The sequence below is a fragment of the Adiantum capillus-veneris genome, chromosome 4 (assembly GCF_014529385.1).
Source record: "Adiantum capillus-veneris isolate H3 chromosome 4, ASM1452938v2, whole genome shotgun sequence".
Taxonomy (NCBI): domain Eukaryota; kingdom Viridiplantae; phylum Streptophyta; class Polypodiopsida; order Polypodiales; family Pteridaceae; genus Adiantum; species Adiantum capillus-veneris.
In genome coordinates, this window is record NC_140934.1 from 116,408,856 (window position 1) to 116,480,944 (window position 72,089).

Consider the following 72,089-nt stretch of genomic DNA (forward strand, 5'->3'; position numbering starts at 1 on the left):
TAGCTCTTGCAAAGACGATGCATGATAATTTCCCTATAGCAAATTATTCTAGATATAAATATACTCATTGTGATGATTGTCAATAGTTTGTTTATGTGAATGAGAGAAAACTGCTTAAAAAGAACCATTGCATTCACATTATTCAAGATTTAGAGAAAGGCTTGGAATTCATGAAAGCATTGGAGTGGCCTATTGCATGAGGATTAGTATTGAATTTTGTCAAACTAGCCACTCTTCTCCAAGGGCAACCTATCTTATCCTTGACAAACTCGATGTAATGACATACATGCATGCACACCTTACACTCGGTTTGGGTGATGATGGATGTGTTGAAAGGATTGTCTAGCCTGTTAAAGTCATGGCATCTCAAAGTGAACTGCCCAATTATGTGATTCCATTATTCATTTTGGCTTTTAGGTATTTATTTTACTTTTTTGTCAAAGTTTGGGTACGGAAATTTACTTACATGGGTATATTTGCAACCCATTTCCCCCATTGTATAGTGTATCAGTTTATTCATTGCCAAGGTTGGTTGGTTCAAGAGACTCTCTCTCTCTCTCTCTCTCTCCCTCTCTCTCTCCCCCCTTGGTCTCTACGCTTTCACTTGCTCCCCTTGGTCTCTACGCCTCTGCATAGTCGACTTTGACATGGTATCAGCCTTGGTGGAGCAAGGCAGTTCGTTGATCACACTCGTGGATAGAATCACCATTGCTGAAGGAGAAGGAGTTGTCGGTGATGGCGTTCTAAAACGCAAGCAACTTGGTGCCATCTCTCTACTCCTTAGGTCTGTGCAGCATTCTAAAACGCTATTGTAGCAACACTTCACCGGCGGCCAAAGTAACACAAACGCTAGTGCTAATCTACTCATCGTGACGGCCCTATTCCCTTACAGCGTTTTAAAATGCTACTGCAAGGCAACTTTTTGGCGTTCAGCACTGCAGAAAAATACGAGTCACGACCCCACTTCTTCTTTTGTGTTTTGAAACACGGCGGTTGGTGAGAGTCTTGGCATTGGAGTCAACACCAATTGCCAACATTTTGGAAAGTTGTGGCTATAGCAAGGGACTATTCAACATGGATATTTTGCAAAGTAGTGGTAAGGTGAAGAAAGGGGCTCGTTTGAGATAGCCTTGGTGCATAAGGTTTTCGAAGACAGCGGAGAGTTTTGTTTTCTTTGGTACAGCTTCGGAGGCCAAAAGCTTGGACACTTTGTGAAGCCTCTTTGGAGTGAGAGGGAAAATTCCAATGTTTTCCAGGACTTGTACCCGGTGCATGTGCTCAAGCGTCGGCAACATCAACAACCAAAACCAACAAAAGGCTACATATAGCAGATCAACCAGTTCCTCATTTAGCGGTCTATGCACAGTGAAGTTCTCAAGGAAATCATCAATTAGTTAAGCTTGAGATTGTGAAGCCAAAAGCAAATGCATGAGTTTGCTAGAGGACAAAGGCAAAGGCAAGCTTGACAAGGACGACAGTAACTGTACTCAGCTAGCTCCCTCAGTACCCACGAGGTCTGACAACTGTTGTTATAAATGTGATACGGTGCTTTCTTTGGCTCAGGAGTTTGAAGCCAAAGAGGTAGCAAAATCGAGGTGTACCCAATTGGTGCCACTTCTGGGGTGTCTTCATCGACTTGGTCTCACCATTTATGTCCACTATGAGCTGCAAAGAGGGTGTAAACTTATGGCATCTCATGTGAACTGCCCAATGTGATCTCATTATTTATTTTGGTTTTTACGCATTTATTTTACTCATTTGTCAAAGTCTGGGTAGGGCAATTCACTTAGATGGGTATGTATGCATCCCATTGTCCCCATTGTATAGTGTATCACTATATCCATTGCCAAGGTTGGTAGGTTCAAGGGACTCTCTCTCACTCTCTCTCTCTCGTTTTCTCCCCTTGGTCTCTATGCTTCCGCATCGTCGACTTTGACATACCAATGGTGGAATAAATTTATCAACAACCCAATGGAGGAAAGCACCTCCGTTCTCATATATAGCCATAGGACCGTTGTACATGTCATCTAGGAGCCATGCTCCCTAGGACCCGTGTCCTCACGCAGTCCAATCCTTTCAACTTACAATAAAGGTAATAGCTTGAGGCAACCTCAATTGTGGTAAGACCTTTATTTTCCAAATTATATCGTTCTAATTATTTTGTATCCTTTGTAAAAACCATGGGTACTTATAAAAGCATTTCTTTCAGGAAAATCCTCTTCTCTATCAAAATTTCGCATGAATGGATCTCACTTAAGAGGTAAACCCTTTATTTTTCTCCAATTAGTAATGTTTTTCCTTTGGTTTGGAGCTTAATTGTATTTTCACTTGAAGTATTTCCATTTGATGAAGAAAACATTGTATGTGGAGCTCCATGCCACAAGTTATCAACCATCTCTACATGTAGTTCTTCCAAGTTCAAAAAAATAATAATTGAAAATAATATTTTATCACCCTCTAAATTTATTCATGTAATTATTTACGTGTTAAATTCAGCTACGAGCATAACGTTTATCTATTTTTGTTTAGTTATTTAAAGAATTTTCTTCTTGATGCAGTATTATAGTTGTTCAATATTTTTATTCATTGAAACTTTGCATGCTACATTTGTCTAATTATTCAAGAAGTCTCTGTGTGATAGGAAATTTTCCACAAAAAAATTAGTCAGTAGTACGATTGGGTTGGCAAATCAACGTTTGTCAAAGATGGCAATAAAATGGTTCGATTGATACAACGTGTACAAAAATGGATATGGGTTGTTCAATGCAAGCTCAAAATGCAACATTGCATTGTAGATGAAAAACTGATAAAAGAAGTTGACTTGTTAATAATACAAATGGGGGTCTTAGATGTTCAGAGTTGCTGTCAAGAGTTCCAATGGCCTACATTGCAAGTGCTTTGTGAGAACCGAGCAACAACTTCTACGACCTTCCATGTGACATACTCACTATCTGAATGTCATATTGCAATTCTGTCAATTACACAAGATTCTCGGCACTTGGGAGAACACAGTAGGCAAGTCCGAAGTCTGAAAAGTTGACTTGGGAGAACTTATAAAAGCATTTCTTTTAGGAAAATCCTCTTCTCTATCAAAATTTTACATGAATGGATCTCAATTAAGAGGTAAATTTTTATTTTTCTCCAATTAGTAATTTTTTTCCTTAGGTTTGGAGCTTAAGTGTATCTCCACTTGGAAGTATTTTCATTTGATAAAGAAAAAGTTGTATGTGGAGCTACATGCCACAAGTTATCAACCATCGCTACATGTAGTTCTTCCTAGTTCCAAAAAAAAAAAAAAGAACTTAATATTTCTCACCATCTAAATTTATTCATATGATTATTTACATGTCAAATTTCGCTATGAGCATTACTCTTATTTATTTTTGTTTAGTTATTTAAAGAATTTACACGAAGACCCGAATTTACGAAAATACATATGACAGTCCGAATGACCCCCATCGTCAATCCCATTTGAAAACGCCCGTGCCAAATAGTGCGGTGGGAGTGCGTTGGACACTTGCACTGGAGCTCAAGAGTTCCACAACTCCACAAAGGCCTTAGCCTTAAGGCATGTAGGCCAAAAAGAAGAAGCCTTTGAGGAGTGCATTGGGCACCTTGAACTTTAGCACATTGTCCTTGAATTTTGGGTTTTAATAGAGAGAGTGGAACTTTGAGTACATTGTATTTGACTTTGGAGAGAGAGAGAGAGAGAGCACATGAGACGATGGAAGGTGCGTTCGTTGACATTAGGAACGCAGCTCACCGATCGCTTGTTTGCGCACGTGTTGCGAAACGTTGCGGTCGTTGTTGATATTCGCTGCTGGCAAACTGTGCTCAGGTTAAAAGATGATGCAGTGAGCTCCACATCAACCCGCTGTAGCTTTTGCAAGTCGGCAGGTCACTCAAAATCATTCCCACCTCACGAACGTAGGAAAAACGCTTGAGAACGTGATGAAAGAGAGGAGCTCCATTACGTTAACGTCGTTCAATATCCGATGCTTCAAGGATAGGGACATGGCGAAGCCTATTGAAGTGGAGGACACTTTTTGGCCGAACGCATAACCATGTGCGCACCATAAGAGAGCACCTTGTTACTTCGTTAGCATAGTGACAATTTTGAGATCCCTCCCCTCTCATTCACCCACGTGGCAAAGCTTTTCGGCGCTAAAAAAAACAAAGCTTTTCGACGCTAAAAAAACGAAGTCCTGCCAAAAGCTGCGCCGTCAAAAGCTACGCGTAACGAAGTAATAAAAACAGCTACGTCGATCTTCTCCACAGCTACATCGCAGGATTCACAACAGATCGTTGTCGGTTCACAGTTCGCAGCCTCACAGCTTCAGGTTCTCTCTCTCTCTCTCTCTCTCCACATGTGATCCTGTGATAAATTGCAAAACCTCTGTAGCTTCTGCCATCAACCACAGCCCGCTCCGCTCTCCACAACATCAACAACAACAAGTTGGAGCTGGAGGGGAAGGAAGCTCTCCTCCATACCATACTCTTCTCCATAGGTATTGGAGACATCGTGTCGCAGCTGAGACTCTCTCTGCATCCTCACCTCCTCCTCACTTTCGTCCCCACGGGCCGCTTCAAAGACACACCTGTGACCATCAATGATATCAGCATCGACCTCGAGTAACATTCCCATATAAGGGGCTCTCTCTCTCTCTCTCTCTCTCTCTCTCTCTCTCTCTCACACACACACACACACACAGCCATTTCCACCCCTCGCAGTGCCCACGACGCTTTGCGCTCCTCGCAGTGCCCTACGCTGACCTCACAAAGGCCTCCTCATTGTCACTTCTAATATCTGCCCCATGCCTTCGAGATGCAAGCCTGTTGTCATGCCCTCCACTCGATAACCCATCTGCTATTGCCATTGCAGAGGAATAGGGCTGCAGAGTCCAGACATAAGGCTAAATACATAGACAACTTGCTGTTACAGCTTCATCAGTGAACGTAGCATCAGAGGGGAGCTTGGCATTGAGGCAAAAATAAGTGTGGTACGATTTACAAGAGAGTTTAGCTCGGCGACTGCAGCGTCGACCTCGTTATTAAGACTGTGACTGTGTAGAAGGCCATAGAAAGGGAATGAGACACGGGACCAAGTCGAATTCGCTGGCTGAATGGTTTGTAGAGTTTGCTTCAAAGCTTGCAGACTTATGGCAATACCTGATGCCTCTTCACCGAGGCGTGTGCATTTTCGAGTTTCTCGTCTAGCAGTTTTTGCACCCAGTTTGCATAGTGTCATACTTTCTCAAGCTTCTGTGAACAGCTGAGAGCCGTTCATGGTTCTGCGGTAAGCACACTAGAGAGTTAGATTTGGTTTCGTAAGCAATGTCAAGATGCTCAAAAGCCGGTAAGGGGATTGGGATGACAAAGAGGCTCTATAAATCAAGGTGTCACAGAGCTAGTCCGGGCCTGAAATAAAACACACGACACATCAAGGTGCCACAGAGCTAGATTTCGTTTCATAAACAATGTCAAGATGCTCAAAAGCCGGTAAGGGGATTGGGATGACAAAGAGGCTCTACAAATCAAGGTGTCACAGAGCTAGTCCAGGCCTGCAACTCGACAAAGAGCAATCTGCTTCTTGCGTTCTTGAGTTCGGGCCTGCAACTCGACAAAGAGCAATACTCTCGAAATATACTTCTTGCGCTCTTGTTCTAGAGTAGCCATGAACATGCAAGTGTAGGTGATTATCATTGTGGATACGTAGGAGCTCTAAGGGGCTCAACTGGGTGACAATGCATTGTTGGCTTTTCCAATCAGACCTTGCGCAATTTATTGTCCCCCTGTGCACTATTCATCTCTCGAAAATTCAATGCTCCAGGGTTTGTGGCGATGATGCAGGGTGTGGTAGTAGCGTTGGTGCCATACGATCTACTGCATGTTTTCGGTAGGAGTAGTTGGAGGACCTTGAGGGCCATGGAGTACACAGATAGCGTTAGCAGACCAAGGCTAGTCACAGCGCACAACACTACTAGCAAATCCCTCTTATCAGCTCTAATTGTTTGCTTGGTGATTCCTCGTTTCACAATGCTGCCAATTGTCCTGTAGATCTTCATTACTTGCTAGTGCATCTTGCATGGATAACTAATTTGATGTTTTCAGACCATGTCCACCTTGTGCGATGTCTAGGAGGGGAGAGTTATTATGCACGGGTAGGGGGTGTCCATGCTGAGGATAAAGGGGTCTCACTAGCAATTGTAGCAGCTATGTGTGTATGTCCACCTTCAATTACCTTACTCAGCTCATTTCTGCAGGCGCAACTACTTATGGCCTAACTCTACCGTGTTTCAATGCAGACAGATCAAGCGACACTTGGACACAACTCCTCTACATTTGCAACAGCGACATATTCCAACGTGCGGTGAGTACAAAGTGCCACATTTTAATCTTGAACGCTGAGGACACAGTAAAAAGGAACACACCAAAATTGCATGCTGCCGTGGGAATGGCACGTTCCCTCGTATTATAAAAATTGGGGAGGACTGTGCAAACTCCCCCGTGCAGGGACACCAGCACGTTTTCTTTTTTTTCTATAACATAAGAGATAAAGAACACATACAAATAATGAGATTAACGATCGGTGAGTACAAAGTGCCACATTTTAATCTTGAATGCTGAGGACACAGTAAAAAGGAACACACCGAAAATTGCATGCTACCGTGGGAATGGCACGTTCCCTCGTATTATAAAAATTGGGGAGGACTGTGCAAACTCCCCCGTGCAGAGACACCGGCACGTTTTCTTTTTTTTCTATAACATAAGAGATAAAGAACACATACAAATAATGAAATTACTCTCAGAACCTTAAACATTGTGCTATTACTTTTCTAACGCTTTGTACTTATTCTTTGCAAGGGACATTCAAGAAATCACTACCGCTTGCCTCTTCTCAGTCTGAAATCCCACAACAGTGCAATCCAGCACCAGGTACATAGTTGTTTCAAACGCTTGAACTATCCGTTGCTTAGCCGTGACTAGTAACTAAATATCACAAGGTTCTGATTGCATTGAACCATTAATATTGAGTCCGACTGAAGCCTTCAATGGACCATCACCCAAAGCGTAGGATACACCTTAGCAGATCGAAAGCGAGACATCGCACTTCAATCAAGAAGAAGGCTAGATTTCTACCATGCTCACAATCATGGATTGATATCGTCAATTTAGTACACCGATGGAGTTCAGAAATAGCAAGTACATTCAGACCTTTAAGCATATGCTTTGTTTGTGGTGTAGTTTTCATCCAAAGAAGTGCCTCTTTTCATTGTACTCGAGCTCCAGACGAGACATCGGTTGCAATGTTTGCTAGCAGTCTACTGGTATCCAGCTTAGAGGCTACACAAGTAGAAACACAATGGGTGTAGTGCTCCGCTTGTGAGAACTCAAGTACACGTCGCAGATATTGTGTGCCGTTACTTCCAGACTACACAAGAAGAATACTGAACGGAAATCAGCTTCACATACAGCTACTGAGCGTCATTGACATATCTATCAACGCCATCTCAACAATGACAACAATTGCACGTGGTACACTAGACAGACGTTCAATATTAAATAACCCTCTGCTATCATGGAGTAAAGAGCATAGAACAACCTTCACAGAGCAAGACCTAGCTACATCACAAGTGGCAGACATACTTGCATTCAATCTTGAGAACAACTTCGTACTACAGAAGTACATGTCGATGGCTGAACGACTGAATAAGAAGCTTGGCCTCTGCATACTAAGTCAAGATAGTGTGAGCAACATCGTTCAGCACCAACAAGACAATACACCGTTTGCACTGATGGCGCAGCTTGACACGAGTTTGATGTTCGGTATCATCGAAAACATCGTTGAACCAGCCAGGAGAAGAGCGTTCACTGCTAGCGATACTTACGAATTTGCTTCTCTGCAGCTCCGTGGCCGTCAACAATTGCTTGAGAGAACAGTTACTTTCAAACCCAACGGCATGCCTGCCGCATCAAGCTCCGTGAACGACATCACAATAGAGACGACAGCGTTTCCATTCCTATTCCCTTTCGGGAAAGGCCAATATGATGGTAAAATCAACTTCAATATATATGTAAAGATACGTGCATCAACTCTATTCTCTGTTTACACCCTGTACAAGCCATACCTACTCATAATGTACCAACTAAAGCAGGCTCTTATGCTGGCTAACAATACACACACGAGCTTGTTGCAAAGGGACATCGACAACTACAAGAAGGCCAATCGTACAGCAACTGACGAGGATACTGTGAGACATGTGCTTCGGTACAGCACCCCTTCCAGCATGCCAGGCTCCTGCTCGTGGCACCGCAAGAACCTAAAGGACTTGATAGCAATGGTGGACGAATGGGGAATGCCTGATTTCTTCTTGACTTTCACTGCCGATGAGGTGATAGACACAAGATGGCCTGAGATTGACACGATCGAGCTAATTGCACGTCATTTGAACGCCTCCTTCACTTGGACAGACTGCCCAGTCGAATGCGCCCTCACCTTCCACACTAAATTCCAAATGCTTATGTCCAAATATATTCTTGCGAAAGGTGTGTTGGGCCGTGTGCAACACCACTTGGTTAGATATGAGGTCCAAAATAGAGGATCACTGCATACTCATGTCATACTGTGGATGCATGAAGAAGACAAAGAGCAACTATCTGCTGAGATAACTGCATACATCCCGCCAGAAACTAGCACTGTGGTTTTGCCAGAAGTGAGGTGCCTCCGACAACTCGTGCTCAGGAAACAACTTCACAAGTGCCGTACAAGTTGTTACCACGGTCAAAGAGATGGAGTATGTAAACACGGTTTTCCATTTCATGCGCAGCCAAATCCAAACCCAGTCTTCAACGAACAAAATCACAGATGGCAATACTTCAGGCCCCGGTATGAAGACAGAAATGTCGTATCGTACCACCCTACACTGCTTCTGCTATGGGGTGCACATATGAATATACAGCGGGTCACCAATTCATCCTTGTCCTACTACCTCCTGAAGTATGCACTCAAAACTGAACCAATGGGCCATCTCAACATCCGCTCAGAAGATGCAGAGCGCATAGGCCTAGGTGGCCTTGACACTGTGAAATTGAAGCTGATCTCAGTCTCTTTACTGTCGAAGCCTATCGAAGCAGAAGTGGCATTAAATTGTTTGCAAATCCCAATCATTTCAAATAGTGACACTGTCCAATACGTCGACACATCACCCCTGGCACTACGACAATGAATCATTTCTCACAACAATGATGTCGTGCTGCACCCAGTCGATCTATACTGCGCACGACCACAAAGTCTGGAGAATCTTATGTTCTACGACTTCCACAAGAATTACACAGTGACGAAGGGAAAAAAAGTATTTCAGAGGCGAACACCTACGGCCAATCGCTGGAGCGGCAACACCGACTGGTCCGTTTCACAGACTTCCACCCAGGGCATCATCCGGAGGCTTTCTTTTACAACGTGCTGCTAAAGAGCATTATCTTCAGAAACGAATCCCAGTTGCTCTCACCGGAGAACACGTCCAGGTCATACTATCTTGAGTGCAAACTTAGAAATTTGATACTGACAGATGAGGACCTTGAGATGTACATCACTGAGTATACACAAAGAAATATGCTCACTACAGATCAAACACACCAATTTCACAACATGATACTACAGAAGACATCCTCAACAAAGGCTGCCTCAATTCAATCTCCAGATGTGCAAACAGACTACGAGCAACAGGACACGACTTCTCATATCTCTGCCCTTCTAAACGAGCTTCAAAACGTCCAGAACGCGTCACTGACATCTGAACAAGCAGAGATCTACAAGAAGCTCACAGCAGCAAAGGGTGGTCTGCATGTGATCACAGGCACTCCTGGCAGTGGCAAAAGCTTCCTCATAAGATATATCACAAGCCAACTCATAATGCAAGGGAAAACTGTCACACTCACTGCTTCGACTGGTGCAGCAGCCACGAGGTTAAGCAGCATCGCAACAACTGTCCATTACCAATTCAAGATACCAGTGCGCACACAACGGTATCCCCTGTCAATCTTCGAAACTGATGACAGATACGTCAGTATCAAAGAAGCAGACACGATTATCATCGACGAGATTTCTATGTTGACAAAGCAAACTTTTGATCTCATAGTACGACAAATTGTGAATGTCACCAACGGCACACTGCTAGACCCATTCAAAGATAAAAGCATCTTCTTGTTCGGTGATTTGGCACAGTTGCCGCCGGTATGCAGGCATCAAAGTGATCATTGCTACTCATGCCACATCACAAGCTCCACTTATTGGTCCACTACTACTACATACATTATGTCTTGCTCAGTGCGCCATGCAAAAGATATCTCTTTCATAGAGTTCCTCAATACAATAAGAGTCTGGCTCCCCACAAAGAAAGAGATCCACGATGCGCTCGGTGACCGCATCATAACGCAGGATCAAATAGAGCAACACATGGATAGGAATATGACAATCATTTTCACACACAAGAGTGACGTTCGATATTATAATAACCTTCTCTTGGAACACTTCCATCGGCATAGTCACATCATCCAAATCGGCCTCAAGAAAAATGCACACAACGTTCCTGAGCTCCAACCATGCCTTGAAGATCCCGACTTCCACGCAATTGACAGAATAGCAGAAGGAGCAAAGGCATTGATAACAGAGAACATAGACTTAACAATTGGAGTAGCCAATGGATCACTATGTCGCATAGACGAAATCCTCCAAGATGAAGAAGGAGGCGTCAAAGCAATCAAAGTCACACTCGACACATCTAAACAGGAACTTACACTTCAACGGTCAAAGCATACAAGACGGACATTCAATGGGCACTGGTACCATAAATCCACATTCCCACTAGCTCTCGCCTACGCTATGACTGGACACAAGTCCCAAGGCGCAACAATCAACTCCAACGTCTTGCTCATTGTAAAAAGAAGTTTTCGCCCCTGGCCTTCTATACGTGATGCTATCACGCGTCACTGAGCGAACCCGGCTACATTTACTAGAGCTACCTACGCCAGAGATGTTCACACCATCTAGATTTTTGAACTTCTAGCCGGGAATGTTTCCTACGCCCTCTTCAGTATCAATTCCTCTTTCTATTAAACAGATGAAATCGCCTTGTAACTGCCTTCTATATAAAGCAGCAATTTTTGTTTAACTGCTTGTCTTCTCTTCTGTGGACTTCTAATGTTCAATATGTTGCACTGCTGAGACACCTTCCTTATCACCCCTGTTGACTCTGATCCACCTTTTGTAAATTTACTGCTCTACCCTTTTTCACTTCATTCATTTGTGTTTAAACGTTTGTCGACTCTTATGCTTCAGAAACACTGCAAGAGGTCATCAAAATAAAAAAATTTACGTGCAGGAAACTGAATCAAACAATGGATCACAACACGGTACATTTTGCACGCTTCTCTGACCTTGCATCTGCCTGTGTATACACATGCAAATCAATCACTCATCTTACTGTGCAGCTCTTCAAGCAGTACACGAACAACGCAAAGGAAACACAACCAGCGATACAACCTAAGAGATTTTACCTCACGCGACTAAGCAGATGAGATTGGCAAACTCAGCAGGCGAGAAACCCCATGCGTATATTGAGGGGTTCCATACTTTTCAAGAGCGTCGCAACTTCATGAATAAGTGCGACGCAAGATATAAAGCTCTAGACCAAACGATGGCCACACCAAGCACAGACAGAATGACAACAAGTACTATTAGAAAAGAAAAATATAATGCCTTCTAGGTGTCGTGCTAACCAGCTTGCTCCTACATCCTGCAAGTCTCATGAAGCAAATACTTGAAGAGCTTGACATCCAGTACGAGGATGATGAGAGTATGTTGCGTAATGTTGAAGCACAACAACTCCTCGACACAAAAACTGAAGGAGTTACACTGTACACGATGGAGCAGCTACGGTTTGGTTACAACATTGATTTGGCTGAACTTTCACAAGCTACTCAAGATAACTGTGCTGCTATCTTGACAAACTTCATGACTTCGGCAAACCACACGCACGATGCAACTAACCCACCTATCACAATTGAGAAGGTAGCATGGCACTACAGTAAACACAAGGCAGTAAATTACGGACAACTAGCCTCCCCATACGAGCCAGTTGCGACAGACCAAGGCAAGTATGGATAACAAGTATCACTAGCTTCCATTCATTTCTCCGTAGCACCGGCATTTTTTCATTTACCTAACCAATCTACATGGACTGCAGATTCAGGCACTCATCAACAACCAAAGACAAGCATCGGCCTTCCACCCCAGAAAAAGCAGCGTCGCGGTAAGAATACATAGTCTACAGTATACGCTGCACGAAAAATGGTAGGAGATATATCGGAGTTACAAATAACGTCCATAAACGCGTTGGCCAGCACAAGCGCAATCCTCCGAGGAGAATGCAAGCGGACATGCAGGCATACAGTCCTTTCGATGACAATTTTGAAATTAACACTTTAGCAACCAGTACCAACATACATAAAGCTAGAAACTTAGAACATTTCTATATTGAACAACACAAGACAACAACTGCATTAGGTTATAACGTTTGTTCTGGACATCCACCAAGGTTGAGAAAATATTATTTTTAAAAAAAAACCAAAAAGGTATAGCTATGAACTTCTGCCATCTTCATTTCATTGTTTTGTTCACTGTCTTTGCCACATAACGTTGGTCATTGGCTGCAATAATGTCTTTTTTATTTTCATTCAAACTATGGCAGACATGACAACTTATCAACTTCTTTGATTGAAATGCTTTTTCTTTTCAATTTAGAATGGGTAGGCCGATTCCAGTTGATCTGATTGAGCAGCAGCAGTCAGAATTTCAGACTGCAATGTACATGTTGCAATACTGTCTTTACCCACATTTGCAAGAGCGAGTGCTCAGACACTACATGCATAAATGGAGTGAGTTCATTTTATGGCCACTTCAGCCACCTACCCCATGGCATCCACATTACATCACTTGGAATACACTCGGTCGACAAATCACCATCGACATCGCCGTGCTAGCTGGTTGCTCCACAAAACACCATTGTATGTTGTTCGTTCAGATTGCGGACGTGCTCGGCCTACTCGAGACTATAGAATTAAATTACTCTAATGTGATCCCCAGCCACCTTCAGTCAGCTAAACAATTCGTTTCGCGCTATTTTTCTATCAATCAGTTTCCCACACGGACAAGTCTGAAGAGCATCTTACCGATATAGTCCTTCTCTTCTCCACAGAAGATTTGTCCATTTCATTGTAAAGAAATCATTGCATGCTACATTCAAAGTCCTGTTCTTAATTCCTCAACTTTTTGGCATACTATTTTTATCAAATCGTTTCAGTCACTTACACTCACTTGACGTAAGAAGATTTATGCAAAACAAATTTTCATTCCTACAATCTTCTTTACAGATATATACTCCTGTTCACTGCTTGCTCTCTCTATTTGCAATCGCCTTGAAGGATTGTACTTGTATACCAGTTTGTTATCCACTTCCGGTTATACAGGCTGACGAAGCACTCTAGTTAGGCTGACGTAGCACTCTAGTTAGCACTACTGGGCATATAAAGGGACAGAGGGAGTTCCAGCCGGTGTACAGTCCAAGCACCCTTCAAATTTTCTAAGTCTAAGGTATGATATATTTTTCTTCTCTTTGATCTATAGTCTCCTCTTCTTCTTCTCTCTTCCTTCCAAACGCGAAAGGGACAGAGGGAGTTCCAGCCGGTGTACAGTCCAAGCACCCTTCAAATTTTCTAAGTCTAAGGTATGATATATTTTTCTTCTCTTTGATCTATAGTCTCCTCTTCTTCTTCTCTCTTCCTTCCAAACGCGAAAGGTAGTGCCAACGTGTGTCTGGTACACAGCGAGAGGCGGGCGCACGTGGGATTTGAACCTTTCGTGAAAAGCAGGCACAGTCTAGAGAGAGAGAGAGAGAGAGAGAGAGAAGCAGCAGCAGCAGCATCGCAAGCAATGGAGAAGGGGATCGATGTGGAGCAGGGGCAAGTGGGCGTAGGTGTGGGCGTTTTGCTGCAGAAGCAAGCAGGAGGGCAGCAGGTGCTGGTGGGTCGCTGCCGGACTTCCTTTGGGAACGCTAAATACTGCATTCCCGGCGGCCATCTTGAGTTCGGTGTACCTCTCTCTCTCTCTCTCTCTCTCTGTTTTCTGGCTTACCCATTTGGGCATCTTTTGGGCGTTCTGAGGTATTTTCAAGTGATAGAAATCGGCTCCTTTTTGTTGCAAATTCAAGAGACCACAAAATTGTGTGTGTGTGTGTGTGTGTGTGTGTGTGTGTGTGTGAGAGAGAGAAAGAGAGAGATCACTATGCTTCCTCACCTTACCATTCTCTACTCGGATAAGATAAGCAGTCTATGGTGGCTGCTTCTGGTGCAATACTTTATCCGTTTATTGTGCCACCGTAATCATACCGATTTTTCTTACTTACAGGCGAGTCTTGGGAGGAATGTGCAGCACGGGAGATTTCCGAAGAGACGGGCCTGGCTATCCGTAACATTCGTCTTGCAGGTGTTACTAATTCAATTTTGTTGAATGAGCCACGGCCAGGGCATTATGTCACAATCTTCATGCGAGCAGAGCTTTGTGACCCATCACAAGAACCTCAAAACTGCGAACCTGATAAGTGTGATGGTTGGCAATGGGTAGAGTGGCCGGTGATTCCTCAACCAGTCTTTGAACCTCTTCAAAATTTCATCAACACTGGTTACAAGCTAGAATAAACATACTGCCATATCACCGGATGCGCGTTTCATATCAAAAAACGAAAATTTGTGGCCGAGAATGTTCTTGAGGCGTTTCGTATGCTCTTCTACTCCCAACTTCTATATAATTTGACTGTTGGAATTCTTTGCTGTGAAAGCTTGGGTTGTGGTTATACAATGTAAGCAAAATCTTTGCAAGCAGCATGATCTCTGTAACCATTCCCCCTTGGTCTTTTAATAAGGTTAATGATCTGTCATTGATGATCTAATTTTCTTTCCTTCTGGAAAATCTATTCTTTTCATTGGGTTGTAAGAGCATCAACAATGAGCTGCGGTGGCATGTTCTCACTTGCTAACGCTGTTAGCTATTAATATGGTTGAATGTCTGATATAAATGCGACTAGTGACACAAACCATGCACAAACAAAGATTACACATGAATAAGCGAAGTACGCACTCATATAAAGCAATCACAGGTGATATGCCTACAGCCTTGCATGTAACCAAGATGGGAGAAGTGTCACTATAGCGCTCTCTCAAGCTCAACTTCAAAATACCTCAACAGATTCATTGCCAATAGTGAAGGGCTAAATTTTTAGAAGGTGCACTTCAACCCACTACTACTGAAGAGCCTCAAAAACTCTTATGTGGCATGCACACCTGTGTAAATGGATAAACTCGTTTGTAGTACTGTGAAGACAACTTTTGACCTTGTACCATGAGTATTATAGGCAGTGTTCGAGAAAAAACTTTATCCCATGTACAAATCGATGTAAGCCCATCCTTAAATGGATATTTTGCGATTTGACTATATTTATACTATCTTCTTGCAAAATCCAAGCAGAATTTTACATTTTCAATCTCCTCTCAACTGGCTGTCTATTTGGCTCAATGTTGAGCTGAGAGACACTTTTCCTCATCACTAACTATAGGATAAGTCCTAATGCTGTCTCTACTTTTCCGACGATTTGCTACAATGTCAATGAGCCTCGCATTGCATTAAGCTTAGAGAGCTCCAGCGGCAAAACCAATCGCTCAAAAGAACCATGCCCTTAGCAGAACTCTTTGTCTCATAGTAGTAATGCTTCTCTCTCTCTCTTTCTCTCTCTCTCTCTCTCTCTCTCTCTCTCTCTCCAAGGATATGCGAGCATGCAATTACACGTACTTGCTTGTTCGGATTTGTCCAACTTGGATATATCAAGATTGTGCAAGGAAGTTAACTCATCACAACACTTCATACAAACTTCTATGTATCAAATTGGACATTTTTGAATTTGTCAACCATAAACAATAGGACAGAGTTACGATCAGCACAAGCTTCCTTTTCCACTGCGCTTTAAGGTGTCACTAAATTGAAGTAAGAGTTGAACCCACACATCACCACTCCTCATGACTGTTCAAATCTCCAAAGCTTCTTTCATTTGGATAACACCGAGCGCAAGAGAGAACCCAAAGACATGAACTCGCAATCTGGATATTCCGTAACGCACACAATCGAAAAGCCAATTCTCGGCTGCAAGCAGCATATGACGGTGACCATTTTTCATTGAAAGAATATAACTCAGAAAAACCCCAGGTCGAACTCAAAAATGGGCTGGATTTAAGATAGCAGTACCTACCTGTCAACTCCTTATCTAATATCCAGCCAAAAAAAACTTGAAAGGAGACCGACATTGCAGCATTTCTGCAGAAGACGAATATGATTACTTCTGATCGAAGTGCCTTGTTTTTCGGCCATCAATGATTATGGCAACTACTTCTCAGTCCAGTATGCTTCTGGCGATTCAGATAGGAAGCTACATGCAACAAATCGCATCAAACAAGTTAGCATGTCCTATTCTACTTCAGTTTGTAGCCACTTTTTAGGAATGTTTGAAGGGGCTCAAACACTGGTTCTGGGATTGACGGCCATTCTACCCACTCCCAGCCATGGCATTTATCAGATTCAAGGTTCTCAGGCTCTTGTGTCGGGTCCAAGAGCTCTCCTTGCATGAAGATAGTAACATAATGGCAAGGCCTCCTTTCTTTCAACATGACAGTGTTGGTAACACCTGCGAACTGGACGTTATGGATGATCAGACCGGTCTCTTCTAAAACCTCTCGAGCCGCACATTCCTCCCAAGTCTCTCCTGTAACCAATTAATCAAGTTGTCAAGACCAAAAGTTGATCAAAGTGAACCATCATAAAACCTCTCAAAACTTAATGCAGCCCGACTCTCAGGGATGTTGATAATCCAACCATTCATGCAATGCTTAGCTCAGACCTCAGGCGAATTTGTTTGATGTGTTTGGTGCATAACTAGAAGTTAGTGCATCTTTTTTGCCTTAAAACTTCCACATGTGTAGGTTGCACTTACAAAATGTTCCTCTAACTACATGGATTCCCAATAACGTACTATTGCAAATTGCAGTGCTTCCAAACAAAGGCCTAGAGTCATTACAAGAGCCAATCTTTAGCATGAACAATAAAAGAAAGCTCAAGTTTTTATATTGTGGGCGCCCAAGTTTGCCTTACACTCAACAACTAATCAACAAACATATTCTGAGCTGTGTTTAACGCCACCATGTAGAAGTGTAAAAATTGTTCACACCCAATAAAATTGACTTAATACGATTGAAGACGTGTATCAACTATCCCTAACATCAGACATTGGCAAGCTGGTTAGCAGTCTACGTGAACCAGATAGCACAATGTAAGTCAGAACTATGACCAAAAACACGATCAAGGTCAATTAATCTCATGCCAGAGAAACAGCCAGCAGACGGCGTGAACCAGATAGCATAATATAAGTCAGAACTATGACCAGCAAAGACAATCAACATCGATTAACTCTCATGCCATAGAGCCAGATTCATTGAAGGTCAATGAAACCGGCCTGTTCAATCCAAAAAGGGCGGTAGACTTTACTTTAAACCTTGATTTAGCTTTCACCCATTATTAGTCGTCTATTTTACCTGTACTTTCAAGACACAACAAAGGGGAGAGGGATACAGGCTGCTAGATTGCACCTGTATGAGTAGACGGACACCAGATTGGCCCCTAACTTAGGCGCCCCTTTCGGTATTTCTTTATTGTTCAAAAGAGGGAATAAACGCTGTGGTTCCCTACAAGCTGCCCCGCACAAACTCGGCTGAATTTCCACTGTTCCAGCCTGTTTTCGGCAGCATAACTGTACTAGAACCCTTCACGGTCAGTATTCCCACGCATTGAATGACTTTCCCGACGCATACGGGCACTTTGCAAAACCTGGCGAGAATCTGCAGCACGCTGAATTCTCTGTTTTCAGCCCTGAAAATGCGCCAGATCGCCTGTACAGCGGTCCCCTTGCGTCCCCGAACCTCCTGGGGGTATTAGGGTCCGTTTAGGGCCAAAACCCTAAACCTGCAAAAATACACAGCAGGCTGTAATTCACTGTTTCGGGCTCCGTTCTGCGTGCCGGTCGCATCCCTAGCAAGTCCTCGAGCTCCCGCACCTGTAGGGCTACTTGCCCTTTGAATCGGACGAGATTTCTGGCGTGAAACCTCTCCGAATTCACCTGTACCTGCGGGGGGATTAGCCGCTAGCTAATCCAGTACCTGTGCAAGAGGCTCTTGCCTCGGCAATCGCGCATGAACCCACACAACTGTACATTGGTCAAATGAAGAGCCCACTAGAGGGGCATAACATACTGCCAAAGGGGAGAGAGAGGGCAGTGCGTAGCGTGCAGGGCATCACTCCTGGCACCGCACTGTGCATAAGAGGGAAAGCAAGCACTCCATAGCTCTTAACCTGTGACAGAGACTTGCAAAATGAGCCTCCCAGCTATAAATCACGTTTTTGCCTTCTCTATAAGTAGTAAACTGGCCTCAGAGTGCCAAGTGTCACTCATTTGTGCATTTTCCCGCTTTAGACCCTCGGGTCTAAAAATATCTCACCTGCAGCCTCTGTTGACTTGGCCACAGAGTAACAAAATGATCCCCATGTCAAACTGCACGTAATGACGCGAAGACATTTTCAGGTCCCAAAATAGCAGTTCCCTAAATTTTAGGAGATGCTGCCATTATATCTTTCTAGGTCATCCGACCCTCTTTGTACACTGTGGCCACATCCAAAACTGAAATGTAGCCTCTGTAGCAAAGGATTCCACTTTGGCTAGTCAATGACCCCACTTGGCTAACCATAGTCCTTGTCCAACCTTAGTGCTCTCTTGCCCTCAGGCCTGGACTCCCTCTGGACAGTTCCACACTAGCTATGCAATGCAGGGCAGTTAGATTTCCCGAGGGGTGTTTCCAAAAAGTGAAAGTAAATAGATAATAAGAAAGAAATCAACAAAAAGGATAGATAGTAGTCACACGCTGGTGACATACCCCCCTCTTGAAATCTCAAACGTCCTCGTTTGCATCTATGTCGTCCATGCTTACTGTCAACACTGATGTATTCAACACCTGTCGACACATATACGACACATACATGCTCATTGTCAACCCTGGTGTATTCAACACCTCGTCGACTCATGTATTGCCTGCGTGTGAACCCTGTCCCAATGACATAGTGGTAGCTTCGCACTCTGCCATTGTTTTGAGTCACTAACTTTCCAATGACAAAATGGTAGCTGCACATTTTGCCACTGTCTTATAGTACACGTTGGATCCCGTAACACTTTCGAGCATATCCAAACCGACAGTTTAAGAATGCAGTTACACATGTACTCTTCAATAGAAGCAATCATTGTATCCTTGACAAACTGACAAGAAATACTCACTTCTATAGCACTAACCAAACTTTTGGACATTCCATAAGAGCAATTGCCAAACTGACAATCTGTACAGCTCTAACATTCATGTAACAGGTATTTCATTTGAGCTCACTTTAAATACCATGTACATCATTTGTTTCAGAAGCCATTGTCACACTGACAATCCATGTAGCTTTGAAACTCAAGGGGTCAAGGTAGGTTGCAAATCGAAGGCTTCCAGGTAAAGTGATAACACAGTTGGTGACTCTGCAAGTTCACCTTCTTCCATCCACTTAGCATCCATTGGTGGATAGTTTCTGAACTTTACCAAGTAACGCCTAGCAACCTTGCCTTTCACTTTCCTTTCTTTGTGTGCCAAAATCTGTTCAGGGACCAAGATTTCGTCAAGTTCCTCGACTTCCGGCTGATCTTCAGCTGGAATAGCTTCTGGCACATCACCCACATAGGGTCTGAGAAGACTCACATGAAACGCATTGTGAATCTTCCAACTGTCAGGCAATTTCAGCCTATATGCAACATCACTGATTATGTCGCACACTTGAAAAGGCCCATAGTAACGCATGCTGAGCTTTGGAAACAGTCTTTCCTTGCCCTTCATCTTCTTTAACCTTGCCTTTTCAAAGCGTAAAAGCACCCAATCACCAAGTGAATATACTACTTCACGACGGTGACGATCAGCTGCTTTCTTTTGCTTTGCCTGAGTCCTTTCTAAGGCCACTTTGACCTTCTTGTACATTTCATCCATGTCTTGAACATACTTATCTGCTTCAAATATCTTGTCCTTTGTATGCAGTATGGGAGGAACTTTCTTGCCACCTTCAACTATCTCAAAAGGTGCCTTGCCAGTTGATGAATGCACTGTATTATTGTATGCATACTCCACCAATGGCAAATACTGCTCCCACTTTCCTTTATGCTCTGACACATAGCACTTCAGCAGATCTAGGACAGTAGAATTTGCCTCTTCTGACTGCCCATCTGTTTGAGGATGAAATGACGAAGAGAATTTGAGCGTGGTACCCATATTCTCAAACAAGCCTTTCCAGAACAAACTAGTCATGCGTGGATCACGGTCGCTAATAATCGACTGTGGCATGCCATGATACTTGAAAATATTGCTCATAAACAAGCGTGCCATCTGATCTGGCTTTATCTTCTTCCTGACAGGAATAAAATGAGCCTGTTTGCTGAATCTGCAAATAATGGTCCAAATACCATCATTTCCTGTCTGCGTTCTTGGAAGATCAAAGATAAAATCCATAGCAATACTTTCCCATGGTTTATCTGGAATAGGTAGTGGTTGCAATAACCCTGGTGCCTTTTGCCTGTCAAACTTGACCTTTTGGCATATTAGGCATTCTCGCACAAAGGCATCCACATCCCTTCTCAATGTAGGCCAATAGAAGAATGTCTCAACCGCTTTAACTGTAGCATCAATACCACGATGCCCTGCATACGGTGGGACATGACTCTCTTCCATAACTTTGCGTCGCAATGGCTTTGTGACACACAATCTGCCATGCATCATCATGAACCCGTCTTTAAGAAGATAGTGTTCATGACGTTGTCCATCCATTAGTTGCTCGAAGACCCTTGCAAAATCTTCATCAGTCTGTGGTGGTCTTGAGGACTCACCCACTTCATGTGTCTGTTGACCCTGTGAAGAGGAAACCTCTTCAGTCACATCATCTGGTCTGTCAGCCATAATTACAATTCCCTGTGTCTGGTCTATGATCCCTGTGTCTTCAAGCCCAAAACTGCCCAAGGCTCACTTCTATGGGAAAAAGTGATTTAATCCCGTCGATGGAACCATGAAACCGGCCTGTTCAATCCAAAAAGGGCGGTAGACTTTACTTTAAACCTTGATTTAGCTTTCACCCATTATTAGTCGTCTATTTTACCTGTACTTTCAAGACACAACAAAGGGGAGAGGGATACAGGCTGCTAGATTGCACCTGTATGAGTAGACGGACACCAGATTGGCCCCTAACTTAGGCGCCCCTTTCGGTATTTCTTTATTGTTCAAAAGAGGGAATAAACGCTGTGGTTCCCTACAAGCTGCCCCGCACAAACTCGGCTGAATTTCCACTGTTCCAGCCTGTTTTCGGCAGCATAACTGTACTAGAACCCTTCACGGTCAGTATTCCCACGCATTGAATGACTTTCCCGACGCATACGGGCACTTTGCAAAACCTGGCGAGAATCTGCAGCACGCTGAATTCTCTGTTTTCAGCCCTGAAAATGCGCCAGATCGCCTGTACAGCGGTCCCCTTGCGTCCCCGAACCTCCTGGGGGTATTAGGGTCCGTTTAGGGCCAAAACCCTAAACCTGCAAAAATACACAGCAGGCTGTAATTCACTGTTTCGGGCTCCGTTCTGCGTGCCGGTCGCATCCCTAGCAAGTCCTCGAGCTCCCGCACCTGTAGGGCTACTTGCCCTTTGAATCGGACGAGATTTCTGGCGTGAAACCTCTCCGAATTCACCTGTACCTGCGGGGGGATTAGCCGCTAGCTAATCCAGTACCTGTGCAAGAGGCTCTTGCCTCGGCAATCGCGCATGAACCCACACAACTGTACATTGGTCAAATGAAGAGCCCACTAGAGGGGCATAACATACTGCCAAAGGGGAGAGAGAGGGCAGTGCGTAGCGTGCAGGGCATCACTCCTGGCACCGCACTGTGCATAAGAGGGAAAGCAAGCACTCCATAGCTCTTAACCTGTGACAGAGACTTGCAAAATGAGCCTCCCAGCTATAAATCACGTTTTTGCCTTCTCTATAAGTAGTAAACTGGCCTCAGAGTGCCAAGTGTCACTCATTTGTGCATTTTCCCGCTTTAGACCCTCGAGTCTAAAAATATCTCACCTGCAGCCTCTGTTGACTTGGCCACAGAGTAACAAAATGATCCCCATGTCAAACTGCACGTAATGACGCGAAGACATTTTCAGGTCCCAAAATAGCAGTTCCCTAAATTTTAGGAGATGCTGCCATTATATCTTTCTAGGTCATCCGACCCTCTTTGTACACTGTGGCCACATCCAAAACTGAAATGTAGCCTCTGTAGCAAAGGATTCCACTTTGGCTAGTCAATGACCCCACTTGGCTAACCATAGTCCTTGTCCAACCTTAGTGCTCTCTTGCCCTCAGGCCTGGACTCCCTCTGGACAGTTCCACACTAGCTATGCAATGCAGGGCAGTTAGATTTCCCGAGGGGTGTTTCCAAAAAGTGAAAGTAAATAGATAATAAGAAAGAAATCAACAAAAAGGATAGATAGTAGTCACACGCTGGTGACAGTCAAAATCCTGCACCTCCAGCAGATGCAGAGTTCGTTCTTCCTCCATATAGCAGAGAAGGTTTGAGTGTGTAAAAGCATCAACTCAAACCCGTTATCTCCTCTTTAGACAATTTTGAGGCGAAATTCTACCGAGTCCTTCCACCCTGAAGCATCCAAAGGAGACCCATGCTCAAAACGTGGTTGACAATTAGTGTATTTGGCTGAGCAACAAAAGCAGAAGATCAGATTGCTTTAGAGGCTTTGCACAACTACTTGAGTTCTCTTAATCCTCCTATTACCCCTGCTATCCCTCAACAAAATTCTCTTCTCTTCCTCTTGCCCTTTCACATAATCCCCTTATTACCTCTTCTTGTCAGAGCTTTGCAGATATTTCTCAGTTCCTGGGACTCGGGATGTCACAAACTGCTACATGTCAAGCCACTGAAGAACGGAGCCACTGTGCAGATCCCGGCTGAGCAGCCTAACCCTAAGTATGCGCAGGCAAAGAAGAAGAAGTTCCTACCAACTTATGGGACCCGTCCGATGGGGCCCAAGTGACACAAGAGAATAAAATAAAGCAGGACCCACACACACAACACAAAGACTTGCACAGAAACTAATGACGTGGCAGTTGTACGGACAGCCCGATTTTGAGACTCCTGACGTGACAGCCTGTACGGATTTCCGTGATTTGTGCTGGCTGATTTTCAGCGCCAGCTTTTTGGCCAGTTGCTTTTGAGTTTGAAGCTTTTCATTGTAACTACCGGCTTGTACTGTGTTGATGCAATATAAAGAAATACCGAAAGGGGCGCCAAGGTTTGGGGCCAATACTCTCTGGGGTGGAATTCCGCCCGTAACAAACTTGGACACTCCAAGTCAAGATTCTACCGCAACACAGCAAAGATTCACTTCAAAACAGTTCACAGTTTACAATTGATTCGACACGCCCCGGCAGAGTTCCGTGCCTAGAGATATTGGCTCCAAAGACTGGCGCCCCTTTTGGTATTTCTTTTCGTATTAATCTGCAACTCAAAGTACAAGGAGTGGGAGGGGTCTCACTCTCAGACTCTGCGTCCAGGTGCTCTGAGAAGTGGGAGCCCAACCACCTATTTATTGGTTTACAAGGGATGCCAAAAGCAAAGCCCCAAAAGCTTCAAAATCAAAAGCTTCATCAACTTAAAAATGGGGAGGTTTATCCAAAAGCCCTCCCAAAAAGCTTTCGTAAAATTTCAGCCTGCTTTTTCCGTACAACTGCCGTACAGTCCAGCGCAAAAAGTGGAATTCTGTACAGCCAACCACGTCAGCTTTGTCAACGGGATTTGTGGCGCGAAATCCGGAAATGCCACGTCAGCATTGCTACGGGTTTCTGCCAACCGGGGAGTGTGCGTGTGTCCTCTGCTGCCCCCTTGTCTAGGGCCACGACACGTCATCAGTTTGTGACATACCCCCCTCTTGAAAGCATTGTAATCGCCCTCGATTACGCATGCAAAACAAACAGAGGCTATAAACTATCTTCGCAAACACGAACTCTTAGTACCGACACACTAGGAACACACATCTAGCACATGTACCAATCGACAGTCACATCACAAGACATCACTTGACATCAAAGGACATCACATGACAAATCACATTCAAAACTTCATTCGGATCTCAGACCATGATTAATCGGCAACGTATTTAGCAATCGCATCTAGATCCACTCGAGACCTCATAGATGCCCGATTAACTAATCCTTATTGCAACCATGTCTATCGAGATCTTTCAGACCGAAATGTTGTAGTCATTTCGTCTATCAGTTCGTGCACTTATCTTTTTTTTCGAGAGAAAGATCCTTCTATTAGTTACTGAAACTGCCCATAGGGCTACAACCACCTCAAGAGAGCGCTACAACAACCATGGTGGGAGACTCTCCCAATGAAAAAACCAGCATATGTACAATGGGGCTAAATCAAGAAATGGGGGGAGGGAAAAGCCACACAGGTGGTCGGTAATGCCATCGGAGTAAACCCTGGACCATGGTGTAGAAAGGCCCAGGACGCCAGAGTCGAAGAAAAGCCTCTCTACGCTCCCGCATGCGGTCGGAGCTGCCCCGTAGTCCCTCGAACTGTCCTCTGAGAGTGTGGATCAGCTCTAGCCAGAAGTCACGAACAACTCTGTTGGTGGCACGGGGCGAGCCTCAAAGATGCGGAAGCAGCAGGCCCGCCAGATGAACCAGAGTGACAGGCCACTGATGAGCTCCCAACACTCCTCTCTCTCACTGCACCACTCCTGTGGAGTAAGCTCTGTAGCAGGTTGGAGTGTAGGTCGCCCCTCCTGCATCACTATCATCCTACTGGTGGAAGATAGCTCAGACTGAAGTGCCGGGCCTGAGAGGGTGGACCAAGCCGCTAGTCCCCAAGTGTATTGTCGAGCCGTGGAGAGAGCACCCATGAGCCGAAGAACTCGTAGCCACACCTGTTGGGCCGAGGGATAGTCCCAAAGACAGTGATGCTGACTCTCCACAAGGTGGTCACAAGCTACACATGCGACCGAGAGACCACTATGCACTAGCCAGCTCCCGACTGCTGTAGCTCTGTGTGCGACCAGCCACCACTGAAACAAGGTGACTCGCCTCGGTTGTCTGGAGTCCCACAGCCTCTCCCAAAAAACTGCCAAGAACTCAGTTGTGAGCCCCTCCTCTTGCCAATGAGGTGCTGCAGCGGGGCGGGCCTCTCTCTCTGCTGCTAGTATATGACGTCCGAGTCGAAAGTGTACTGAAAGAACAGGACTCCTGGGTGGTCTGCAGAAGAGAAAGGATCCCTCCATAGCCACTCACCAGGATCCCACTGTACTCGTGCCACTGGACAACACTCCCAAGCCCACAGCCTCCAGTGTCCAGTCTCACGAACTGCTGGGTCAAGGTCTATGACAACGGTCCTCCCACAGATGCCCACTACTCGGATCCTCTGAAAACAGCACTTTGCTACCTGCGGAGCCTCTACTGCAACTCGCTGAAGACATCCCCCACCCTGAAGCTCGAAGAAAAGAGCTGGGACAGTCTCTGAGCAGGCCCTGACTGAGATGAGAACCTCCAATCGTGTGAAGGCTCCCATCCACCGGGGTGCTTCTGGCTCGCGATGGGTGTGAGCCACTCAACTGGAACTGACTCTGAGATGTCCTGGCACATGCTCTGCACCCCTCTCATGCCCTGAAACTGAAGGCCCTGGACCTCCTCTGACAAACCTGTGAACTCTAGCCAATCACCTAAAGAGCGCGCTGGACCTGCTGCCATGGGACCCCAGGAAACATGAGGCCGACTACCAACCAAGTGGCCTCTCTCAGTGCTAACCATGGGGTTCCAGACGAGGGGCTGCCGTAGGCGCTCCTCCATGCACGTAGGCTGTCTCTGCTCCAGGCCACGCCGCAAGTGCTCCCAAGATCGAAGCAGACTCACAGCGAAGCAGTCCTCCAATCTCCTGCTCAAACCAACTCTGCGCATCTCTGTAAAGATCCATTTGGTCGAAGGCTGCCAAGGGCCTCCTGCCTGAGGCACCCTAGCACGTAGCCGCTGTAGCAAGAACTCCTTCCAAGGCTCCTCACTTGGAAGAAGTCTTCTGACGATGAACTTCCCAAGAAGGGCTCTGCTCTGCTGTGCTGGATCAATGATCCCAAGCCCTCCCTGTGAACAAGGAAGAGTGATGACCTGCCAAGCCACCTTGGCTCGGGCTATCTGAGTGTCACGTCCTGACCAAAGGAAGTTCCTGATCAGCCTCTCTACTTGGCTGATACAAGAACTCAAGAAGATCCAGCAGGAAGTGATGTACCACATAGTCGCCAACAACACCTGGTTGGCAACTACTACTCTGCTAGCCAAAGAAAGTCGCGCTGAGCTCCAGTGTAACAACTTTCTCATGATAGACAGGAGAAGGGGAGCAATCTGTTGCTCGGGAGACAAGTCCAGACCAACCTAACAGCCCAATACCGAACTGCAGTCCCTGGGGGGATCCACCTGAAACCCTCTCCTGGCATCCAATCTGGCTTAGGAGCACTACCAACCGAGAAAGCCACTGTCTTTCTCCAGTTGATCAATGCGTCCGATGCACAACAGAAGGTCTCCAGAGCCTGCTCACACCTGGGAGTAATCCGCATCTGAGCGTCCTCTAGATAGGCGTGACTACGAGTGCCTGGCCCAAGCCCAAGCAGAGCGAGCCGTACGTAAAGCAACCTCCTCTGTCCAGGAGTCCTCATGAATGTATACATAGCATGGCAAGCACTGTGTATCGGCAAAGCAGTAAACCACAATGTGTCTACATCCTGCTGAATCTGGAGGTGTCACCGCAAACTTGGCCAATGGCCACAAAGTCTGGAGCAAATCTAACTCCTAGTTCTCCCATGTGGTGAGAGAACTCTAGCACCTGTGTGTGGAACCATCCCAACACTGAGTCGAGAGTCCACTATGCCTGGTCTCTGCCGCAAAGGGGGAAGGAGAAGCCAACTACCGAGTCCAAGGCCTCTGTCCCCCTAGCGGCAAGGAACAGAACATGGATCCTGAAGCAAGCTGCCTCATGGTTTGCTGAGGGGTCGCCGAGAAAACGAGTAAAGCCGTAGTCTAAGAAGTCCCAGGAAAGGCTGTCCCTCTCTCGCTAAGCGACTCGTGGCAAAGGCGCTGCCAAGAGATCTCCTAGCCGCAGGAGAAGGCCCTGCCCCCTGGGTCGAATGTGGAACTGTAGTAGGAGGGGGGGGAGAAGGAGATGGGGGGAGCTGGAGAAGAGGGGCGGGAAGGAGCGACAGAGGTAGAAGGGCAGGGGGAAGAGGCGGCGGGAAAGGAAGATGGAGGGAACTCTGGGGGGGAGGGGCTGTCGAGGGTGAAGCTGGGGAAGGGGCTGGGGCAGGGACCTCGTCTTGCTCTAGAGGACCAAAACGGTTCCCCGTGGGAACCCACTGCTGCTGAGTAGGTGCCTGAGGACCACTCTGAGTGCCAGTCTGACACTGTGGCTCCTGTCGACATCTACCACGGACCTGCTGCCATCCCTCCTCCACTGGAGCCCGAGGCTCAGAGGGTGGCTTTGCCTGTGTGCGTTGTGTCTCTGGCTGTGTCTGCTCGCCAGTCCTTGCAGGCTGGGGCTGAGACTGTGGTGTAGGTCGAGGCCTCCTCCGTGGACAGGCCTTCGCTAGATGGCCAATCTGTCGACAAATGAAGCATTGGTTCGGGAGGCCCGAATACTCCACACTCTGTCTGAACCAACCCCCACTCACCCGAGGCAGAAGGATAACCTTCGGGAGTGTGTGAGTGTCTCTGACCAAAACGCGAACTGAGGGAATGCCAGCCGCCTTGGCAACTACTGAGGCTGCCGTGCGAGGTGTCTCCAGGACAGTCCCAATAGCTGAGCCTATCCTGGACAGAAGTGGTAAGGACTCCCTCCGCAAACCCGGAAAGCAGACAGAGATGGGGATGTCTGCCTCCTCTACTAGAACATCCGAAGCAGGGTCAAAACCATGTCTCCACTGTCGAAAGTGGGCACGTGCTGCTCGGATGGTCAGTGGACTCATGGCGATGACCTTGGACGCCATCTCAGAGGTCTCAAACTCAATCTGGTAGTAACCGCGTCCGAGTATCTATACGTTCAAAATCCTGCCCACCTCTGCGAGAAGACGGGCCTGGAGAAGGTCACGCAGCTCTCCTCTGCTAGGTCGGGTGCCGAGGATCTTGCAGATGACAGAAGTCGCATGCAAGCGCTCTACCTCTGCAGCTAGGCTCGCTTGCTCTGTCGGTGAAAGAGCAAGTCGAATGGTGGGCTCAACGAGGTCGGGCGAGGGGGCTTCGGGTGAGTCCCTCTGTGACAGAGCTGGAGCCTCCATCTGTGTCTACTGCTAAGGCGAAGAAGCGAACGGTGAAGAAAATCTGCAACCGAGTACGCCGAGCACTTGTCAGAAGAAGAAGCGCTGCAGAGCCAGGTGCAGAAGACCTTCGGGAACGACGAGGGGGGGGAAGCGGCGAGCGAGAGTTCAAGAGGTTGCCGGGGGGGGGGGGGAGAAGCGGTCAGGGAAAGAGGGGACAGCGGACGGGCTGGGGGGCAGCGCGGGGCGAGGGCGGCAGGCAGCAGCGCGCAAGGGGGGCGGGCTGGGCTGGGCAGCGCGAAGGCGGGAGGCAGCGCGAGGGCGAGGGAGGTAGCGCGGGGGCGGGAGGCAACGCGAGGGCGAGGGGGGGGAGGGGAAGCGTGCAACAGGAGCCAGCTGTATCCTAGGCATCCAATCTAGGTTGGTGTCACACTTCGGGCTATCAGTTCGTGCACTTAGACAAGTCAAGAACAAATCAATATCATATTACTGGGAATTCCATAAAGTCATACAACAGAATACTGTCAGCTCACAGTATCCCTAAAAATCAAAAGAGACATCAGTGACTTTAGTATCAAACATTGGGGCAATCTGTTGACAAAGGAGTGGAGCCACTCCCCTCTTGTGCATACCCGCTGCACCAAATTCCGCACAGCTGAGTTCGGGGTTCAATTTGGAATAGACTATGCTAAACCAAATGCTTCAAGGTAAAGGTTCACAATCTGAGGAGGGTTCACGGGCTACATTTGTAGATGGATGTAAACCCATTTGGACACCCCCTTCCTTAGATGCGACCTTGTGATCGTCATTCAACTCTTTCAAAAAGATCAAGTAAACAAACAGACTCGATTTCATTAATTTTGAAACGGCCGAAGCCGATACAATAGAGACAGACTCGCCCTTAAGTTTCACATCTAGTACAATTGTTCGGACCTTTTCTGTAGTCAAAGTCGCTTCTCTCGCCCGATAGTCGACCATGGCGTTGTTCTTATGGTACGAGGGAATTCCCAGGAGGACATCACAACCTTCCAAGGGCATTATGTAGAAGTCCTCATACCCCAAATACCCCTGACAATGCAACCGAAGTTTGCCAATGACAGGTGTAATGGCTACATCCCTGCCGAGTGCTGCTAGAACTGCCTCTGCTTGTGGTCCCATCCAATTGGGTGTAATCTCGCGCCACGCCGCCAATTGAGGTGAAATGAAGTTCGCCTTGGCTCCTCCATCAAAGAAAATCAGGGCTTCTTGATCTTTCACTTTGCCCCAAGCTCGGCAAAGTTCTGTACTCTCATCAACAGTGCTTGGGTTAGTACCCATGCAATCTAGAACCCGTCCTGCTTTCATCTTGCCTTTCCGTCCACCTTCCTCAGCTGCTTTTGAACTCTTTGGCCTTTCTTCATCTTGTTCTTTTTGTGCCTTTTTAGGGCACTTCGCAGAGATGTGTCCTTGTTCCCTGCATCCAAAACACTTTCCCTCTTTAATGTAATTGACTCTCTCCCGAGGAGTGAGCCGTGGTCGTGCATCCTTATCTTTCTGATCTTGGGGGCTCTTCTTCTTTCTACTAGAAGTCTGTTATGTTTTCTGCGTCATGATCTCATATGTGGGGTAAGTCAAACTGCTTGAGTGTATGGCAAAGGCCCGTTTTGCATGATCATCAGTTCTTGAATGGAATCTGACTTTTGCTCTAAGCAGTGATCTCGGATCTCCGTAGGAAGTCCCAAGGTAAACCGCTCAATTTGTTCTTTAAACGATATCTTCTTAAATGAAGAAGTGGGTAGAAACGAGCTCCAAAATCTCTCGCTATATGCCTCCAAGGTATCTTTCTTGGTTATCTGGAGATGGTTCCAAGCAGTTAGTATGTCGCGTTCGTACTCCCGAGTCAACCGAGAAAAAATAAAAAAACTTTTTAAATTTCAGCCATTTAACTGGCGCTTTCTTGTTCAATAGAAGAGTGGGCCACCATGTTCGAGCATTTCTCTTGAAGTAAGAGGTAGCCCTCCAAATCTTGGAGTGCTCTGAGTAATGCCCTCCAGAGAAAGCTATATCAAACTACTATATGAAGGCCAAAGCCCTCGAAGCATCTCGAAATCCAGGAAAAGTGTCAAATTTAATTGACTGTCCACCTTCTTTAAATTCTTGAACTTTCTTGCTTTTATCCTCCAGAAAGTCATACTAGTTGGCTTTATAAAAAAAATTCTTCTTTAAATAAAATCTGTGATCATCGGAGTCCAAACTATCTGAAGCCGAGTCCTCTGTAGAACTGTTAGAAACTGGGCGCCTTTTTCTTGCCCCTTTCCGAAGCTTTTGCTTTTTGCTTCGCTTTTTTCCTTTCCTGTCTTCTTTGCTCGACTCAGAAGAGCTAGAAGAATTGTCAAAAGAAGAAGAAGAAGAAGAAGAAGAACTGGATACTCCTTTAAATCTGACACGCTTCTTCTGTTTTCTCTTTCAGTTCAGTTGTTATTGAAGTGTTAAAAGTCTGTTCAGTCTGTTCTTTTCTATTGGCACGTGGTGCCCGCCTTGTGACAGAAATTCCGTATAGCCAACCACATCAACTCTATCAGCGGGATTTGCAGCGCAAAATCCGAAAATGCCACCTCAGCGTTGCTGCGGGTTTCTGCCAATCGAGGAGTGTAGGTGTGTCCTCTGCTGCCCCCTTGTCTAGGACCACAACACGTCATCAGTTTGTGACACAGCCACTCCGTGTCGCGTGTGCTCTCTCTCTCTCTCTTTCAATTCAGTTGTTATTGAAGTGCTAAAAGTCTGTTCTTTTCTATTGGCACGTGGTGCCCGTCTTGTGACATGGGAGGTATCTTCAAGCATATGGCATCAGGAGAATGTTTACCTGCTACTTTTGAAGTGCCACTAACACTGCCTTCTAGACCTCCACCTTCAATTCCACCACCTCCACCTCCTCCTCATCCTCCGCCTTCTTATTCATCTGATGGGCAACATCATCACTATTATTATTATTTGGCATCCCCGATGGATTCTGGTCCCAAACCTTTCAAGGATGGTTGTCTAAGATTCTCACGATGCTCTGAAGTTTGCACAACAGTTCAACGTTCTTTTCGGCAACGTTAACTTCATGGAGGAATCAAGTTGATGCGAGTTACCTCTTTCCTCAAAGATAGCGCCATGACATGGTGGATTCTCTTTACAAAGAAACCTGAGAGACCCAAAACCTGGCGTGATTTTAAACTCGACTTCTATGTTTCCTTGATGAAACCTTTGAAGTGGACATACTTTCAGCTTAGTCTAGCCTCAAGATGTATGTCACGAGACGGGCACCACGTGCCAATAGAAAAGAAAAAACTGAACAGACTTTTAGCACTTCAATAACAACTGAACTGAAAAGAGAGAGAGAGAGAGAGAGAGAGCACACGCAACACGGAGTGGCGGAATTCCACCCCAAAGTGTATTGGCCCCAAATCTTGGCGCCCCTTTCGGTATTTCTTTATACTACTTGAATTCAGTACAATGCCAGTACTCGCGCTCTGCACCTTCACCCAGAAGAGTGCCAGAGAATGAGCCCTTTGCACCTATTCAAAGGCCCTTGGCCTCAAAAGCAGTTACATGAAAAGCAGTTAACTCAAAAGCATCTAATCCATAGGTGTTGCACCCAAAAAGCAACCAACGAGTTTTACGAAAATCCGTACAGCTCTGCCACGTCAACAGTCAACGTACAACACGGAAGTCCGTACAATTTGCCACGTCAATAGTCAGCATAAAACGCGGAAATCCGTACAGACTGCCACGTCATCAATGCAAAATCCGGAAATAGAGTGTGAGCGTGTGTATGGTCCTGCTTTATTTAATCACTTTAGGTCACTTGGCCCCATCAAACGGGGTCCCATAAGTTGGCGGGAAAAATAGCCCACTCGGCAAGACTTTGCAAGTTGGTAAAACTTCTTCTGTTGCTTCTGCTTCTTCACTTAGGGTTTAGGCCCCTCGGCCGGGAACTGCAGGTTGGCTCCGTTCTTCAGTGGCTTGACACTCAGTAGTTTGTGACATCAAGTAATCGTCCGCGATTATAGCATATCTGCAAAACAACTCAAGTTAGCTCAAAAAATTTCGAGAGTCATTCCAATGGAACATTCCGAGGGACAATCAGTTTTCTCATCCCAAATTGAGCTCTTGATTTCCTGGGTCATTGGCTTCTCATAAGAATCTCATCCAATAAGGAGTCTCATTCCAAATCGGAACTCTTGATATCCTGGGTCGTTGACTTCCCAGAAGTATCTCATCCAAAAAGGAATGTTCCGTGGTTGGCACATCACAATGCAACACAAATGCTCACATATGCATGTTACAAGACACAACGAACAGCGCCGCTGAGCACTCCCCCGAGACAGACGGTCTGCAGTATGAAGCTACTCAACGACTACCTCGTCACTCCCCCCGCAAATAACCTAAAAAGGTCCGGGCCATGAGTTCAGAGGACTGGTACAAACAAACGCTCCCAAGACATCCCGTCTGCATTGTTCGGAGGTTTTCTAGCGTACAACAAAACGCTCCCCAAACATCCCGTTTGCGTCATTCCGAGGTTCAGGCAATACCAAAACAGCATTTCCCACTACTTCTCCCGAGAGTAAATCATCGATCAATGAAACCAATATTAAAACCAAAGTCAAACAGTTCAAATCGGCACCAAGATAGGTTTCAAACAGATAGGATCCATTTCAAACAATACTTTCTCAAACAGTGTTGAAAAGTATCTAATTATAAAACACCTAGAGTTCATTTAGGGTTTTGTTCGGACAACCGGACTTTGCGGACGACTCGCTTGCCCTTCTGCATCACGATGATCGTTCGGTTCTGAACCTAGAGAGTCGCATCATTCTTGTCGTGCCAAGGCATGCCCAAGAGAACGTTGCAATTTGCCCAACTTAATAATGTGGAAATCGGCTTTTCCATGATAATCTTGGATAGTCACTGGAAGAGCATCAATGAGCGGTACCACTTTCTGAGTTTGCCCTGTGGCTAGCTCAGCTTCAATTTCTCCACCCTCTGCATCATAATCAAGGTCAAAGAAAATAAGGGCTTTCAATGTCACAAGACGGGCACCACGTGCCAATAGAAAAGAACAGACTAAACAGACTTTTAGCACTTCAATAACAATTGAACTGGAAGAGAGAGCACACGCAACACGGAGTGGCCGAATTCCACCCCAAAGAGTATTGGCCCCAAACCTTGGCGCCCCTTTCGGTATTTCTTTATATTGCATCAACACAGTACAAGCCGGTACTCCAGACTCTGCACCTTCTCCAGGAAACATGACAGAGAATGAGCCCATGGCCTCATATTTAAAAGCCATAGGCCCCACAAGCAATTTACATGAAAAGCCTTCAAACTTAAAAGCTTTTGGTCCAAAAGCAATGCCAAAAAGCTGCCAACGTAAATCACGGAATTCCGTACAATTGCCACGTCAACAATGAGTGCAAAACGCTGAAATCCGTACAATCTGCCACGTCATCATGTCAACACAATTTCTGGGTTTTTCCGTACAGCTGCCACGTCATCAGTTGTTACGCAAGTCTTTCAGTGTGTGTGGGGGTCCTGCTTTATTTTAATCCTTTATGTCACTTGGGCCTCATTAAACGGGGTCCCATAAGTTGGTAGGACTTCTTCTTCTGTTGCTTGTTCTTAGGGTTTAGGCCCCTTGGCCGTGATCTGAAGGTTGGCTTTGCTGTTTACTGACTTGACACGTCAGCAGTTTGTGACATCCCCCCTTCTTGAAAGAGAGTAATCATCCGCGATTACAGCATATCTACAAAACAACTCAAGTTAGCTTTTTTTTTTTTTTTATCCGAGGGTCATTCCGAGGGACAATCAGTTTGCTATTTTTTTTGTTAAGGAGTTGGCTTCTTCTTTCGGCTCTTTTGATCAAGGAGTTGACTTCTCCTTTCGTTGAGTTCGGAACTCTTGATATGCTGGCGTAGTAAAATTAGCCATCATACCCAGAGCGCACTGATCTTCCACGGGTGTCTTGATGCACTAAAATCACATACCCAAGCAATCTCATCCAATTAGGAACATTCAATAGTTGGCACATCAAATGCAATACAAATGCTTACATATGCATGTTACAAGACACAACAAACAGCGCCGCTGAGCACTCCCCCGAGACATACGGTCTACGGTATGAAGCTACTTAACGAGCAAATAATCTAAAAAGGTCCGGGCCATGAGCTCAGAGGACTGTACAACCAAACACTCTCCAAACCGCACTCTTCGTCGCTTGGAGGTTCAAGCATACAACCAAACGCTCCCCAGGCATCGACCTACGTCGTTCGGAAGTTTTCTAGCATACAACAGAACGCTCCCAACACATCGGCCTGCGTCGTTCCGAGGTTTTCAAACAAACAACAAAACGCTCCCCAGGCATCGACCTACGTCGTTCCGAGGTTCAAACAATACCAAAACAGTATTTCTCGCATCTCCACCCGAGAGTAAAATCACCAGACATTGAAACCAGTATTTAAAACCAAAGTCAAACAATTCAAATCAGCACCAAGACAGGTTTAAAACAAATAGCATCCATTTCAAACAATATTTTCTCAAACAATGTTCAAATGTATCTAACTAGAAAACAACTAGAGAGGTCATTCAGGGCTTTGTTCGGAAAACCGAACTTTGAGGACAACTAACTTGCCCTTCTGCATCACGGTGATGGTTCGGTTCCGAACGTGGAGAGTTGCATCATTCTTGTCGTGCCAGGGCATGCCCAAGAGAACGTCGCAATTGCCCAACCTCATAATGTGGAAATCGGCTTTTCCATGATAATCTTGTATAATCACTCGAAGAGCACCAATGAGCGGTACCACTTTCTGAGTTTGCCCCGTGGCTAGCTCAGCTTCAATTTCTCCACCCTCTGCATCATGATCAAAGTGCATCTGCTTCAAGAATTCTGGATGGATGAAGTTCTCCATAGATCCAAGGTCAAAGAAAATAAGGGCTTTCAAGCCGTTGACTTTTCCATAAGCTCTGCATAATTCATTAAAACTCTCGAGGTGTATACCATAAATATCAGGTACTAATCCAATAGCAGGTCTAGCCCTCTTGGCCGGAGGTGGCCCCGAGGATCTGTCTAACGTGGGAGCAGAAGGTTGCACTAAGGACGTCGAGGCTCGCTCAGGACATGTATTAAACGTATGCCCTGTTTGGAAACATTCGAAGCATCATCCTTCTTGTAACAAGGCGTCTCGTTGACGGTGTGTCAGACGAGGCCGTTGAGGTTGGTTTTCACGGAATTCCCGACAATTTGTGCGTTGTTGCCGGGAGTTTTGGTTAGTGGCCAGAGGTTCTTCTGTAATAAACTCCAACTTTCCCTTCATGAGCTTGTACCGACCGCAACATGGTCCATAAGCTCTTGCACGGTAGAGACTTGCTTGGAGAGACAACATTCCTGCAATGGTGATGGTAGTCCGATGGTGTAGCGCTCTCACTGGTCCTCCAAGGAAATGAACTTAAAGAAGGACACCGGAAGGTACACGTCGAGAAACCTTTGGTTATAGTCGTCCATGGTTTTGGTGGCAAGCATTTTCAAGTTGCCCCACTCTACCAAAATCCAGACTTCAAACATCGAAGTCATGTAACTACGTGCAAAAACTGTCTTGAAAGCTTGCCAAGTCCTTGGAGCATGCGGTTGAGTCGCGAATGAACTTCACCATTGCATAGCATTATCTTTAAGAAATCCCACTGCTCGAGAAATCTTGGATTCTTCTGTATAGTTCCCCAAAGCATAGATGTTATCGAATTGCTGTAGGAACTACAATGATTTCTTGCGATCTTTCATGTCACAAACTGGTAACGTGGCGTGCCACAACACACACATACACTCTCTGTTGGCTGCCGGACAAAATTGTTGACGTGGCGTTACAGTACGGACAGGCCTGCAAGCTGACACGTGGCAACATGTACGAACTTCCGCGTTTTACAGAAAGCTGGGGTTAGCTTTTGCATGGGCAATTAACGCCAGCTTTTGGACATAGATTTTGGTTGCTTTATTGGCTACGCAAGGAGATAGAAAGAGAGAGAGCTTTAATTTTTTAAGGCTTGCTTTATTTGTGGCCAAGTATGGCTTGAGAGTGAAACCTCTTTTTTGCTTTATGAAGAGCTTTTGATTTTCAGCTTTTGGGCTCTGCTTTTAGCATCCCTTTGTAAACTTTAAATATGCGGGCAGGGCCTCATAACTCAAAGCATCTGGACGCAAAGTCCAAGTGTGAGTGCCTGCCTGCACTCTTGTACTTTGAACACAGTTCAATACAAAAAGAAATACCGAAAGGGGTGCCAATCTTTGGGGCCAATATCTCTAGGCACGGAACTCCGCTAGGCCAGTGTCGAATCATTTGTAAACTGTGAACTATTTTGAAGTGATTATTTGTGATGTCGCAGTAGATTCTCGACTTGGAGTGTCCAAGTCTGTTACATTTCACCCGGGAAAAAGTGAAAAATTTGACTGTCGTGCAGCCATCTTTGAAATCTTTGGGTTGGTTAGGCGCATATCCCAGGTATGGATAATAAGGGTATCTATATGGGCTCAACCAGTGTAGCCTGGTGGCAGTGGTGGTGGTGGAGGTGGGGGCAATCGCGGTGGCAGAGGCAGTTGCACTCGATCAAGGTCAGATGGTTGCAATATATTCCTGAAGACTCCCCCGATCGGAACAGACGGCTGAGAAGGTTGCCGGTTGGAAGCTCTCGTACTTACTGGTGCCGGAGGAGGAGGTACCACCTGGGGCATCAGAGGGGGTAACATGTAGTTCAAAAATTGTTGAAAACTTTGCAGCATCGGAAGATTTTGTTGAGGATGCCGCGAAAGAATGTCGTGAAGCTCGTCAACGAAATTGCAAATATTATGTTGAATCCATGAATTCCATGTCTTGGGTTCTTTATGGCTCATGCCCTGTAAGATAGAGCGATGAAGACGGGAGCGCGCCCGATGCGCGATGAAGTAAGGGTGGGAGTGACTAGTAAGACCGGGGTCGGAACCCGAAGATACTTCAAATAACAATTTCCAGTAGTCTCTGGTTTGCTTTGTCTGCTCTTTTGTAGGACCGGTATGCTTTCAGAAAAGCACACCCTTGATGCTCTGATACCACTGTCACAAGACGGGCACCACGTGTCAATAGAAAAGAACAGACTGAACAGACTTTTAGCACTTCAATAACAACTGAACTGGAAGAGCGAGAGCACATGCGACACGGAGTTGCGGAATTCCACCCCAGAGAGTATTGGCCCCAAACCTTGGCGCCCCTTTCGGTATTTCTTTATATTGCATCAACACAGTACAAGCCGGTACTCCAGACTCTGCACCTTCTCCAAGAAGCATGCCAAAGAATGAGCCTATGGTCTCATATTTGAAGGCCATAGGCCCCAAAAGCAGTTTACATGAAAAGCCTTCAAACTCAAAAGCTTCTGGTCCAAAAGCAATGCCAAAAAGTTGTCAGCATAAATCACGGAATTTCGTACAACTGCCATGTCAACAGTCAACGCAAAACGTGGAAATCCGTACAGTCTGCCACGTCATCATGTTGGCGCAATTTCTGGGGTTTTCCGTACGACTGCCTCGTCATCAGCTATTACGCAAGTCTTTCAGTGTGTGTGTGGGTCCTACTTTACTTTAATCCTTTGTCGCTTGGGCCCCATCCAAGGTCCCATAAGTTGGTAGATACTAGGACTTCTTCTTCTGTTGCTTGTTCTTCTTAGGATTTAGGCCCTCGGCCGTGATCTGAAGATTGGCTATGCTCTTTACTGACTTGACACATAAGCAATCTGTGACATTCAAGCTGTTGACTTTACCATATGCTCGACACAATTCATTTGTACTTTCAAGGCGTATGCCATAGATATCAGGGACTAGTCCAATAGCGGTTCTAGCTCTCTTGGCTGGAGGTGGCCCTGAGGAGCGTTCTATCGTGGGAGCAGTCACAAGAGGGGCACCACGTGCCAATAGAAAAGAACAGACTGAACAGGGATCCCATCAGTTAGTAGGAACTTCTTCTTCTTCGTCTGCTTATTCTTAGGGTTTAGGCCCCTCTGCCAAGATTTGAAGGTTGGCTCCATTCTTTAGTGACTAGACACATTAGCAGTTTGTGACAAGCAGAAGGTTGCTCTAGAGACGTCAAGGCTCGCTCAGGACATGTCGTAAATGTATGCCCTGTTTGAAAACATCCAAAGCATCGGCCTTCTTGTAAAAGGGTTTCTCGTTGACGCTGTGTCAGACAAGGCCTTTGAGATTGGGTGTCACGAGACTCCTGAGAATTTGTTCGTTGTTGTCGAGAGTTGTGGTTAGTGGCTGGAGGTTCTTTTGTGGTAAACTCAAGCTTTCCCTTCATCAATTTGTAGCCGACCGCGGCATGGTCCATAAGCTCTTGCATGGTGTTGACTTGCTTGGAGAAACAATATTCCTGCAATGGTGATGGTAGTCCAATAGTGTATCGCTCGCATTGGGCCTCCAAGGGAACGAACCTAAAGAAGGATAGCAGAAGGTATACGTCGAGAAACCTTTGGTTATAGTCGTCCATGGTCTCTGTGGCAAGCATTTTGAAATTGCCCCACTCTGCCAAGATCCGGACTTCAAACATAGAAGTCGTATAAGTGCGTGCAAATACTGTCTTGAAAGTTTGCCAGGTCCGTGGAGCATGCGGTTGTGTCGCGATTGAACTCCACCATTGTATAGCGTTATCTTTAAGAATGTTGTTGCTTGAGAAATCTTGGACTCTTCTCTATAGTTCCCCAAAGCATAGATGTTCTCGAATTGTCCATGACAAAGGAATTGGTATTTCAAAGAACACCACTACCACAAAACACCACTTCCCGCACCAACACTTCATCAACTCAACCGCAACAAGCTTCTAGATAATAAGAGCACAAGCCCAAAAAGCTTCGAACTTCATGAACATTCTTTAGGTCATGCCAATCGCAGAAAGTCTCAATTTTGGCTAGGTCCATTTGCACTCCTTCTGTTGAGACAATGCACCCCAAGAAATGTATCTTCGGTAAGAAAAACTCACTCTTTTTGGCATTGATAACCAATCTATGCTTCTGCAATGCCTGAAAGACCTGTAGCAGATGATGCTTATGCTCTGCTTCATTCTTGGAGGAAACTATAATGTCGTCAAAGAAAGTGCCCACAAAAGATTGATACTCTCGAAAAAACTTTTCCATCATCCGATTAAATGTTGTTGGAGCATCCATGACTCCAAAAGGCATCACCAAATATTCATATAAACCAAACGTTGTCCGAAAAGCTATCTTGTAGACATCTCTTGGAGCAATTCGGTTATGATGATATCCACTTTTCAAATCAATTTTGTTGAAGCAAAAGGATCCCTGTAGTCTGTCACAGTGTGACATGAAACGTTTCGTGGTTTTGCCCGTTTCGGGGTTTCGAGGTTTTGAAACGTTTCGTTTCAGGGCACAAAAATTATGAAACAGGTTTCGTAGAAATACATTTAAATAAAGATATAAATATATATTTTTATTTATATATGCATGCATGCATGTATGGATGTATGTATGTAAGTATGTATCTATGTATGGATGGATGGATAGATTAAAGATTCATGTGTGTGTGTGTACATACGGACTAGTAAACTGGTTTTATTATGTACTCTTATTAGTGTTTATACACATACATATGCATATGTATAAGCACACGTGTATAATAGACATACATACATACATATACGTGTGTACATATATACATATGTGTACGTATGTATATGTATGTACAATGTGCATAAAAGAGAGGCAATAGTGCAAAGAGAGTACAAAAAAATCTTTTTAAACTACTGAAATTTTAAAAAAATCGCTAAATTTTTTCAAAAATTTGACCTTTTTTTTATCGGGCAGTTTCCCGTTTCGTGAGTTTCGCCGAAACGTTTCGTCCGTTTCGGGGTTTCGAGGTTTCATACCTATGAAACGCGTTTTTATGTCACACTGGTCTGTCAAGAATATCATCGATCCTTGGGCTAGGGAATCGGTTCTTGATGGTGATTTTATTAAGAGCTCTATAATCAATGCGCATTCTCCAAGTTTCGTCTTTCTTTAGTACTAGCAAAACCAGAGAACAGAAAGGTGACAAGCTAGGTTGGATGAGACCCTTTTCTAGAAGTTCTTTTACTTTTTTTTTCCAAGAAGAAGATCCTTCTATTAGTTAATGAAACTGCCCATAGGGCTACAACCACCTCTACGAGAGAGGACTAAAACAACCATGATGGGGAGACTCTCCCAATGAAAAAACATCAAATGTACAAAGAGGCTAAATCAAGAGATGGGGGGAGGGAGGGAAATCCACACAGGTAGACTGTAGTGCCATCTGAGTACACCCTGGACCATGGTGTAAAATGGCCCAGGATGCCAGAGTCGAAGGAAAACCTCTCTACGCTCCGGCATGCAGTCAGAGCTGCCTTGGAGTCTCTCGAGTTGTCCTCTGAGAGTGTGGATCAGCTCTAGCCAAAGATCGCGAACAGTCTCTGCTGGTGGCACAGGGCGAGCCTCAAAGATGCGGAAGCAATGGGCCCGCCGAATGAACCAGAGTGTCAGGCCACTGACGAGCTCCCAACACTCCTCTCTCATTGCACCACTCCTGTGGAGTAAGGTCTGTGGCAGGCTGGAGTGTAGGTCGCCCCCCCTGCATCACTATCATCCTACTGGTGGAAGATAGCTCAAACTGAAGTGCCGAGCCCGTGAGGGTGGACCAAGCAGCTGCTCCCCAAGTGCAAGCTGCGCATCCGGTCGAGAGACCACTATGCACTAGCCAGCTCCCAACTGTTGTAGCTCCGTGTGCGACAAGCCACTGAAACAAGGTGACTCGCCTCAGCTGTCTGGAGTCCCACAACCTCTCCCAAAAGGCTTCCAAGAACTCAGCTGTGAGACCCTCCTCCTGCCAATGAGGTGCTGCAGTGGGGCGAGCCTCTCTCTGTGCTGCCAATATGTGACGTCCCAGTCGAACAGTGTACTGAAAGAAAGGGACACCTGGGTGGTCTGCAGAAGAGAAAGGGTCCCTCCATAGCCACTCTCCAGGATCCCACTGTACTCGTGCCAGTGGACAGCACTTCCAAGCCCACAGTCTCCGGTGTCCAGTCTCAAGAGCCGCTGGGTCAGGATCGATGACACAAGTCCTCCCACAGATGCCCACCACTCGGATCCTCTGAAAACAGTACTCTGCCACCTACGGGGCCTCTATTGCAACTCGCTGTAAGCGTCCCTCACCCTGTAACTCGAAAAAAAGGGAGGGAATAGTCTCTGAGCAGGCCCGAACTGAGATGAGAACCTCCAGTCGTGTGAAGGCTCCCATCCACCTGGGTGCTACTGGCTCGAGAGGTGTGAGCCAAGTCAGCTAGAACTGCCTCTGAGATGTCCTGGCACATGCTCTGCACCCCTCTCATGCCCTGTAGCTGGAAACCCTGCAACTCCTCTGACAAGCCTGAAAACTCTAACCAGTCACCTAAGAGTGTGTTGGACCCGCTGCCATGGGACCCCAGGAAACATGAGGCTGACTACCAACCAAGTGGCCTCTCTGAGTGCTAACCATGGGGTTCCAAACAAGGGGTTGTCGTAGGCGCTCCTCCGTGCAGGTAGGCTGTCGTTGCTCCCAAGATCGAAGCAAACTCACAGCGAAGCGGTCCTCCAGTCTCCTGCTCAAACCAACTCTGCACATCTTTGTGAAGATCCATCTGGTCGAAGGTCGCCAGGGGCCTCCCGCCTGAGGCACCCTAGCACGAAGCCCAAGGTAGGATCCGTACGATACCATACGTCCGTACAATACGGTACGGTACCGTATGGATCCGTACTGTACAACCAAAAAAAAAAAAACGAATTTCCCCTTCGCGTTTTCGGATTTAATTTCGCCTCTGTTTTGGGGGTTTGGCCGCCTGGTTATTGAGACAGAGTGAGTTTGGGCGCCTGTTTATTGCAAACTATTGACTACATAGTACTACAGAGAGAGTTTGGGCGCCTGTTTATTGCAAACTATTGACTACAGAGTACTACAGAGAGAGTTTGGGCGCCTGTTTATTGTAGACAGAGCTCTGCAAACTCACCTGCAGAGCAACCTTGTGCGCAGTAAAGGTAAGTGCTCGTCCTCGTGAGTCTCTCCCGTCTCCCTCGTGCATACCTTGTGTGTTTCTCGCGATAGCATCAATGTTTTTGTTCACCAATCTGTAGGTACACCATGCCTCGCAAACCCAACCCAGTCTGGAGCGCACACACCACTGTCATTGCGGTGGTAAATACAGGAGGGCAAGCAGGATCAGGAACACGTACTTGGGCCTGCAAATATTGTGGAAAACAGAAGACAAGTACGGTGACGCATGTGTTGAGGCACCTTACTGGCATCGGCACTACTGGCCAGTGCGGATGACTCGCCTTGGATTGTCTATTTATGACAGCCTTGGATAGTAGAACAGTGACCTAATATCCTAGAAGTGATACTTATGAATTTATTATCAAGTACGGACCGTATTGTAGGTTTTTGACGTTTTCGAAAAAAACCTTACGAATTTTACGTACCTTACCACTCAATCCATTCGGTACTACGTACAATACGTACCGAACACGTACTGTACCTTACGTACCTTTCCACCTTGACGAAGCCGCTGTAGCAAGAACTCCTTCTAGGGCTTCTCACCTAGAAGAAGTCCTCTGACTATAAACTTCCCAAGAAGGGCTCTGCTCTGCTGTGTTGGGTCAATGATCCCAAGCCCTCCCTGTGAACAAGGAAGAGTGATGACCTCCCAAGCCACTTTGGCCTGGGCTATCTGAGTGTCACGTCCTGACCAAAGGAAGTTCCTAATCAGCCTCTCTACCTGGCTGATACAAGAACTCGAGAAGATCCAGCAAGAAGTGATGTACCACATATTCGCCAACAACACCTGGTTGGCCACTACTACTCTGCCAACCCAAAGAAAGTCGTGTTGAGCTCCAGTGTAACAACTTCCCCCTGATAGACACGAGGAGGGGAGCAATCTACTGCTCGGGAGACAAGTTCAGACCAACCTGACAGCCCAAGTACCGAACTGCACTCCCTGGGGGAATCCACCTAAAACCCTCACCTGGCATCCAATCGAGCATAGGATCACTACCAACCGAGAAAGCCATTGTCTTTCTCCAGTTGATCAGTGCGCAAGATGTACAACAGAAGGTCTCAAGAGCCTGCTCACACCTGTGAAGGTTGGCCTCCTGACCATCCAAGTACGAGGCTGAGTCATCAACAAACTCAGCGTCCAATAGCTCATCTCCCCGAATAGGAAGTGCTAAGCCCCACAAAGTTTAAACCAACCTGCTGCGACACCAAAAACCTGCTCATTGCCTCAGCATAGAACAGAAAGAGGAAGGGGGCAAGAGGGCAGCCCTGTCTGACCGATCGTGTGAGCATGAAAAGATCGCCTCTACCTCCTGACTAAAGTACCTGACTGTGTGCTCGTCTGTACAAAGCTGACACCCCTCTGATCCAAGGATCTAGAAAGCCCATCCTGCGTAGAGTGCCCTCCAGAAAGTCCCAGTCAACTCTGTCGTAGGCTTTCTCAAAATCGAGAAGAAGAATCACTAGATCCTCACCGCGGAGCCTCGCTAGGGCAGAAGCCTCCCAAAAAGTAAAGATGTTGTCAAGGATACTACGCTCCTTGACAAAACCAATCTGAGTCCCATGTATAAGGCTCTCTAGAAGTGGCTGGATCCTCAAACTCAGAGCCTTGGCAAGAATTTTGTAGGCTGAGTTGAGGATGGTGATGGGGCGCCACTGTCGAATCTCATCCAAGGAGCCACCCTCCTTGGGAATGAGGTAGATCAGACCCTCACTCATGCTATCAGGCATCTCTCCTGTGTGCAAGATGTACCGGAAAGCACTACAGAGATCTGGGCCAAGCAAGTCCCAGTATTCCAAGAAAAAACAGGGAGTCAAGCCATCCTCACTTGGACAGCTACCACAGGGGAGTGCACTAAGAGCCGTGTGCAACTCCTCAAGCTGAAGTGGCAGCTCAAGTCTCTGACGCATCTCCTCAGTCACAAGGCAAGGCATCTCTGTCCACACCTGCTCCCTGCATGCATCCTGACGCTCTGACTGAGGCTCTGCAGATAGTAACTCACGGTAAAAGTCAGTTGGCAACTACACGCATGTCCTCTAGCTCAGAAGCAACTGACCCGTCGGGCCTCCTCAACTGACTGACCTTGGCATGCGTATGCCGAGGTCCCACTGCCTCTAAGAAAGCACAAATCACTCTGTCACCCACCTGCGTCCACTGAGGATGGAAAGCAAACTCATGGCACCGCTCCTCTGTGCTAACAAGCTTCTGGCGAGCCTGTTGTAACTTCTCCTCCAACCAAGGACTGTCTGGATGCTGCTCCTGCATCCTTGCAAGGAAGCAACGCCCTGTCTAAGACGTTGCTGCTCCTCTCTCGCTGCAATCAAGCGAGCCAAGGACTCCTGGACAAAGAAGCGACTAAGCTGAGCTAGTCTTGAGGCCACTCTGTCAGCAGGAGAATCCTGCATGTCCAAGCTCTCTGTCCAAAGAGCCTCCACTCGCTCTCTAAGTGCAGAGTCCAGCAAGACCCTCTCAGGGATGCGTAGCATCGTGCTCCCCCGCCTCTACCGTGCTCCCCCGCCTCTGCCTATCTGTCACTGTGAGGATCACTGGTGCATGGTCCGAGAAGGAAGTCCCTACCAGAATGCCAACTGTCCCACCCAAGTCACAGAAAAAGTCACTAGTGTAGAAGCGATCTATCCGCAATAGATTCACTCCTCCCACTCTGCGGTCCGAACGAGAGAAGGCCAGGCTGTCTGGGGGCCTCACAAAGCTAGAGTGCTGCCACACATCCGAAACCCTCAGAGTCATACAAAACCTCTCCCAAGCTGCCAGCTCAACTCCCTGCACAGTAGCATGGCTACCACCAATCCTGTCAGAAGGGTCCTCCAACATGTTGAAGTCACCCCCAATGCACCACAGCTCTGCTTGCGACAGAGACTCAACAATTTGTGACCAAAACTTTGCTCATGCACTCGCCACATTGGGCGCATATATGTTCAGGAAGCCCACAAGGCAACCCTGAACATGCATAGCAATCCACTGAGCCCTGCCTGGCACAATAAGCCCTTTGCCCACAATGGCTTGCTGTAGAGACTCCGCAATAGTCATACATACCCCACCCTGGATGCCTCCAGGTCCAAAAGCAGCTGACCAAAAAGTATCATATCGTCCACGCAAGAGCTGACCACATCGTCTAATGCGGCTCTCACATAGATGATGCTCCTGTAGCATAAGGAGATCAATCCTCTCCTCCCACAAGGCAACACTGAAGCTCCTGACGCAATCGACCCCTCAACGCTGAAACTGGGGCCCACCTAATCCCTACACGTTCCATGAGACGATCCTCATGGGGAGCGAGAGAGAACAGATGCTGTCGCAGCAGCTAGACGTGCTATCTTCGAGGCTGGCTTGGATGGGGAGTAATCCGCATCCAAGCGTCCTCTAGATAAGCGTGACTGCAAAGAGTGCCTGGCCCAAGCCCAGGTAGACCGAGCCGTGCGTAAAGAAACCTCCTCTGTCCAGGAGTCCTCATGAATGTGTACATAGCATGGCGGGCACTGCGTATTAGCAAAGAAGTGAACCACAATGTGTCTACGTCCTGCTGCATCTGGAGGGGTCACAGCAAACTTGGCCAATGGCCACAGAGTCTGAAGCATGTCTGTAACTCCTAGGTCCCCCATGTGGTGAGAGAACTCTAGCCACTCCAACACTGAGTCGAGAGTCCACTCAGTCTAGTCCATGCCGCAAAGGGGAAAAGAGAAGCCAACCGCTAAGTCCAAGGCCTCTATCCCCCTAGCCGCAAGGAACAGAACATGAACCCTGAAGCAGGCTACCTCATGGTCTGCAGAGGAATCGCCAAGAAAGCGTGTAAAGTCGTAGTCAAAGAAGTCCCATCGGCGCTGAATGTTGAAGCTCGTCAGACCTCGAGGGACTGCTGCAAATAGAGACGTCTGTACCTGTAAAGGGGGTCGCAAGGAAGATTGTCCCTCTCTCGCCAAGCCACTCGTGGCAAAGGCGCTACCAAGAGATCTCCTAGCAACCGGGGATGGCCCTGCCCCCTGGGTCGACTGAGGAACTGGAGCCGGAGGGGGGGTGTAGGAGCAGGAGGAGGGGGGGGAGGGGGGAGTGGGGGAGCAGAGGGGCGAGAGGGATCGGCGGAGGTAGAGGGGCGAGGAGGAGAGGCGGCGGGAGCAGGAGGCGAGAGGGGGGGGGCTGGGACCTCGTTCTGCTCAAGAGGACCGAATCGGTTCCCCGTGGGAACCCACTGCTACTAGGCAGGCGCCGCTGGACCACCCTGAGTGCCAGGCTGTCGTTGTGGCCCCTACCGCGTCGTCGACCGTGGACCTACTGCCATCCCTCCTCCGCTGGAGCCCCAGGCTCGGAGGGTGGCTCTACCTGTGTGCTGTCTCTCTGCATGTGGCTACTAGCCAGCCTGCAAGGGCTGGGGCTGGGCCTGGGCCTGTGATGTAGGTCGGGGCCTCCTCCGTGGACAGGCCTCACGAGATGGCCCACCTGTCGACAAATGAAGCACTGATTCGGGAGGCACGAATACTCCACGCTCTGTCTAAACCAACCTCCACTCACCCGAGGAAGAAAGATGACCTTCAGGAGAGTGAGTATTCCTAACCAGAACGCAAACTGAGGGAATGCTAGCCGCCTTGGCAGCTACTGAGACTGTCGTGCGACGTGTCTCCAGGACAGTCCCAATCATCATTGAGACTATCCTGGATAAAGTGGTAGGTACTCCCGTCGCAAACCAGGAAAGCAGACGGAGATGGGAATGTCTGTCTCCTCTACCAAAACATCTGAAGCAAGGTCAAAACCATGTCTCCACTATCGAAAGTGGGCTCGAATTGCTCGGATGGTCAAAGGGCTCATGGCGATGACCTTGGGCGCCATCTCGGAGGTCTCAAACTCGATCTGGTAGTAGCCTCGTCCGAGGATCTGAACGTCCAACGCGAGAAGGCGGGCTTGGAGAAGATCACGCAGCTCTCCTCTGTTAGGTCTGGTGCCGAGAATCTTGCAGATGATAGAAGTCTCCTACAGGCGCTCTACCTCTGCGGCTAGGCTCGCTTGCTCTGTCGGTGAAAGAGCAAGTTGAATGGCGGGCTCAACGCGGTCGGGCGAGGGGATTTCATTGGAGTTCCTCTGTGGCAGAGCATGAGTCTCCATCTGTATCTGCTGCTGTGAAGAAAAGGTGGAGAAACGTCGATGAAGAGGTCAACTCCTACAGGCGGCGGGCAGGGAAAAAGCGCAGGGGGCGGGCAGGTTTGCTGCGTGCGAGAGGGTAGGCAAGGGGACAGCGCGAGGGCGGGGGGCGGGGAAGGGGGGGGGGAACATCGATGGCGACAAGTGGTGGGAGTGCGAGCAACAGCAGCGAGCGCGTCGTGGAAGAAACCTGCTTCGATTCAGAAGCATGGAATTTAACTCCTATGCAAAGTTCTTTTACTTGGTTCATTATTTCTTCATTCTGGGCTCGGCTAACTCGATAAGGTGGCCGATTTGGTGGTGTACTTCTAGGAATCAAATCAATCGTGTGGTCCTCAAGATGAGGTGGAGGTAACTTGCCTAGTAGGCCTTCAGAGAAGCAATCAACCTGTGTGTGCAGAAATTCTTGTCGTTCCTTATCCAATTCAGACATATTGGTTCGTTGTTCATCATTCAATTCTTTCAAGTAGATCGAGTAAACCAAAAGATTGAGAAGAACGTGTTTGCAAATGCACAATCAGGCAAGCGACAAATACTCAGGATCACAGCAAGGCTTAATGACTTTGATCATATGAGGGAGCAGTATGTTTTTGGACTCCATTTACAGAGTACACACTGAGCCTACGCGGAGCTTGGCATATTGTATTGCATATTCTCATTAATATGACCTCGAGAGAGAGCAAGGAGTGGACGATAGATAGTTCTCTATTAAAATGCCAACAAAAAGGTGATTCAGATGGTAATGGGGGCAACGACCGGTGATGAAAACCCTCTCTGGATATGGACAGCCACCTTGCCTTGAACATTTTGTCATAGATCTCACTTCAAATCAGCCCAAACCAGGGGACAGTGCGCCGACGTAGATCTTGCAACCCAAAAAGAACACCTCTATGACGAAATTGCCCCGTACAACCTCCTCCATCCAAAAAGGCATAGGTGTATTCCTAGGAAAGATCCAAAGATAGTATGCAAATTCAAAGTGTCTTCGTCTTCAAAATGAACTTAGTGAAGACCCATACACCAATGGGCCAATAGATTTGTTGATCAAACCAATCATGCCAATACAATGCTTTTGCCTGTCATTAGCAAATTCATTGAAGCAAGGTATGATCACGTGATTACAAGCACAATAGCCTACTTGCCAAGAATTTTCAAACCCACCATCAAACTGCCAATCTGTTCATTAAGGCCGGGACTAATGGAGTAAATACTGGTGCTTGCTTGTGTGTAGAAGCAAGCAAATAGAAAATGGGAGGCAATGGACGTGTGGTAGGAGTAATGACAATGGCGAAGCACATGGGCGCACATCCTCTTGACATGCATAACGGTACAAGAGAAAAAGGAACATGCACGTGAATGTAAGTGCAAACAAAAGATTTTGGACTCGAATTTGAGTTCGCCACAAACGCCATGACAGCCTGGAACTGTGGAAGGCAAACGTGCCATCTTCTTAAAGCCCAGTGATTTCCAAAATCCTTCAGCACTAGGCACATGGATGTCACACTGCCAGGCAACAGAGGGAAGACCCACAACACAGGCTGGAAGACCCAAAACAAAAAAGACTCATGAAGTTTAGTACATGGCACTCACCGAATTCGAGATGGCCACCAGGGAGGGCATATTTGGAGTCGCCCACAGACGATCGACGGCGTCCTACAACAACAGCGGAATGAGCCTTGTTGACCACCAGCACGCCTACCCCCACTCTCGGCACGGCTGCTGCCATTTGCTGATCCTCTACACTAGACAGCCATTTCCCGCTCTGTCCTGTAATGCTGCGAGGTCGGCACTAATTTTGAAAAATAAATTAATGGGAGAATTTAGGAAGATTCCCTCTCGACAGGCCAAAATTGTCACCAAAATATATGTCGTATGTCTGTTATGTCTGCACCGCAGTTAAAAAAAAGGAAAATCGAGATGCCTCAGCAGATGCTCTCTCGCTCTGTCGATTGGTTTTTTTTTTAAATTCGTCTAGCGCCTGGTTTCGGAAACGAGCTCCATCAGCAGCTGTTAAATGTGGAAGCCTCAGTGGCAGCATGCGCGAAGGGCTAATTGGGGGCATGCAGGCTCTCTCTCTCTCTCTCGCACAAGCTGCTGTGTTTCTGCCTCTCTCTGTCCATATGTGCAGCAGGAGATACAACTGCAGGTATGGTGTGGCATTTCCATGTGTGTGTGTGCGCACGCACGCATGTCAACGAGCAAAAAAAATCGAGCGAAGCCAATTTTCGACCAAATATGAGTAGCACCCTTGACAAATTGTTGCAAGTGCCATGCCATGCTGGATTCGACCTTCCAGCATCTCAATGCAAAAGGGTCGTACATCTGAAACTACCACAACGCAACGGAGGCTTCAAAATCTCAAATCTCCTTACATGTTGAGGCCCTAACAAAATCCCAAGTCATAGAAGTATATAAAAATCGGTTAGTTATGGATGTGTCATCGTAGATAGCTAGGGGATTCAGTCCTCACATCTGAAATCTCTTTCCTCATCAAATGAAGCTTGGCTGCTCTTGAAATTCTTTCCTTGCATTAGATGGGCAACAAAAAGCATTGCATGTTAGATCCTTCAAAAAGTGCAAAGGCTTTAGGGGTTGACATGATGGACCTTCTTTTGAGGCTAATGGACATGTTCTTTTTTGTTGCGACATGTAGGCCAAGTACATTTTCTTGCAGGTTGGGGACAGCAATCCATGTCAAGGGAGCCTTGACGAGCAGACAGCTTCCTTTAACTCTTTTTGGGCTTGCAAATTGCAACACTAAAGTACATGTTGTACACACAGGTGCACCGAGAGAGAGAGAGAGAGAGAGAGAGAGAGAGAGAGAGAGAGCTAAATGTGTATGTGTTTTTGTCTTCTTTGCGTAAGTGAGACATTGGGAGAGACCAGTTGAATATTGAACAAGCATGTCGTATATGAGCTCTCATATTTTCTTGTTGGATTTTTATATGAATCGCATAGATAAGCCATCCCAACAATCTTGTTTCCTTTCTACTTACAAGGTAACAAAGAAAGGAGACTATGAAGCCCAACAAATTTCATGGGTTTACTCGAGTATCTAGTCTTCCACATCCTTTTCAATATTATGACTAGCATGAACCATTTTCAGCATGAACCGGTGCACATGTGGAGGGATGGTGAGGCCACCTTGAGGAAGGCTGGTATTCCTCACATGATCTACATTAATCTCCTTGGACACAACGGGAATCATGACACATGGGGTTTTCTCTAATTTCCTAGATTTGCTTCTGGAGTTGAGCCCTAGTGACCGAAAGAAAAGGATGAGCACAATGAACACTCAAATTACCCAAAGCGTGAGCCCCAAAACTGAGGTTTTTTTTTATAGTTGTGTGTCTAGTAGGCAGTGTTCAGGAAAAATCATTTTCCAAACATACAAAAATCATTTCCTTGAATTTGCCAAGAGGAAATTTTTGAAAAGTAGGTTATCCCCCCCCCGGTTCTATACCCTTGTGAAACATGTCGAAACCATTCCACATCGGTGTGGACTGGTTCCAGCATGCATCCTTCCATACTCCTCATGGGCTGCGCCAGCTAGGTAAAAGGGTAATGGCCTATCATGTACTCTCTCTCTCTCTCTCTCTCTCTCTCTCTCTCTCTCTCTCTCTCTCTCATGACCCGTGATCCTTGCAGCAGGTAGCCGCTTGCTAGCAATTGTAGACCACCCCTGATCACCATCGTACAACATGTACTGACTTATTTTGTGGCCAGTGTTGCCATTGCCTTGCAGGTAAAACACATCAAGCTGCACTCCAACCACTTCACTCTCTAATTAGCTTTCATGAGCCCCATAACTACTGAGCCCGCACACGCGCGCGCGCAGAGAGAGAGAGAGAGAGAGAGAGAGAGAGAGAGAGAGAGAGAGAGAGAGAGAGAGAGAGAGAGAGAGAGAGAGAGAGGGGGGGGGGGGGGGGGGGGGGGGGGGGGGAGAAGCTGGCCAGTTTGTGCATGCATTGACTCCACAGAGATCACCAATGAGCAAGCGCTTTGAGCGTGTGTGTGTGTGTGTGTGTGTGTGTGTGTGTGTGTGTGTGTGTGTGTGTGTGTGTGCACATGCATAGGTGCATTGATTCCAAAAGTGGCCTAACATGGAGGTGGAGTAGTTTGATGTGCGTACAGGCTTGAGGCTTCATGCAATGCAGGTGGTTGATGCATGATGAGCTCCTCCAAAATTAAAAGAAAAACCTTCAAATTATAGTCACTTTAGCACAGAGGCTATGGTCGAGGAACTTGAGAGAGAGAGAGAGAGAGAGAGAGAGAGAGAGAGAGAGAGAGAGAGAGAGAGAGAGAGAGAGAGAGAGAGAGACAAAGAGAGGAAGGGAGAATTGAATTTTAATGTTATATGAACACTTTTAAGAGACCTCAAAGATATATGAGAGAGAGAGAGAGAGAGAGAGAGAGAGAGAGAGAGAGAGACATTGTTCTAATGCATAGGTACAACACTTAATTAGCTTGTCAACACCCTATACAAAGCAGTTTTTTGTTTTCTTGTTTTTAGATCAACTCCAACAGGCTATACAGAGCTAGATAATCACCACCTATGGCCTTGGTGAAACTAGTCCAAACCAATCCGCGCCGCGCCAGTGCGCACTGGTTCCAGAATGAGAAAAGTGGATCCCGAGCGATGTTGCAGTGAGGTCAGGCAGTTTTGTGGGGCAGTGCTTTGTTTTTGTTTTCTATAAAATCGGCTTCTTGGTTAAACTCAATCACATTTGTGTGAAAAAAAGCCCAAGGCATGTTGGAGAAGCAGTCAGACAGTCGGAACAGGTCCATAACACCGCGTAAAAATCAAATCATGCCGAGAGCAGTGAAGGATGCATGTATCCATCAACCATGGATCATCTCTCCAAATGAGAGCTTAAGCATTGCATGGGTGGATCGATATGGAGAGAGGTCATGCTCTTGCTAGAGAGTGTGAGTTACATGATGCACAGTTTATGGGAGCCTTGTTCACAACAAACATCCATCCATCCTTTCCCGTAGATGTTGTTGATCCACCCTCTCACCCTCTTGCATTTAGTAGACCCATGCAGGCTTGTAAGTTTTGTTCACCCTTAAGAGGACAAGTAGTTGATCGATTGCTTTAATTCTTTTTAACAATTGTTTTGTTTTTGAAGCAACAAGCTCTTTGGACAATATCAAGTAGATAGTCGTAGAGCATGGGGTTGATGATGTACATATTGTCACGGGTACGAAAACATTTGCTTGGATGTTAGTACATATTTTATCATGGGTAGAATAGATGAATGTCTTTATCATACTCTACAACCACTTATCACGATGTTATCACACTTATTATGTCTATTTTTCCTTATCATTTTTGAAAATCTCTTTAATTCACAAATAAATTTATTGAGGGTAGTCGGCCTCATGTTTCCTGGGGTCCCATGGCAGCGAGTCCAGCACACTCTTTAGGTGACTGGTCACAGTTTTCAGGCTTGTCAAAGGAGCTGCAGGGCCTTCAACTGTTGGGCATGAGAGGGGTGCAGAGCATGTGCTAGGACATCTCAGAGGTAGTACCAGCTGACTGGCTCACTCCTCTCGAGCCAGCAGCGCCCAGACGGATGGGAGCCTTCACGCGACTGGAGGTTCTCATCTCAGTTCGGGCTTGTTCAGAGACTATACCCTCCATGTTTTTCGAGTTACAGGGTGAGGGATGCTTACAACGAGTAGCAGTAGAGGCCCCGTAGGTGGGAGAGTGTTGTCTTCAGAGGATCCGGGTGGTGGGCATCTAGCAAGACTTGCGTCATCGATCCTGACCCGGCAACTCTTGAGACTGGACACTGGAGACTATGGGTTTGGGAGAACTGTCCACTGACATGAGTACAGTGGGATCCTGGAGAGTGGCTTTGGAGGGACCCTTTCTCTTCTGCAGACCACCCAGGTGTCCCTTTCTTTCAGTACACTGCTTGACTAGCACGTCACATACTAGCAGCACAGAGAGAGGCTCCCCCTGCTCTGCAGCACCTCATTGGCAGGAGGAGGGTCTCATAGCTGAGTTCTTGGAAACTTTTTGGGAGAGGTTGTGGGACTCCAGACAGCCGAGGCAAGTCACTTTGTTTTAGTGGTTGGTCACACACGGAGCTACAGCAGTTGGTGCTTGTACATAGTGGTCTCTCGATCGTATGTGCAGCTTGTGACCATCTGGTGGAGAGTCAGCATCACTATCTTTGGGATTGTCCTTTGGCACAACAGGTGTGGCTTCATTTTCTTCGACTGATGCCTACTGCTCTTTCCACTGCTCGACAGAACACTTGGGGGGCAGCCGCACTCTCACGAGCCCGACACTTCAGTTTGAGCTATCTTCCACCAGCAGGATGATAGTGATGCAGGGGGGGCGACCTACACTCCAGCCTGCCATAGAGCTTACTCCACAGGAGTGGTGCAGAGAGAGAGAGAGAGAGAGAGAGAGAGAGAGAGAGAGGAGTGCTGGGAGCTCATCAATGGCCTGACACTCTGGTTCATCTGGCTGGCCCGCTGCTTTTGCATCTTTGAGGCTCGCCCTGTACCACCAGCAGAGACTATTCGCGATCTTTGGCGCTGATCCACACACTCAGACAGCTCGAGAGACTCCAGGGCAGCTCCGATCGCATGCGGGAGCGCAGAGAGGCATTCCTTAGACTCTGGCGTCCTAGGCCTTTTTTCACCATGGTCCAGGGTGTACTCAGATGGCACTACCGTCCACCTGTGTGGCTCTTCCCTCCTCCCATTTCTTGATTTAGCCTCATTGTACATATGCTATTTTTTCATTGGGAGAGTCTCCCCATCATGGTTTTTGTAGCCCTCTCTTGAAGAGGAGGTTGTAGCCCTATGGGCAGTTTCATTAACTAATAGAAGGATCTTTTTCTCAAGAAAAAAACCTTTATTGAGGGACTCGCTCGTTTTTTTTGTTGCTCGAGAAAACTCGATCACCATCTTTTAAGACTCGTGCGTGTGTGTGGGTGGAGGGGGGGAGGGGGGTTCGCAAACTTGCTCCCGCATCCCTCCCCCTCCCTTTCCTGTCGGGCATTCAGCCCACATGTTCGCTTGCACGGCTCTCCTCTGCCCACAGGCGTTGCGTGCAGAAGGCCCTTGAAGCACTCGCCACTTTATGGTGTGGATTCTTTGATTTAACTAAGGTAAGTTGCTTTTGTTGAATGCTCAACAAGTTGTGATGCGCACGTAGTTGTGGCGCGCACGCAATTATGCGGGTGAGATATCACGACTAAGGGAGGCAGCGCGTTCCGCTCCTGCTGTCGAGCCCGCTAGCCCACCGAGGAAGAGAAAGGGCCAACCCCCCTTGCTGAGCAAAGAGAGGGCGGTGAAGGCAAAGTCAAGAAGAGTGAAAAAGCTTTTGGAGGTCAGCTTGACCGTGTCCACAAGAGGGGGGGATATAGACAATTCTCTCCTACCCAGAGTGTACGAGTTCCTGCGAAAGGAGACTCTTGCTGGACTATGCTCAGTGGAGAGGGGGGACAACTCACACCACCTACACTTTTAAATTGTCGTGTGGCTGGTCTGCAGGTCCCTCGTTGTAGCTAGCAAGTGCTTAAAAGCATACCTAGGGTGGGACAAGGTGAGCACCCATGGGGGAATCATTATCTGTCGACCTCTACGGCATAAGAACATGCAGACATTCGAAGGCACAGTGGGCTACTACCTGAAGGACAAAGGCGAAACATCAACAAAGGTATTGAGTTGTACAGGATAGACAACAAGAAGAACCGTGTGTGCCTTATGCATGGAAATATTTTTAACCGCGAATTGATGTTCTAGAAATTCAAGTTACAACACCCCTTGGGCGCGGATTTCCTAACCACCCTCAACAAAATGATATGCATTGGGAAGTACTACCCCTCCTCCTTGTGGATTACATCGTTCCAAGGGCGAGGTATGTTTTTGAATAAAATAAAAGCATTATAGACATACATGGTTTTCCCAGCTAGCACCACTTACCAGGACGTAGTCACCATTTTTGTGTCGGATGATCTGTACACAAATAGCCAGCCTCACATAGACTGGTTCAAGACCCGGTGGGAACAAATAGGCAGGTAATGTGGTGAACATGGTTTACTGGATTGTGCCATTCTATAACCATAACTGTCTCCAAGGTGTGAAGTACAACCCTCATGAACACTGCCCCATCTTGTTCGCTCGTTGTTGTCGCTGAGATGAATGAGCAAAGAAGTTTTGCCGCATGCGACAAAGAGAGGGAGCCACATATCGGAGACAGCTACATCCCCTTGGTGCATCGGACTGGCGTCACTACGGTCGCCTCTTGAAAATGTGTTGCACTACTTGGCAAGGTGAGCTTTTGTTTTTGCTTGTGAGATGTGCCACTAAAGTGTTGCTTCTCGTGCAAAAAAGCGATGGACAGTGAGAGCCCTCCACTCGGGTTCTCCGATACTCAAGTGAATGAGTCCCCCGCTGTCACAGAGGAGGCAATGTTGGAAAATTTGCAGGAGATGCTCATCGACATATGGAAGGAGCTGCATGATCAAGGCGATGGTGGCCTGCGGAGCTACGTGCAAGAGCTAGTTGAGTCGCTGTGACACTCAGTGGACGATATGAAGTCAATGTAACAGATGTACAAATATGCCAGTTGCAAGGGCAAATCTTGTCCTTGAGGCGAGAGGTTGTATCGCTCAAAGTGCAACTCAATAAACTCAATGTGCAGGCACAACATCTAGGTCAAGGTTGAATTGTGTGGATTTTATGGAGACGTTTGAGTGCAACTATGAAAAAACTTCTTCGTTTCTTGCAAAGATTCTCTGCACTAAGAATTCTCCTGGTTATTAAATGAATCATGTGGATTTCATATTCTTCTCCACTTTCTTGAGGTTTGCCTCTACGACCTTTGAATTCATACAGTTGTGAAAAAACCCTTGATTTTTTGCAAAGATTCCATTCTCCCTTCCTCTACACTAAGTATATGGATCAAAGATTCTTAAGAATCTCATCGTTAAGGAATTTCTTTTCATCTTTCCCATTAGGTCTCCCCAATCTCAGAACAATAAAAATTCTTTCAAAACATATTAAGTGCATAAGTGAAGGGTGAGTTTAGGAAACGAAATGGCACGTGAAAGTGGAAAGTCAAAAGACATGAAGGTGGAAAGTCAAAAGACATTTTGCGTCCATATAAAGAGGTGTTTCTCTTCTCTTTTATTTTTCCTTTAACGTTTTCTTCTCTTCAAAGAGTCCTCTTTCTCTCTCTCTCTCTCTCTCTCTCTCTCTCTCTCTCTCTCTCTCTCTCTCTCTCTCTCTCTCACTCAAAATACTGTATTCGTCCTTCCTAGCTAATATTGTTGCGAATCTATGTGCTTCATCATTGCCCGTTGCTACGTGCTATAGACTAGGACATTGTTTTTGTTGTTGTTGAGAGAATCTTTGAATTAGGAATACCTTTTTATTTTTTTGATCAGGCATACCTTTTCATTTTTAAAGATTCTTAAGAATCTCCTTGTTAATGAGTTTCTTTTTATCTTTCCCATTATATCAGTAGTATGTGTGCATGATTTTGAAGATACCCAAAGGGATCTAGAACCAGCACCTAGGCAGATCCAAGTTACAGACACCGTGTTCCTTGCGCAACAACAACCTCACCAAGTCCATAGATCCTTAGCCATACCTAGTGTCATCCGAAAAGAAAGTGACTTAAAGTCAATGGGAAAGTGGACATACTCACTTCTTGATGAAAAGAATGTTTACAGAGGGACTACCTGATCCTATCGACGAAATGGAGATCCCATCTTCCCCACCTCAAGGGACTAAAGACCAAAGGTGCCGTTAAACATTGCCAAATTGATGGATTTCATGTCTTCAGAAGTTAGAACCACCATCATGTCCAAACTATATAAAGACCCTGAGCTAGTCTTAGCTCTTCGAGACTTCCTTACTGGAGAACTGAAGTTTGGGATACCACAATTTGCACAAATGAATGGAGCTGGGGAGATGCCAATAGAGGAGGAACACAGAAATCCACAACCCAACCTAGATGAGAACCTTCTGGTAGAAACACCTGTTAACAAGTTGGGACAATACTTTGAGGGTGATGAATCCAATGAGACTATACCAATCACTACTAAGAGATTAACTGTGAAGGGAATCCTTGATGGTGGCGTTGGGGTTAGCATTGTGACTAAAAATTGCTGGGAAAATATGAGAAGACCTCACCTTGGGACCACAACCATAGTAGTAAAGATGGCCAATGGGTCTATTGTTAAACCTATTGGGATGCTAGAAGATCTCAAGATTAAGGTCTTTGGACATAAAATAAGAATTACCTTCATTGTTATGGATTTCTCAAAGCACACTTTGGCATCGGAGATGATCTTAGGATGCCCTTTTATGAGGGAAGCAAAAATGGTGCATGATTGGTCTAAAAACCATGTCTACTTGCAGTTCCAAGATTGTGTCATTCGAGTGGATCTTGTAACTGGTCGAGCACATTCTCTAGGAAACAGGTTTATAATTGGTCATAGATCTGACACCACAGTTCACTCGGCCCCATTGCAGTATTCTTACATGTCACCTGACCCATGTGAGCCCAATCTTGTAGCTCCAAAATGAATTGACAATCGTGGAAAGAAAAAAATCACAGAATGCTACACACCCGCTCCAGAGCTAGTTTGGGTACTGAAGAAAGAACGATTTGTTCCACCTAGCTCAGGAAGGGGGGAGTCCCATGAAGCTTCTAGCTCCTCATGTAATGCATCCATAGAGGTAAAAGCTTCTCCACAGACTCCACCTACAATAGTGGACCTCCATGAAGCAACAAAGAAATCCACACTTCCCAATGTTCAAGAATCACCTAATGAACCACTTCAAGTTCGATCCTGGGAGAGTACCTTACCACCCTTACAAGTCGACAAGGCACCTAAGGTAATAGAAAACTACTGGCGAAAATCCTCACCTAGTATCAATTGGAACAATTGGTTTCAAAGGGTGACGAGTACATTTCAAACGGTATGATCTACCCAAGGAAGGGGGAGTGTTTGCTGACAGTCATCATTCACTCACTCCCCTCTCAACCTTCCTCCTTGACCTCTCAATCTCCCAATCTTAGGGAATGTATGTATAAAGCCTTATACTCACAAAAAACTAAAATAGTAAAGAGCAAGAGCAATTAGCGAACGAGTGTGCACAATAAAAGTCAAAACATTGAGCCAGACCTACATATTCACATCCGGTACACTGAAATAGAAACCTGTGTCATCAAACAACTTTGATCCTCATCACTCGAGTGATGGAGGGTAGGTAGGATTAATACAATAGGAGTGTTTCTGTTTTAGAGTTTAGTGATTAGCAAAGTTCTTTTTTCCCATTGATGTGCCTCCTAGAGGTATTCTTGTGTTTCATAGTGTGTAAGAACGTGTTGCTGTGGTTAGGATTTGAACCTTCATGGAATCTTTCTCTCGTTCACTCTTCAAACCAAGCATGATCATCAACACAAACATGTGTTTCTTGTCCATTAGCATTGTCCCTTATCTTTTTGCATCTATGTTTGTCTGCTTTAATTTTGATTGGTAGCATAATATTCAGCGCATTTGCTTAGTACCAAAAAATAAATTCAATGCAATTTTTTGTCATAATCACTTGTCTAGGTTTTAAAAGCAAGCAGTCCGACTAAGCTAGGTTGACCAAGCTAGGCGCGTTAGAGATCTTCTCTTAATACCATGGGGAATGCCTTCCTAATAATCAATGGTTACTTAGGTTCTTAATCCCATTTAGGCAGCATTGTGTGAAATGTACTAGGGCTTTCTAATGGGCTTAGTCCCTATTGACCTTTAGCTTAAGTATGATAAAGGGAGTTTACTAGTGTGATGAGCCTGGGGAGGGTAACAATGTTATATGACCCCCCAAAGTTACAAAATTAAAATGATGAAAATGAAGAAACAAAAATCAAAGTGCCACAATGTAAAATCTTAAGCTGGAAGAGAAATCTCAGCTTGATTTGGTACTTCACTCACATGTATCGCCTATGGTACTAGAGCCCTAGAGGTATAACACGTCCCCCCTTCCTGATGTAGATTCAGTCCTCGGAAGCTATTGAGTTGAAGCTCATTTGTCAAGGTGGAAGAGCATTTAAGATGAATGTCCTTAGCTTTGTTCAGTCACTACAAAATCAAACAACATTGGCACAATACTTGCATTCTCATATACAATTAAAAAGCATATGCAGTTGTAGTCAGACAAATTGATTGATACATGTGACAGACGTGCACATCTCCCCTGGTACTTCCCCATATAAAATGATCAGTTTAGCATGAGAAAATCATTTAGGACAATTAGATATGAGTTATTATGACATTTTGCAACACTGCATTGACACAGAAAAACTTGGGACTATATTAGTTGTTATCCATGTCCAACTTACAACTTTTTAAAACTTCAAACCACTGTCCAAAGTGTTGATGTATTTCAGTCCTTTGGTTTTTGTTACCCCAAAGATTTTAAAAGAAGTACTTATAAGTATGGTTTTTATAAATCCCCATTTTTTTATTTAGACTTTTAAATAGCATATATATCATTTTGATAAAGAAGGCCATCATCCCTCCTGCACTAAGTGTCTTAATCCCCATATCATCTCTTAGATCAGTCTTTCAATACCAGAATTACTTTGCCAGTTTTGTTAGGCTCCAATTTCTCTAGCTTTCTTAAGTACCATGAAGCCATAAAGTATCCAAAATGACGGCTACAGATACCTCTCAACAAAAATATTCCATTTTAAAGGTATCAAAACTCGGCTATGTTATCAAGCCAATTCAAATTTCTCATGCCCATTTGGGCTTACGGAATTCATCTTACCTCAGTTTGCATGCGAAGAGAGAAAAAAACACACTAAATGGGCCAAAGGCAAGAAGTTTAGTGAAAAGAACCTATTTATAGCTTGTTTATCAAAAAAGAAAAAACCCATATTTCTTTACGGTTCTGTCAACGTCATGCTATATAAGACAATAAGCGAAATCATTAGCAAGTATAACAATGCCAAAAATGGCATAAGGGAAGAAAAAACCCCATTATACCACGCGGTAGTATGCAGATTTTTCCATGCGTCAGATACATAGTAAAAAAGCCACAACTTTAGGCTGCGTATTATCATGACGGACTAGACAAACGTCAGTTACAGGTACCAAAAGATCCCCCAACTTTTTATTGTCCGAATACTGCAATATCAAGCACCACTACTCTGGTTATGCATGGGTTTCTAAAATCCTCAACCACAATGAATTTAAGGCACTATACAAGTTATCAAAAACCCTTTGTTATAAGAAGCCAACATCCTACCATAAAATAACCAAAAAAACCAACAGTAATCAACGTGATTAGTATGGGTTAGAAAATCTTTAATCCCTTCAATATTCATCTCCAGTTTTATCAGAAAAATGGGTATCACATACCAAAGTGTTTCACCATCCCTCCCTTAAACTATCAGTTTATGCACATTATGCAGTTACGGCAGAATTCCCAACAAGAAAACCAGGTTAAGCCAGGCAGTACCTGTGCGATATGTGTAGCAATAATTAAGAATTTTTCATGCAGTATGTACAACAACATTAATTTAGGCAAGGTACCCTTATCAAGGAGAATACCAACCTATGACGGTAGTTCAACCATCTCCATAGTTGCATAGTGTTAAAGCCCTCACTTCTTGCTTTGAAATACACACACAAGGAGAGAAACACCCACAGACTAAGTGAGGGGCCAAAGCACCCTCACCTTTTATAGCGCGTCCAGTTTGCTCAAGGTGAGAAAACGCCCCACGATCGATTACTCAGTGGTGGCTACAGTTTCCCAAGCCGCCTCTATGGCCATGAAGGAGTACGAGCGGAAGTGCGACGCGAGAGAGAGTGCGAGAAGAAGAGCACGACGATATGGTGAACTCGCTCTACTGTAATGTGTAGAGCATAGTGAGTTCTTATTAGGTTTTTATAAAAGAATATGTGTACATACCTGGCGGCCCGCCCACTTACCTGGGCGACCACATTGGGCTTTATACCCCAACAACCTCCCACTTAAAGTCCAATGTGGTACTTTAAGTGTGAGAGAAGCTACTATCTAATATACAAGAGATGTAGAGAAGTGATGTACTACCCTACACCTAACTGCTTGCAAAAATGCGCAAAGCTCTCTTAGGGAAGTCCTTTTGTAAGTAGATCAGCAGGATTTTCTGTGGTGTGAACTTTGACAAGCTGAAGTTGCTTATCCTCGAGCATTTCCTTGATGAAATGATACTTCACATCCACATGCTTTGTCTTTGAGTGCTAAACTGGATTGCGAGCCAATTGTATAGCACTTTGACTATCACAATATAACACAGGCATCTCTTCTTTGATTCCCAAATCTGTTACTAGTCGATTAAGCCAAATTGATTCTTTGCACGCCTCTGATGCTGCAACATATTTAGCCTCTGTAGTAGACTGAGTAACACAATCTTGTAATCTAGAACGCCATGATACTGCTCCACCAGCCAATGTAAAGACATACCCTGACGTAGACCTTCAGTTGTCTAAGTCACCTGCATAATCTGAGTCTGTAAAACCCTTTACACTTAGCTCCTGACTCCCATAGCATATACGCATACTCTTTGTAGCTTTCAGGTATCTCAATATTCCTTTCACTGCCTCCCAATGTTTCTTGCCTGGGTTTGACATGTATCGACTTACTACTCCCACTGCAAATGCAATGTCTGGGCGAGTAGCAAACAATGCATACATCAAACTACCCACTGCAGACGCATATGGAATCTTATCCATTTCAGCCTGTTCTTCCTCAGACACAAGACAATCTTGTTTGCTAAGTTTCACATATGGTGGCAATGGAACACTCAATGCCTTTCCCTTCTCCATATTGAAACGTTGCAAAACCTTGTCAATATACTCTGTTTGAGATAACCAAATCAACTTCTTTGATCTGTCTCTCTCAATGCGCATACCAAGTATATGACTTGCCTCACCCATGTCTTTCATGTCAAACGATTTTGCCATCTTTGACTTCAAAGCTGAAATTTCTTCCAAGTGCTTGCCAGCAATCAACATGTAATCCACATACAAAATAAGGATCAGCCAACTGCCATCCTTAGCCTTCTTTGTATATAGACAGTGATCGAACTCACTACGTTTGTAGCCTTGAGAAAGCATAAACTTGTGGAATTTATGGTACCATGCCCTCGGTGATTGTTTTAAGCCATAAATACTCTTTAACAACTGGCATACCCAATCTTCCTTGCCTTTCTCAACAAACCCTTCTGGCTGCTGCATGTAAATTTCCACATCTAAATCACCATGCAAGAACGTTGTCTTGACATCCATTTGGTGCAACACCAAATCTAATATGGCAACCAATGCCAGAAAGCATCTCAATGTAGTCATCTTGACCACCGGAGAGAAGACTTCATCAAAGTCAATGCCTTGTTCTTGCTTAAAGCCCTTGGCAACAAGCCTTGCTTTGTACTTTGGCTGACTATCATGAGCGGTGATCTTATACCTGTAAACCCATTTACAAGGTAGAGCCTTTTTGCCCCGTGGTAATTTAACTAGCTTCCATGTCTGGTTTTTATGCAGATTTGTCATCTCTGACTGCATGGCCAATTGCCAATTCCCGGAGTCCTTCATTTGCACTGCTTCCTTGTAACATGAAGGCTCATTGCAATCAGTCAACATGACATAATTCATAGATGGAACAAACCTATCAGGAGGTCGCGTGACACGTCCAGATCTACGCACAATGGGTGGCTCAGGCTCAGTGGCTCAGGCTCAGCCACAACCTGTGGTTCCACTCTATCATGTCCTTGCTCCTCTTGAGCTCTGACATTTTGTCTTGCACGTGCAGGTCCATCTTCTTGGAAGACAACTCTTCTAATCTCCTCAACCCTCTCTGGTTTAGAATGATATTTGGACTCATTAAAGTGAACATCATTGCTGCGGACAACCTTTCTGGATTCGAGATCCCAAAGTCTATACCCCATCTCACCAGAATTACCATAGCCTAGAAAGATGCACTTTCTACTCTTTGGCTCAAGTTTGTTCCTAAATTCCTTTGGAACGTGAGTATATGCCTCACAGCCAAAGACTCTGAGATGCTTGTATGAGGGCATTTTGCCTGACCATACCATCTCTGGCACTGAATCCTTCTGCAAAACCTTGCTAGGAGATCTATTTACAAGATGAACAACTGTTGATACAGCTTCAGCCCAAAACCCATTTGGTAGCTGTGCATTAGATAACATACTTCTGACCTTCTCTTGTATGGTCCTATTCATCCTCTCAGCAACACCATTTTGAGGAGGATTGTAAGGAGCAGTAAGTTCACATTTTATACCTTTTGACTCACAAAAGTCCTGAAAGGCCTTTGAAACATACTCTCCACCATTGTCAGTGCGTAAGCATTTAAGCTTCTTGCCACTCTGATTCTCCACAAGTGTCACAAACGTTTTGAAAACACTAAACGCTTCATCCTTGTGCTTGAGAAAGTAAACCCATACTTTCCTCGAGTAATCATCTATAAATGTCATAAAGTAAGAAGCTCCCCCTAGAGATAGGTTAGGCATAGGTCCACACAAATCACTATGAACAAGTGCCAACTGTGTATCTCTTCTACTCCTTCTATGCTTATGTGGCTGCTGTGTTTGCTTACCATACAGACAATGTTCACAGAATTCAAAATCATTAAATGAAAAGCCAGGCAAATAACCAGAACGAGACAAGATTTCCATTCCCTTCTTGGACATATGTCCTAACCGGCTATGCCACAAAGAAACGTTCGGCTGCTCGGTTACATTGATTACATTTTTAGAGACATTTGATACATAAATCATGTAAAGTCCTCCAGACTTTACTCCATGTGCTACTGTCATAGAACCCTTGGATATCTTCCACATGTTCTGTCCAAAAATGGTGACGTAGCCAGCATCATCAAGTAAACCTGTGTTGATCAAGCTCTTTGTAATTGCGGGAACATGTCTCACATTCTTCAGCGTGAAAGAAGAGCCATTTTGAAACTTCAATTGAACATCTCCAACACCTAAGATCTCACATGTCTGCCCATTGCCTAGCCGAACATGATCTTTAGTGGTCACATAAGAGGTAAACCACTCCTTGTTTGGAGACACATGAAGTGATGCCCCTGAGTCTATAATCCAGTCACTCAGTGCATTTCCATCAGATGCTGTAAGAAGAGCTGAGTCCATTGTATTCTTCAAGAAGTAGATGTCTCCTGACACTAGACTGTCATCCTCTGCAACAGTGTTTGTCACATTTATTTCTTGAATCTTCACTGAGGACTTGTTCTTCTCACCATGGTCTTCAGCTTTCTCTTTGCCTTTTTCTGCTTTCCATTCTCTGCAGTCTCTTTTCATGTGACCCTTCTTGCCACAATGGTAGCATTCTATGTCACTCTTGCCTTTAGCACTGCGGGACTTGCTACGAGACTGATTCCTCTTTCCACCTTTGTAATTTTCTTTGGTCCTTCCCCTGACAACTAAGGCTGTTCCTTTGCCTTTGTCCATTGTCTTTCTATTGGTTTCTTCAGTAAGAAGACTTCCTTCTACACCTGCTATGTTCAAACCATCTCGAGGTGCAGAATTACTCAAAGTTGTGCGAAAAGTGTCCCAACTTTTCGGCAATGTGATCAACAAGAACATAGATCTAACAGGTTCATCAAACTTGACACCTTGAGCTAACAACTGACTATAGATGGTGTTGAATTCATTCAGATGATTGGACATAGGTGTCCCTTCTTTCATCTTCAAGTCAACAAGCTTCTTAAGCCAGTATACCTGTGAAGCTGCACTCTTCTTCTCATAAAGATCACTCAGCTTTAACCATGCTTGATAAGCCGACATCTCGTCTGCTACATTGAAGTAAACGCTTTCTGCCAAAGTCAGCATAATGGTAGAAAGTGCCAATTCATCCATTTCGCTCCATTCATCTTCGTCCATATCTTCTGGTTTTATCCCCTTGAGCTTTATAGGTTTTATCTGCTTCTTTTGTACCAACACGTGCCAAATCTGCTTCTTCCACAATGGGAAATTGGTTCCATCCAGCTTCTTGATATTGTAAAGAGCAGTGTCCTATGATCCAGCCATAGCTACACTTCACAGTAGTTTACTTTCCTGGAAAAAATTCGGCAAAGTTTCCCCTGTAAACTGACCTCTGAACCAATATCAACCTGTCAAATGAACCAAGAAAGCTTCAGATTCTGCAGAAATTTTGGCAGAGTCTCCTTTGTAAAATGGCTCTGGTGTACTAAAAATAGACCAAAAAACAACTCAAAAAACACTGTCTCTCTGACACTGTAAGCTGCGGGTAAACCTGTCCTGCACCTGTACTGTCTCTCACTGTCCTATAAGCATAGACTGCGACAATGCCTCAACGGCAGTAAAGCAAAGATGCAATCCCAACTGTCTAACTCACAGTCAATACATCCTAGCTGCCTATCTAAGGGTGCTCGAGGGATCGCTCCAAGACCTGTATCACCGAAAGGATCTCAACATTCGAGAATCCCCCAGCTCAATAAAACCTCACTCGACCCTCAACAAAGGCTGCAGTAAATCTGACAGTACATAGACTTCCCACAAAGTCATACATCCACAAATTTCCCACTGTATGTTGTAACCGCTGCGACGGTTGTTTGCTGCGTGACTCACAGCCAGCAAACCCTCAACAGACATACATCATCTCTGACAATACATCCCATGTGGAAGTACCTGCAATGTCAGGATGAAATCTAGAATATCAAGCAGCAAACACAAGCTACCTGATGAACTAGTGGATGTTGCCTACAGTCTGTGTGTAGATGCGCCCGTGTTGTATGTGACACGCCTCCAAGAACTGTGAGCCGACCTTCGATGTGTAGACAGCCACAAATCAACACTCTGGGAGTGTCGATATCCTCAGCACCTGCAGTCGTAGGCCGAAAACCCCAAATTTGCAGAGTCGGATATGCACTCGTCGAGACCACGTAGTCAAAAATGGCATGCGTAGACCTTTGTCGAAGCCGAACGGTGGCCGAGATGACTTCAGAATGAAATTCTGACAACACCGAGCCATTCGGGTTCTCCCACGAGATTTGGGGCCGTGTCTTCGCCTGTCGAATTTCACTCCAATCTGAGTTGGTGACTCTAGCCTCCTGCAGTGCTGCCCCGAGCCTCGATCTGAGCTCTGATACCAGTTGAAGGAGTACGAGCGGAAGTGCGACGCGAGAGAGAGTGCGAGAAGAAGAGCACGACGATATGGTGAACTCGCTCTACTGTAATGTGTAGAGCATAGTGAGTTCTTATTAGGTTTTTACAAAAGAATATGTGTACATACCTGGCGGCCCGCCCACTTACCTGGGCGACCACATTGGGCTTTATACCCCAACAGGCCACTCCTGCTCGCATACGGGGAGTTGAGAGGGAGAGAGAGCATGTGTAGGAGTTAGCATAGGCTACTGCATGTTGTAGTATAGTCCAGGGGATAGAGAGAGCCTGTGGGCCTGAATTTCAGGGTAATGAAAGCCACGATCTTTACATAATCTCCTTAGGGTGGGGTATCCATGAGAGGATAGAAGGAGGAGGGTTACCCCCCATTTTTTCTAAAAAAACACACCGACCCATACGATACTTTAGGTTTTCAACTTAGGAATAATAAACAAGGAAAATAGGGATCCTTTTAAAAAAGAAAAAAATATGTTTTCTGATCTATTTATATAATATACCTGTTGTATAGGTATACATGTGTGTATGTGTGTGTCCTTGTCTATTTGTATGTACTTGGTTCTAGCAGAGATGGTGAGAGATTTGATGGGTGTGTGTGTGAGAAAAGTTGAATAACCTAAGCATCCATTCTCCCATTCTTCCAATACCCCCATTTTGTATGAAATGAAGAATTCATAAGAAACTTTTAAAAGTACCTATGTTAAGGATAACTAGAATGGAATGATCACTTCATAGGAAGAAAATTTGTCAATGGAGGAGTAGGGATATAAGTTGGGGAAGAATCTAGAGTTATTAGGAACCCCTTCCCCTGTCCACCTCCTTGACAAGACCCATGTTGCAAGAATTAATTTTGATTTCTATTTCTTATCCTCCCTATTGGGGTAAGCCTTTAGCTTACACTCGATACATGACCAACCCCTAAAGCCAAGCATGCACTGTTATGTGCATGCATACATCCTACTACATATATTTTCATAACACATGCTTCTTTATAGTCACATGCTATTTGACATTTTTCCCACATGTGATGCATATCATAACATTTAATGCCACCTTCCATTATGAGCCTATATATATTTGACTTCTTCCAGACTCGGATAGGTCCATAAACTCTATTAAATCAGTCTTGAGGTACGTAATAGACTTCTTCCAGACTCGGATAGGTCCATAAACTCTATTAAACCAGTCTTGAGGTACATAAAAGAAGTGGTTGCCACTATTTACTTCTTCTAGACTCGGATAATGACTTTCTCACTGAAGCCATGTCTTTGATTGAGCATGAGTGTCTTTTTACTAAGGATAATTTTGCGGCCATGTATATCCAAGAGTGAGAATAGAACATATACCTCTACTTTGATGTCGCCCTCCTGAATCTTCTCCTTGACCTATAGTTGTGGGTCGAATATATACCTATTAGGCACTTGGGTTCGATGTTCAGGTTGTGCTTTGACATATAGTTCCCTTGCTATGTAGGTTTTTGGAACAAGATAATCTCTAGTCCCCTTTGAAGCTCGAACCACTTCAACTCCCCAATGAACTTGAATCCAACCGCATAATCGAAAAAGAAATTTCGTGCAAAATCACTTGGGAGTTCATCTGGACGGTTAAGAAGATCAATCTAAAAACAAGACAAGGAGAGAGAAGACTTAGTGCATTTGTATACCAAAACTGAGTCTATGCTCTTTATTCATCAAATTTTGATTTTTATGATTCCTTACAACATTACTAATGCTTTGGGGCTAACTCTTTAAATACTCTTTTAACTCTCATGACTGGATATTCCCTTAGACCTCCCACATTATAACATGGTCTATAGTTATCTTCTAGATTTTCTTTCCTTATGATAGATACAAGTGCTTCAAACTTCTTGGCAACCTCAACAATCCTTATCATTTGTGAATGCATTGCCAAGTAGTAGTACACATCTTCTAGGCTTAGCCTTATCCTAAGTTAAGTAGTTTGAGGTTGGCAAACCAATCCCTTGGAGTATCATCAATGTAAATAGACAATTGGCAGAAAGGCTCTTGATGACGAGTAAGGTAACTACGGTCAACACTCTTCCAACAAGTCGTGCTTCCTAGCATTGCAAAGACTTTAGTTCCAACCTCTAGGTAAAAGAGTTCCTAGAATCCCTCGGTAACTGCATTACCATATTGGTGAATACTATGGCCAAAACCTCGTTCCCCTTGCTAAAGCATTCAGACATCACCTTAGGAGCCATTTGTTTACTACAAAACAAACAATTAAAGAAATTCCTAATACTGTTGTTGAACACTTCAATCAGTTCATCATAACTCAAGACCACATAATCCCATACAAAAAGATAAGTCAGGAAATTGTCACCAATCAATGTCACTCATAGTAGATGCTGATGGGATTTAGGGGGAATTGGAGGGAGAACCATTCATGGTGCTAAAGTAATAATGACGATGCTTTATTACACAAGAGAAGTTAATCAAGTGTAGATAACAAAAGTGGCTAATCACATTATATATATATGCTTCTCATATTTATCATACAAATTGTGAAATGTGTACAAGAGGGCTCTTTATATAGAGCTTATTGTAGGTAGTGTTCTTGCTTCATTCCACATGTGATGAAAAGGCCAAATAGCATGTGGGCAAGGCCTAATAGCGTATGACTATTTTGTCTCATGTGGGTATAGGAAAAGAGGCATGTGTGAAGCTTTGTAGGTTCCATAGAAAAATGTGACTATGCACTTTATGGTGCATGCTTGGCTTTTTAGGGAGTGTTCACGCTATGAGTGTAAGATAAGGCTTACCCCAATAGATGTTGAATACAATATCCTTTCTCAAATAACATGCATGAATGTGTGCATGATGCATAACTAGTCCGACTACTATCAGACTATCCTCGTAACTTAGGCTCTGATACCAGGTGAGAGATACCCCTCCCCAAGGGTCTATGAACAAAATACATAATTTATAATTTTATACAACTTTCAATATACATTAGAGTTGTGGAAGCGTTTGCACAGGGGAGGAGTTCTCAACACCTGACCTAGCATGAAGTTTAGGCCATGAGCTGGACTGCATCCAAAGGCACCTAGCGACTAGTGCTACCTCTAAATGGGTGATATGAATAAAGGAGTACTCAAAAAATATAACATTGTGGAGGGTGACTATATGTTTACACCGCATTGTGAAGAGAGAGAGAGAGAGAGAGAGAGAGAGAGAGAGAGAGAGAGAGAGAGAGTGAGTAGTGGAGGGTGAAATTGGGTGCATAGATGGGACACAAGAGAATGACAAAAGAAAATCTTTAAATGCTCCATCAAAATAAAATTGACAATCATATATTAATGCAATAATAAAATTTGGGTATAGCATAACATCAAAAATATAAAATGACTAGCATAGCAACTGACCTGTGTAGGGATTGAGCGGTCCACCCATTCGATTTTGCTCTACTATGGACATAGAGAATTTCACTTTGCCAAGAGCGAGCCAGAACACCTCCAACCTACCTGAGCCAGACATAGGCTGAGGTCGCTTCGCCTCCCTCCATGAACCTAAGCTCTAAAAGGATCCCAAATACTAGTAGGCGGTAGGATATCAACACAACCCAATACCAATTTAGGTGCCATATCTCTTTAATGCCCATCACCGGGTGTTAAGAAAAATCCAAGGCAAGATCCCCTACATGTTAGCCATGTAGGTCATTCAACCTCCGATGCACTAACCGTGTAGATGGGCCTAACAAAAAATAAGACCTAGGCAACACCCACGATACAACAAAGCCCCAGGTCATCGACCCTTTTGTCTAACGCTAAGCAATGTAGGTGATCCTAGTCTTGTAGCGACACTGCCATGAGAAATATAACATGTGAGTCCAATCACAATAGCATCTTTCGTATGCACAGACAATCTTTTCCAAGCAGTCAGATTGTGCAGCATCTCTACTCTTACACATTCACCATAAACCATCAAAACCACTTCACGATCCAATTCAAAATCATAAACCATAATCCAATCACTTCACAAGGGTGAGCATTGTACCCAACTCAGGGTGATACAAATCCAATCTTGCAACACCACTTTAGCACATAACATGGCTGCAAAAATTTTGGTAGCATTTCGACAACACAACCATATCCCAAAAAAAATCCTAGAGCAACACCGGCTTCCACAATCAAAATCATGACCATAATCCATGAGGGATCTTAGCCCTTGACCATGAACCATATTCCATATTGAACCGACTCCCACACTTGAAGTTTGACATATCCACTACCATCAAACTAAGCCCTTGACCATAAACCATATTCCATGTTGAACCGACTCCCACACTTGGAGTTTGACATATCCACTACCATCAAACTGAGCCCACACACATGGCCCTTAAGACATGAACTTTTTATGCATAAAATAAGTCTGACTAGCAACTAAACATGATATCAAAATCCAATTTTGACAATATCCAATCATGCATAATTGACGCACTATGATGGCACCTCACCCCTAGCACATAGAGCTAGTTTTTGACCTAGAAGGATGGAAAGCAACATGCACATGCACATGGGGTATCCACATCCATTCGTGAGGTTCAATTACATAAAACCATTCCAAAAACATAATCATGATGCAAAACAACCCCACCACTTTGATCAACCATAAACCATAACTCACATATATGCAAAAAACAACTTTTGCCATTTTTGGGTGCATGTATACACGCAAATGAAAGTATTTGGCCTCAAACCAATGCATCAAGCTCCACCCTATAATATATACTAACACCTTATCACATCACTTTGCCCATATGAGACTCATGCAACAAACGACGAATATGAAAAGAAAGCCACTTTATTCATATTTGCATGTACGGCCTGGGTTGCATATAAGTTTATAGACATCAAACACTTGTAATCAATTCACCAAGACAATCCATAAGTCATATATGAACAACTCGTCCAACTCACGATGGCATATGGTACTCTCCTTAGTAGCACCACTACACGCGTAGGTAAACATGTACATGTAATTGCTAATAACTCACACTCACGAAGTGATCTCAGATATCTAAATACATTCATCAACGAATTTGATCAAGGTTTTGATTTGGCTAAGTGGGTTTACTCA

At 45.4% G+C, this 72,089-nt stretch overlaps 2 protein-coding genes across 2 annotated transcripts; one reads left to right on the top strand and one right to left on the bottom strand.

Moving 5' to 3' along the window:
* The first annotated feature begins 3,716 nt into the window (after positions 1 to 3,716).
* Positions 3,717 to 15,014, top strand: LOC147459859 (uncharacterized). Its single transcript, XM_086511641.1, has 5 exons — positions 3,717 to 3,854; positions 4,279 to 4,340; positions 6,306 to 6,370; positions 6,865 to 6,936; positions 14,465 to 15,014. Exons 1-5 carry the CDS (start codon positions 3,717 to 3,719, stop codon positions 14,752 to 14,754), a joined length of 627 nt encoding a protein of 208 aa, XP_086367767.1. The 3' UTR covers positions 14,755 to 15,014.
* A 989-nt stretch (positions 15,015 to 16,003) lies between these two features.
* Positions 16,004 to 49,924, bottom strand: NUDX1 (nudix hydrolase 1). The gene is made up of 4 exons (XM_086511051.1): positions 49,389 to 49,924; positions 16,580 to 16,865; positions 16,356 to 16,420; positions 16,004 to 16,249 (listed from the first exon to the last, which is right to left on the bottom strand). Exons 1-4 carry the CDS (start codon positions 49,522 to 49,524, stop codon positions 16,134 to 16,136), a joined length of 603 nt encoding a protein of 200 aa, XP_086367177.1. The 5' UTR covers positions 49,525 to 49,924; the 3' UTR covers positions 16,004 to 16,133.
* Between the last annotated feature and the right edge of the window lie 22,165 nt (positions 49,925 to 72,089).

What these genes read in the sequence shown, in the direction of transcription:
- LOC147459859 (XM_086511641.1), top strand. Translation starts at nt 3,717, where the DNA reads ATGAGACGATGGAAGGTGCGTTCGTTGACATTAGGAACGCAGCTCACC. An exon ending in TCAGGTTAAAAGATGATGCA is followed by an intron (nt 3,855 to 4,278) that starts GTGAGCTCCACA and finishes TCTTCTCCACAG; the next exon opens with CTACATCGCAGGATTCACAA. An exon ending in TCGCAGCCTCACAGCTTCAG is followed by an intron (nt 4,341 to 6,305) that starts GTTCTCTCTCTC and finishes GTTTCAATGCAG; the next exon opens with ACAGATCAAGCGACACTTGG.
- NUDX1 (XM_086511051.1), bottom strand. Translation starts at nt 49,524, where the DNA reads ATGGCAGCAGCCGTGCCGAGAGTGGGGGTAGGCGTGCTGGTGGTCAAC. An exon ending in TGGTGGCCATCTCGAATTCG is followed by an intron (nt 16,866 to 49,388) that starts GTGAGTGCCATG and finishes AATTGGTTACAG; the next exon opens with GAGAGACTTGGGAGGAATGT. An exon ending in AAAAGTGGCTACAAACTGAA is followed by an intron (nt 16,421 to 16,579) that starts GTAGAATAGGAC and finishes CGTCTTCTGCAG; the next exon opens with AAATGCTGCAATGTCGGTCT.